Source organism: Tasmannia lanceolata, unplaced genomic scaffold (assembly GCF_043159265.1).
Source record: "Tasmannia lanceolata isolate RefF3 unplaced genomic scaffold, GAP_Taslan_0.1 ptg000035l, whole genome shotgun sequence".
NCBI lineage: Eukaryota > Viridiplantae > Streptophyta > Magnoliopsida > Canellales > Winteraceae > Tasmannia > Tasmannia lanceolata.
This window is the reverse complement of record NW_027518712.1, coordinates 3,504,299-3,576,387: the sequence shown is the minus strand read 5'-3', so window position 1 is coordinate 3,576,387 and position 72,089 is coordinate 3,504,299. Positions and strand designations below refer to the sequence as shown.

General features: G+C 38.7%; 1 protein-coding gene, 1 long non-coding RNA gene and 1 pseudogene across 2 annotated transcripts; 2 read left to right on the top strand and 1 right to left on the bottom strand.

Annotated features, from left to right (window-relative positions):
* The window catches only part of LOC143859673 (calmodulin-1 pseudogene), a 1,504-nt pseudogene extending 1,243 nt beyond the window's left edge, over window positions 1-261 (top strand).
* A 26,291-nt stretch (window positions 262-26,552) lies between these two features.
* Window positions 26,553-27,641, bottom strand: LOC143859647 (uncharacterized). Its single transcript, XM_077370300.1, has one exon. It carries the CDS (start codon window positions 27,639-27,641, stop codon window positions 26,553-26,555), a length of 1,089 nt encoding a protein of 362 aa, XP_077226415.1.
* Window positions 27,642-31,671: 4,030 nt separating this feature from the next.
* Window positions 31,672-39,152, top strand: LOC143859682 (uncharacterized). The gene is made up of 3 exons (XR_013239326.1): window positions 31,672-32,171; window positions 35,004-35,049; window positions 39,001-39,152. It is a non-coding gene; the product is annotated as an uncharacterized LOC143859682 (long non-coding RNA).
* The last annotated feature ends 32,937 nt before the right edge of the window (window positions 39,153-72,089 follow it).

Here is a 72,089-nt window from a genome sequence, read left to right as displayed (position 1 = left end):
TCCTAAGAAGAGCTTGAAGAAGAAAAAATTCAATCGCAGACCTTTTTTCCCTTTCTAGAATGTATTATAGCTTTGTGCTGTTGTTGACTTCTTTTCTTGTAGAAGGCTAAATCAAAGAACTAGAAACGCTGCTACTGCTTCCAAGATCACTCATCTTCCTCGTCTTTTCAATGTAACGTACTGAACTACAGGAAAAGCTGTTCTGTGAAAAAAAAAAAAAAAACTCAAAAGTATGAGAAAAGACAGAGGTGACCGTGTCATAGGAAAACTATATTAAATTAGTGAGAACTTCCCCATCTTATTTCAGCTGTGTGAATGTCTCGTGAGCTTGCTGATAACATGACTGTGGGTCGTGTTTCAATGGAATTTTGATTTCATGTTACTGCTGAAACTTGGTCACTTGGAAATTGAAAATTTGAATGGGGATAATATGGAAATTTTATTGGTAATTTGATTCCATTCCAAGACTATACCAAACTCTAGAATTGGAATAATTACAATGCATACTAGAATCAGAATTGGGGTACCATTTCCCAGGGGAATTGGAATAGGATTGGAATTTGATGCTATTCCAGATTCCAGTATTCCAAACGCACCCATAAAGTTTCACGACTTGCATGAAAAAACGAAATTTTCTAAATATTATTCAACCAATTTGATCGTCGATAATTATATAAGCCTATGAAGGTTGTGTGCTAAGATTTTTTTTAATCGTGGGTTATGTGCTAAGATCCAAGAAAAAGCTTTTTTATATTTTAAGGCTAAAAACTCCCTTGCGCATAGGACAGACCAAAGATCTAGCTTGAACACAGTTTAGCAAAAATATACCTGCACTTGTTCAGCAATTCTAAAAATTCAGTCAATACTAAAGATTCTCTCATAGATAGCAAGCTGGATGCACTTTGGTTTAACAACTTAGAATCCTCATGGCGTGTGCCAGAAATTTCCAAAAACCTTTTTATGAGCCTACAACATAATTAGACAAACATTCCTGTACATCAACTACACAACACAAGTAGATATAACTAAACTAATGGAAACATTGAAGCAGTCATTTACGTGGTAGGAAACTAGCAGTCATTTACGTGGGAGGACACTGGAAAACATCCATAAAAAAAAAATTAATAGTGAAAACATCCATATCATAACTCCAAGAGAAGCTAAAAGAAATCACCTAGGCTTCAGCAAGTGTAGCAACCGATGTGGTCTTTCCTCTGGAATATCTCCATTGACAGTCTTCCAAAATAATCCGCTTCTTCTATATCACAAGTGACTATTACCATGTGCTCAAAGCTATGATAAAGCCCCCATTACTTGCCACCTGCCAAAGCACATAAAAATGAACAATAAATCCCCAATTCAATGGCTAAAGAGATCCTTATTCTTAATAGTGTTACTACTTGCTGATCCAACATAAAAATGAACAGAAGAGATCCTTATTCTTAAACGTGTTGGGAATTGTAGTGTGAAGAGAAGAGTGTCAAATGAATTTTGACATCCATATTTCACAATTTTCACTGTCATCATCATGTGATTTTATCATCAACTATGATGAATTCCGTAACTTTGTGTCCAAGCATCCATTTAAATTTTTTCAAGTCATGGTTTGTGTATGAGTTTTTTTTTTTTGTTTTTTGAAGATGACTTCATTGATATCAAAAACCATTACAATGGGGACAAGATGTCCCCAAGTCCCATGATTACAAAAGCCCAAAACAACATACAGTAAACAATAAAGTTACATCCCATTGACCCCTTCTGTTGGCATCAGGTCAATGAGGACGAACTCTCTAATGACACCATCCTTAGCGAGCTTGTCAGCCAATTCATCTGCTGATCTCCTGCGATGTTCAATTGAGGGCTTAATATATTCCACAAGATCCCTGATCTCCGATATGAGGTGCCTGATTCACCACGGTCTCTTTAAGTTACTATATAGCCACAACAATGCACAATTGCTATTCCATAAGGCACAATTAAGAGTTAGTTTAATTTCTGAAACACCATAGTATTTTTACTGTGAATTGATCCGAAGTTTCATGTAAACATGAAACACCTTTGTATTTTTCTTGCAACAAAGTAAATGATTGCAAAGCATAAGCAATACAAACCAATAGAATCATAATGAAGAAAAATGAGACTTATCGGGCAATCCAAGGAAGCTAGGTTTTGAAGAAAAGTGGGCCAAACCATTCCCAATCACATCAGGAACTAAAACACTAATACCTTCAAAATGGCATCCCTAGTTTCAAGTGGTGCATGGTGCATCCCGGTAGAACACAATATCTCATAAAAAGAAGAGACAAACAAAACAGTTGATATATGTGTGTGCGCGCGCGCGCGCGGGTGTGTGTGTGTGTGTGTGTGTGTGTGTGTGTGTGTGTGTGTGTGTGTGTGTGTGTGTGTGTGTGTGTGTGTGTGTCAGTGTATGTATAGGTTAAAGCTACTACCGATCCAAGATGATAGATTAAAATAGTAAAATAATTTGTATTCGAGTATGGAAAGATACCTAATTTATCACAAGGTTTGCCAATTTGTTTCTATTACCCAACATAGTACATACACTCAGATTCTGAACCATTCTATACCTAATTTATCACAAGTTTTGCCTAACTTCTACTACACAACATACACTCAGAATTTATCCATTTCTGAAATTCCCCAACTTGTTTTTCAACCAAACTAAACTCTAACAAGCAAGTAGCATTTAGCAATTGAAAGCAAATTATATTAAAATAAAGAAAAATGCATACCATGCATGAACCTCCCAAAAGGCATTAGAGAAAAATATGAATCTCTATTACCCAGAAAGAGGCCCTCAGTACATCGTAGGGCCACATTGTTGCAAATTAAGAGGCCAAGTGAGCTTGTTTGCACCATGCGCTTTTCGAATATAATTTCTTACCATTACCACACTAAACCTAATGCTAGGCCTAAATAACAGATTGTTTTTCACAATCCCACTCCCACTATTTCCATGTTGCGGACTCAAAAACTTTACAAGCACCTAAGTTGTATTTTGTACAGCATTTTAATATAGCAGACATATTTTCATAAAACATTTTAATCCATTTCTTAAATTTTCAGATGCAAATTTTGAGCAAAAATATTAAGAAGAAAAACCATTAAACAATACTTTTTGGTCCATTATCAAGGTTCAGGTTTAGAAGAAAATAAACTAAGGCTTATGTTTTTCTCTAAACATACAAGGAAGCAATGTTATCCCAAGCCTCTTCATTATCACGATCAAGTTGCACAGCATAAGTAAAATCTCCCTAAGGCGAAGAGAGACTACGTGAAAGCCCTCAGATTGCTTCATTTTCTCATACAAAATCGACCTCTTCCTGCTGGGGGGAAATCGGACACCAACCGTGTATAGACACGTGGCTGAGGACCCTAGCAACCTCGACCATAAACTGCCACGTGGCATAGAGGAAGTGGATCCTCGGTAGGCAACCAAGTCCTTGGCCAGCACAGAAGCTTCAGCCCACATGGCATTCAAAGACCATACATCACCAGTCATACATTCACCATGTAACACATGGACTTGCCTACAGCATGCCTTCTCGATGCATTCGCATGGAAATAAATTATAGAACACAACTATAATTTATGGATATATGCACAATCATGAGCTTTATATATGCACACAAGCGTACATAAATTATAGATTGATCTATACTAAGCCCAAAAAATTCATAGAACACAACTTTTATGCCACATAATAAAAGATTGTTGGGGTAGAATGGTTCATAATTCATATAGCTCTACATACTATACTATATTTCATATGAATGTTGTAATCCTCATCACCTAATTTCTAGGTATGAGTAATGGTGTTGGTGAACTAATCGCTATTTAACCATTCTTTTGTTGGGTGGCACTGCAAAAGGAACAAGCTCCTTAATGAACTGTACTGAATTTATTTTCTAATGTAAAGAACTTTAGTGAACAAGCTCTTTCCCGAACTTTACTGAACTCTTTACAGATATTGTTCTAATGTAAAGATCTATAACTAAGCTCTTTACTGAACATTATTTTTCCAAGGTTTGATTATAGTTTGTTTGATAAGATTAGAAGAAGATTTGCATCTACTCTGGTTTATGAGGACAAAGTCAATGGCAGTTCAGTAATAATATTGAAGCTGCCATGGACTGGATACTTAGTTATGTTCGCCAAACTTTAGATATGAAGTTAATCTTTCCGGCTGTAGCCTCTCTTCAACTTAGGGCCAACTGAAACTCATACCAGAAGAAAAAACCACAACAGGCTTCTCCACTTTTCCAGGCCCTCTCTTACATATTGGAAAAGTAAAAAAGCAAGAAATAGTCGACAAATCTACTATTGAAGCTAACAAAATTGTTTGCATTACAAGGGTATAAAGCCTAAAGAAGAAATAGATGAATTTTCAGATGCATATTTTGAGCAAAAATATTAAGAAGAAAAACCATTAACCAATACTTTTTGGTCCATTATCAAGGTTCATGTTCAGAAGAAAATAAACAATGGCTTATGTTTTTCTCTAAACATACAAGCAAGCAATGTTATCCCAAGCCTCTTCATTATCACGATCAGGTTGCACAGCATAAGTAAAATCTCCCTAAGGCGAATAGAGACTAGATGAAAGCCCTCAAATTGCTTCATTATCTCATACAAAATCGACATCTTCATGCGGGGGGTGAAATCCGGCACCAACTGCGTATAGACACGTGGCGGATGACCCGAGCAACCTCGACCATAAATTGCCACGTAACATAGAGGAAGTGGATCATCAGTAGGCAACCAAGTCCTCGGCCAGCATAGAAGCTTCAGCCCACACAGCATTCAGAGACCATGCATCTCCATGTCACCCAATAAATCGCCGCTCTATAACCCCGGAGACAATGCAGGGTGCCAGTGCCAATCATACCTTCACGATGCAAAACATGGACTTCCCTACAACATGCCTTCTCCATGCATTCGCATGGAGATAAATTATAGAACACAACTATAATTTATATATGCACAAGCATGAGCTTTATATATGCACACAAGCGTACATAAATTATAGATTGATCTATACTAAGCCCAAAAAATTCATAGAACACAACTTTTATGCAACATAATAAAAGATTGTTGGGATAGAATGGTTCATATAGTTCTACCTATTATACTATATTGCATAAGCATGTTGTAACATCAGAACCTAATTTCTAGATATGAGTATTGGTGTTGGTGAACTAATCGCTATTCAACCATTCTTTTGCTGGGAGGCACTGCAAAAGGAACAGTTTCTTTCCCTTAGTTTACTGAACTCTTTACAGATCCGGTTCTAATGTAAAGATCTATAACTTTCTTTCCCGAAGTTTACTGAACTCTTTACAGATCTTGTTCTAATATAAAGATCTATAACTAAGCTCTTTACTGAACATTTTTTTTCCAAGGTTTGGTTATAGTTTGTTTGATTAGAAAGAGATTTGCATCTATTGTGGTTTATGAGGACATAGTCAATGGCAGTTCAGTAATAATATTGAAGCCGCCATGGACTGTATACTTAGTTATGTTCACCAAACGTTAGATATGAAGTTAATCTTTCCAGCTATAGCCTCTCTTCAACTTAGGGCCAACTGAAACTCATACCAGAAGACAAAAACAACAACAGGCTTCTCCACTTTTCGAGGCCCTCTTTTGTAAACTGGAAAAGTAAAAAAGCAAGAAATAGTCGACAAATCTACTATTGAAGCTAACAAAATTGTTTGCATTACAGGGGTATGAAGCCTAAAGAAGAAATAGATGAATCTTCAGATTCTTCACCTTAAGAACCCAGGTTTGCAGCACAAGATCTTGCACATTGCAAGGAATTTGACTCTATCTGGAATGTGAATTGGTCGCTTTGAGGATGTGACTTCTAACCCCATCGACAATACCCATAAAAGGGTGGGAGAAGAGAAAGGAGGCTCTAGTTGTCTATGAATTGGTCGCTTTGACGATGTGACTTCTACTATTGAAACATTGTACAAGAAATTATTGAGAGATAAAAAATGTGGAAATACCCTCCTAACAGTATAGTAGTAAGAAACTATTATGTCTAACAAGTCCAAATACAATAAACCAAACAATGAGATACAGAGCATGCACTAAAGTATAACCAAACAATGAGATACAGAGCATGCACAATCGTTCCACTTCTTTCCTGATTTTTTGCCGCTTCTCATCACCAGTTTCCTGTTTTTTGTTTCCTGATTTATAGCCACTCCACCCTCCATCAACTCGGAGCACGTTTGGCTACCATGATTTTTTTACACGACAAACTAGTGTCTGGTGAGAGAGGGATAGGGCGAGTGGAGTGGCTAAAATTCAGGAAACTAGTATCAAGTGGCTAAAAATCAGGAAACAAAAAACTCTACTCAAAATACGATAGACTCTTCCGTTATTTTTAGCCACTTATCACCCTCATCTCAATCGTGCCCTCTCAAATCTCTTTCCTTCTCCCACCCACCCTAGCCCTCTCTCACCACTTGAGGACACTAATTTATCACGGAAAAAATTCCTGGCTGCCAGACATGGCCTAGGAGTAAGCACAATTTTCAAAATCCATCTCCTTACAGTTCAATCCTAACTTCATACATGTCTAAATTTCAAAGATCTAAACAACTAACAAAATATCTACGGGCAAGGGACCTACAAAATCATATACCATAACAAGTACATACCAACCCCATTCTCCAAGTCGAAAGGACATATCCGAATGTCGAATTTCATCCAGCAAAAATCAAAAACCCAATCCAAAAGCTCACGTGGCATCTTATTACTGAAAAATAAAAAGGAAAAGAAAATAACCTCGATTTAGAACCCTCTACAGAACATGAACACCAGAATTTTTTGAGTAGTGTAGAAATCCCACGTGCGTAATTTTATTTTCCCTGGAAAGCAAGTGAACACCAGAATTCTCTCTTGTCAAGGTCTTGTAAAGGAAAAAAGAGGCTATTTTCCAGGGATTTGCTTTTCCGGGAACGCAAGTGAACAGAGTCTGAGAGAGAGAGAGAGAGAGAGAGAGAGAGAGAGAGAGGAAGGGGGGAGTAATGAGGAACAGATGGGTTTAGCCTTCGTCATTTAGAACTTCGTATTCACGAACATGTTTGGGTTCTGCTCAGTAAAACATCGGGGCTCGGGCTCCTTCGTTTACTAAATGAGCCGAACCCGATCCCAAAAATTAGGCTCGTCAAATAAATGAGCCGAACTTGAGCTTTGTATAGTTCGGCTTGGACAAGCTCGTGAACTTTTTAGGCTCGGTTCATAAAGCCGAGCCAAGCCGAGCTTTAAAGCTCGGATTATGTTCCTTATATTACTATATGGGGCGCGGTATCTGAGCTCAAGCTCAGAAAGTCTATTTGAGCTAGCCACTATAAATACACCATCTACCATGTTGTTTGACTCATCCAACTATTGATTCCATAGAACCTGACATAGATAGGTTGTTCTTAAGAAACCATCTCCATACAATCATCCTAACCGTTCGATCTGTCAAGCACAAAATGGACCCATTTTCTAGCCGTCTATTTTAAACCTTCACAAATCAACACTTATCATGATCCTATGGAGATGATTTCTTAGGGACACCCTATCTATGTTAGGTCCTATAAAATCAATATCTAACATAACCCAAACAACATAGGCACCCACCCTATTTAGAGTCTCTAGCTCAGATGAGCTATATGAGCTTGAGTTTAGAAACCTTTTACCACATATAGCTTATCTGAGCTCGAGCTATGTTGTTTGGGTTGTGTTAGATATTGACTTCTGAGCTTTACCACATAACATATATGTCGTAAATGGTTTCTGAGCTTAAGTTCATATAGCTTATCTGTTCTAGAGACTCTAAATAGGATGGGTGCCTATGTTGTTTGGGTTATGTTAGATATTGATTTTATAGGACCTAACATAGATAGGGTGTCCCTAAGAAATCATCTCCATAGGATCATGGTAAGCTTTGATATGTGGAGGTTTAAAATGGACAGCTGGAAAATGGGTCCATTTTGTGCCTGTACAGATCGAACGGTTAGGATGATTATATAGTGATGGTTTCTTAAGAACACCCTATCTATGTCATGTTCTATGGAATCAATGGATTGGATAAGTCAAACAACATGGTAGATGGTGTATTTATAGTGGCTAGCTCAGATAAGCTATCTGAGCTCGAGCTCAGATACCGCACCCCATATATATATATACATATATATACATATATATATATATACATATATATATATATATATATATATATATATATATAGCTTCACTTTCCTCATATATATATATATATATATATATATATATATATATATATATATATATATATATAGAGAGAGAGAGAGAGAGAGAGAGAGAGAGAAAACGGTTCCTACACATATGTGTAGATAAGTTATCTACACACTAGCTTAAAATACAGTGGGGGCCACATTATTTGGGTGATCCAAACCATTCATTTTTAAGGCCCTCACATAGATAGGGTGTCCACAAAAAATCAGATCCATAGGATCATCCTAACCATTCGAACTGTGGAGGGCAAAAATGGACTAATTTGTGAAGGTTTAAAGACATCCATTTTACCTCCACAAATCGTAGGGTTGGGATGATCCTATGGATTTGATTTTTTGTAGACACCCTATCTATGTGAGGGCCTTTAAAATGGATGGCTTGGATCACCCAAACAATGTGCGCCTCCACTGTATTTTAAGCTAGTGTGTAGAGAACTCTCTACACATATGTGTAGGAACCGTTTTCTCATATATATATATATATATATATATATATATATATATATATATATATATATATATATATAGAGGAAAAGGATTGTACGCTCGACCGTACCTAAAGTTAGGTACGGTAGAGTGCCAAATCACATGGGTCCCCCATTTTTGGTGGGCATCTAAACCATTCATTTGCAAGGCCCCATCATAGATAGGGTGCATACCAAAAATCAGCACCATTGAATCATCCTAACCCCTCCAAAACTAGAGGCCAAAATGGGCAGATTTGTGGACAAACACTGTTTGTCCATTTTGGCCTCCACAAATGGATGGGTTAGGATGATCCTACGGAGCTGATTTTTGGTATGCACCCTATCTATGATGGGGCCTTGCAAATGAATGGTTTAGATGCTCACCAAAAATGTGGGACCCATGTGATTTGGCACTCTACCGTACCTAACTTTAGATACGGTCGAGCGTACAATCTTATTCCTCATATATATATATATATATATATATATATATATATATATATATATATATTACTTAATGGTATTTATTTGATGTGTTTACTAAACGAACTGAACCAAAACCCAACCAAGCTCGAGCCTGGCTCAGCTCAGCTCATTAAAAGGTCGGCTCGGGCTCGTTTCGTTTACTAAACGAGCCGAGCTCGAGGTTCGTTGAATTTTGGCGAGCCGAACATGAGGCGATGCTCAAACTAAGCGTGCCGAGCCCAAAAACACCAAAGTTCGGATCAACTCGGCTCATTTCCAGCCCTACCCTATGGGCACAAGAACTTAATCTACGACTTTGAATGCCGTAAGCAGAGAAATTATATGGTGCACGGCCGTGGATGGACGTGCAGTCCAAAAATGTGAGGGAGCACTTTATTTGGGTGATCCAAACCATTCAGTTGCTGGGCCATGACATAGATAGGGCTGCCCAGAAAATCTTCTCCGATCCTAGTGCTCCGATTTGTGGCGGTTTAAAATGGAGGCATAGCATAGAAACCTCTACAGACTGGAGGGTTAAGTTCATCCTATGGAGAAGATTTTCTAAGCACCCCTATCTATGTCAGGGCCGAACAAATGAATGGTTTGGATCACCCAAATAATGTGGGCCCATTGTATTTTTGGGCTGCATGTGCATGTACGGTCGTCACCATATAAAATCTTACCGTAAGCATATCCAGCAAAATTTAACACATTCGTACGGAAAAAATACTGATTTCCATAGGTAAAAGAATACCGTAATCATATATATATATATATATATATATATATATATATATATATATATATATATATCAGGATTTCTTTACAGAATACTATGCAACCTATATATATGTATGTATCAGGATTTCTTTACAGAGTACTACGCAACCCATAGGTAAAAGCTATATCTTTGTGGATAAATTAACACCCGTATGGATGTGGTATATTTCCCTAAGAATTTTAAATCTGTAGGGGTATAGTGTATTTCCCTACGAATTTTAAATATGTAGGGATATAGTGTATTTCCCTACTAATTTAAATCCGTAAGGACGTAACTAAAGTTGATAGGCAAAGCCCAGGTTTGTTATAGTGTTATAGGTCTGCTTTGAATTTCTTATTTAATTATTTATTGAATAACATGACACATTAATTTCCAGTATAATGTTACTTTAGGGGGACATCTTGTCCCTTAGACCATGCATTATTAATAAAACTGTGACCTTTCAATAAAAAAATCTATTATATTGGTATAATTGCTTTGGTCTAAGTGGTCATGGGTGTGATGTGACAAAGTAACTTCTTTCGTAAATTTATGCACTTGATTACTTAAATTTAGAGATTTTTGGTGTTAAGATTTGTTGTTTTCTACAGTATTTCAAATTAGTCACTATCCTAACATAAAGGAGATGATATTTTCGCTCCCCCTCCATTACGCATGCGCTCTCTTTATAATGTGATTTGACGTGAAAAGTGGGCAAGTTAAACGCTTTTTGAAGTCAAAATCACGTTATAAGGGGGGCGCATGCGTAATGCGGGGGGGGGGGGGGGGGGGGGGTGAAAATATCATCACCCTAACATAAACATTAAAAGCCCAGCCCAACCCAACTCGACTTTAGAAACTATCTCGGTAAGGTCACTTTATGAATCGTGAGATTTCTCATTTTAAACTTGACCAGACCCTGTTAGGAATTAATCCTAAAGGTGGATGTGGCCTTCACATGATCAACGGCCCATATCAATTTGGTTAGTTATTTGTTTTTATGAAAAGACATTAAGTGCAAACTCATAAAGTGAAAAGGGTGTAAACATAAAGAGACATTTGAGAGAAGGGTCAGCGTGATGAGGAGTTGCATCCCTTGCCTCAAACATATATAAAGTACTCTCTTCGGTCCCTGCTTGCACACAACAACAATCTGTTACATCCTTCTCTTGGCAATCCACGGCGAAAGAGAAAGGAAGTCGGTCCACATCACCGTCTGTTGTGGAGCAAGGAGAAACCAAAAAGGAATCGCTTAGAGCGTGTAGAAAATATCACACGTGGTGCCTTTTTTCCTATTTCAATTTAAAACCGTATTGGTAATTGTGTTTTCTCAATCTTGGACCACCAAGATCCATTGCAGGTGAAGCTGTTATCTTCTGATGAACACCAATATTGTGGTGTTAGAGCCACGGTTCCGGCGAGAAAATCGCATTAAAATGGTGAAAATTGATTAAAATAGGGTTTTTGTGGTAAAAACGTCGTATTTTGATTGCCTCCGTCAATTCACAACTCGGGTCGATGATTAAGTGGCATCGGAATGTTGGTTACAATCATACGAGTCCAACGCCACAAATGGTTCGTCGATCAGATGTATGGATTGTGTTTGGTGGCAATTTAAAGATCGAAAAATCACTTTTTGAGGAGTTTTGGATATCGCCAGAAAACGACGTGCCGCCGGAGAACGGTTGCTCTGATCAAAGATTTTCTAGCATGGACGCGTAGCTCGACGAGAAACGAGTCCAATGGTGAAAACAACTCCTCAATTGGATGTGAAATTAGTTCACAGTGATAAATCGAAATTTGGGTGTTTTTTTATTTTTTCTGAAATTTTTCAGAAAATATTATTATTTTATTCGGGAAGATGAACAGTGTCGGGCCATCCTGGGCTGCCCGGGCTTGATAGGGATCCAAAATGGATCCACTTCCCTTCATCAAATAAATTAAAAAAATTAAAAATTAGGCGTGTCACCAAGACGTCGCCCATGACGTGGGGCACGTCGTGGTGATGCTGCCGGCATGGGCCCCACCTTGATTGACCCGACTAGACCCAAACTCGTCCAAACCGGTCTGGCGGCCTGATCCGGCCGACCCAAACCGGTCCAGCCACTAGTAAGGACCCTGTATGTGTTATTAGGCAATCATTTTCGATATAAAGCCTCGCCGTGGTTTTTTTTTTATGCAAAAACCCTTAGGGGTTTCCCTCTTGAGTTGGAAAACCCTAGAAGATTGAATCTTATGCCATTAAGATAGGCATGAGGCCTTGAGTTTTGCTAATGGGGCAGTAATGATCAATGATTATTTTAATCACATCTGTGAGTGCCTATGCCTTATATGTTAGAAGGGTGTAAACCCTCGGGCAAAATCGCTACGTGCAGTGAAATAAAATCGCGTAGAACAAAAATTTAACGACTTTGCCCTAACCCCAGGAATTCTAGGATCTAGATTTTTTATGGTGATCAAATAAAAGACATATAACAAATAATTACCTTACTTTTAGTAGAGAAGAATAACTGTCTGCTTGATCTACTCTTCGAATGCTCACGATCGTTCTAAACGCCACGAACCCGCAAGTTAATCCGATGGGATCCTTTGTTTCACACAAAGGGGATATGTGGGAGCCAGTTTTTTCCCTCGTGCGCCGGGGCGGCAAGGGATCACCACGTCGAGTTTTCTGGGAATGTTGGTTGATCTACGTTTCTTGCGAACTCGGGATCGTGGTCCAGATTTCACAGGAAAGAGAAACTCAGAGTCGCCACCTAGGTTAAGGCCTAAGACCCATGTCTGCTCTTCTAATGAAATAGGCATGAATACCCAAGTTTCATTGGAAGAGCAGTAACTGAAGGGGTTCTCTTTTCTCAGGGCCTAGAACCCTTAATTTTGCTCTGTTTGTTAAGGCATGGTCCTTACAAATATCAGGGTTATGGTTACATTCGGGGAAGGTGTTATGCACCCCTCATGCTCGGGTAAACCCGGTCTCTTTACTTGATTTTGCATTTTTTTAAGAATTTAATCAGAAAACTTCTCTTTTATCCTTTATTTGGATTAGGCTTAATTCCTGAATGTAAATAAAATGAATTTACAAAGAAAAGAAAATAAGCGGTTCAGGTTGTTATCCTGATTGAAGTCGTATGCTGTAGTATAAGTCCCGGAAGGATCTCGCAGCTGACCACAATCAGGATAACAAAATCAAACGGAAAAGACAGTACATAAGGGAAAGAAAACTCTAGGTTTATGATTCCCTTCGTTTGTCCAACACCGTGGAGCACCAGAGCTCTCATCACTGTCTCTTTTGTTTATGGTAGAGCCGGAGACAGAGTGGCAGGATAAGGAGAGGGAATGTAGCCCTATTTACAAAGAGAGGAGAGGGGTTTACGTTAAAGGATCTAGGGTAACAAGTACCCTAAATCCGTAACTACCTTGCACCGATTTTTTGTAATAGAAGTGCAGAAAGCAGGGAAATAAATGTAATTTTACCAGAAAATGTGTGAGGATTTCTTTCGAGAAATTGGCAGCGTAACAGCGCTAGTTGTACGAAGGGCCTTGAGTTTGCCTAGATTTTGGTAGAACAACGGCGCTGTATGGATGAAGTGGCCTCGAGTTTGCCAAGATTTTGGTAGAACAACGACGTTATCTAGATGAAGTGGCCTCGAGTTTGGGATTTCGGCAGAACAACGGCGCTATCTGGACGAAGGCGCTTCAAGTTTGCCGAGATTTTGGCAGAACAACGGCATTATCTAGACGAAGGGACCATGAGTTTGCCGAGATTTCGGCAGGACAACGACGCTATTATGGAAGAATAGCTTGAAGTTCTGCGAAAATCAGCAGAATAATGAAGCTATTTGAAGAATGTCGTTCCGAGTCTTCGGAAGTTTGGTAGAGTGCCGACGCCCAGTGTGAGCTACCTAAGAATTTCTCTACTTTCTCTCTTCTAAAGTACAGAAACTAGGGTTTTCAGAAAATCAGAAGGGGGAAAAAACCAAATAAAATCATCTGAAAATAACCTCTGAGGTTAAAATCTGATTTTACTCTTACCCCCTATTTATAGGATTTGAGGGGGAAATTTCATAAGTTGCGAAATTTGGCCTAACATTGAAAAATGTGATTTTTGTCTTTTTAGTCCTCAAAAACTGTGTTTTCCGTCTCTCTTTGGGGAATTCTGGTGGGTTGTAACTCTTCCGTTTGAATTTCGAATTGCACGCGGTAACGAATTCTTCGTTCCGGGGAGATTCCAACGAGCCTAATATCACTAGCTTTCGGGACATGAAGTGTTTTTGGGTAAAAACGGATGTTTTTTTACTCAAAGTTAACTTCTTGGTTGAAATGCCGTGTGAAAACAGCCTCTTTGGGTGTGTCGTAAAAGGTGGGGGTCGTGTAAAGATGGGCTTTTGTTGTATCTCCGGGATAAAATAATTTTCATGAAGTATTTCCTTATTTCAATAACCTAGAGAGAGATTGAGAGAAAAGGAATAGGGCTCTGGGACTCGTCACGAGACTCTTCCTCGCGACAACCTATCATTAGTTCCTCCTTGACAAAATTGGGTGTCTACAGATGCCCCTCTTTGGTAGAGGGTGCAAGGCAACTGAATGCCAAAGTAAGAAGACAAACAAAAATTTGTCATTGGGGACTATTGATAGGTTTGCAAGACTCTCGTCGGGTCCTTAGGTATACAACCTTCACCGAGGAATCTTGCGGTCAGGTCTTTGAGTGGAAACCTCTCGCTGACGGTTTTTGAGTTTTGAAAATACGATTGTTAGAACGAGTCTTGGGTGAACGTCATTTCTAATAGCTGGGGAGGGTAATCGAAACTCAAGTGTGGCGCCTGACCAAGGGAGGGACCTCAGGGGATGTCGTTCTGACATCCAATGCTATTGTTGAAAATAGGGGATGCCCATGTGGCATCACGTGCTTTGATACAATGGATCGTATATGAGATTTGATCGAATAGAGTAGAAGCATGATCTTCATCTGTTCTTGGATTTGGATGGGTAGTTTGATTAGATGTAGTACCGTGTTTTAACGGGTTTTAATTTTGGAAGACCCCTTTTTCGGCATCTAGAGTCGAGTGTCTTGAGGGTTGGCCAAAAGACTAGTGTTTGTATGGATACGAACACTTACAAGGATGGGGGCTCTTCTAGCATCCATTTCATGGCTTTTGAGGGTTACCGTGTGGTAATGGACTTGCTTTGGTTTTGCTCACGGTAGGTACTCTTAGGGAGACCTTGGTTGTCTACTCAGGGCAGGTGCTCTCGGGGAGACCTTGGTTGTTTTCTTAGGGTAGGTGCTCTCGGGGAGACCTTGGTTGTTTGCTTAGGGCAGGTGCTCTCGGGGAGACCTCAGGGCATGTGCTCTCGGGGAGACTTTTGTAGTTTGCTCAGGGCAAGTGCTCTCAAGGAGACTTTGGTTGTTTGCTTGGGGCAAGTGCTCTCAGGGAGACTTTGGTTGTTTGCTCGGGGCAATTGCTCTCAGGAAGATTTGGTTGTTTTCTCGGGGCAAGTGCTCTCAGGGAGACTTTGGTCGTTTGCTCAGGGCAAGTGTTCTCAGGGAGACTTTGGTTGTTTGCTCGGGGCAAGTGCTCTCGGGGAGACTTTGGTTGCTTGGGATCCCTCAGGGGACTCATTTAGATGCCTCATGGGACTCATACTGATTTAGAGATTTTGATTTGTATTTGAACACTAAGAAGTGTTTCCGATTGACTACACAGGGGATTGATTGATTTGTTTGTCGGGGAAAACCAAGAGCGTGTGTTCTCTGTTGAGAGCTTAGACGCCGATGACTCGCCCGAGAGATAGGTCTGAGTGATGGCTATCCATAACAACAGTACCTGTTTGATTAGAAGAATTCTTATCACATGATCTGACTGGGTTGGGGTGGTCTCTAAGTTCTTTGACGAGGTATCTTTGCTGGAGACCTAGTCTCAAAGACCAGGCTATGCACAAAGATTTCGAGGAGTAGGGACGGGTCCCAGGCTTTCCGTATAGGAGCAGGGGATACTCAGTTGTTTGATAACCTTTACAGAGACCACATGTTGTCTTGACTCTGATGGGGAGGACTGCAGAAGCTAACGTAGCTAGAAGGGTCTTTTGGTTGCCTTAATTCGGCTGGTGGATCAAACAGAATTGACCCTATTGGAAGAAGGTTGACTCTACTGGGAATTGTTAGCCTCGTTGATTGTTTGAGCATAATTGTCTCTGAAGGGGATGGCGGATGCTGGCCAACCATGCTGGATTTTGGTTAGGATAAACCAAAATTGATTGACTCGGAGGTCGGCAGGCTATACGACCTGCTAGGGGAGGGGGAATTTTTTGTCATAGACTTGGTATATGGAAAACCATAATCTACACAAAAATCTCAAAGATGAGGAGTACGGGCCTTGAAATTCATACTGTAAGAACGGATTTGATGGATCAAGTTTAAATAAACTTGATGGGAGAGTATCTTCGCCACAGGCGGTTGAACATGCATTATGTTGCCTTCGAAACTCTACTAGAGTTGCTTTCGGAAGACATTGATTGCCTCGAGAGTAACTACAAGAAATGTCGTACAGTCTTCGTTGGGAAGGATAGATAATCCTTAGCAAATCGGGGTTTTCGAAGGGTTTGACTCTGTGGGGAGGAAACCAATTTCGAGACTCAAGGGATGATATCCCTGAGAAAGTGAATTTGCCATCATTAAACGTTTGTTTATTACAGGGTTCCTGGCGAAACAGAATGTGAGGGCTGTTTTTTGGATAGATTTTGATGTACCTTTGACAGGACCTGAAAGCCATGCCAGACTAATCCAAGAAGTGACTTGTAGGGTTATTCAATTTGATATTGAAAAGATTACTGAAAATCCACTGGGGAAGATGAGCAAAATGAGCCTAAATAGGCGAGAAAATGGAAAAAATGAATTGAAATGGGAAAATCCCATTTAATTTCACAACTTGCAAAATCAAAATTTTGCAAGTTGTGAAAAGATTTCTGAAAATTCACTGGGGAAGATGAGCGAAATGAGCCTAAATAGGCGAGAAAATGGAAAAAATGAACTGAAATGGGAAAATCCCATTTAATTTCGCAACTTGCAAAATTGAAATTTCGCAAGTTGCAAAATAATTTCGCAACTCATGAAATTTTTTTCTGAGTTGCGAAATTCGGTTCGGGTTATATATACCCGAACCAGTTTCATTTGTCGTTCGTTTTGTCTTTTTTTTGCTCTGGGGTTTTCGGTTTTTCAGAGTTTTTTAGAGCTTTCTTCTTCTCTTTGCCACGATGGTGCGCAAACATCCTCGCGGGACGAGGGATGCGGGGAGAGAGTCCTCAGGGGATGATGGGTAGGATCATGCCCCCTGGTATAGAGGAACGCTTCTGTTGCGTTCCGCCGCCTATCTGTCGCATTTTTTCTTGTCAGCCAGGTATGTCTTCTAGACTTCCCTTTTCAATTCCTAGATTCTTAGGATGAATTTCTTTTAGAATTTTCTCCGACTTGGAGTAATGTTTTTGATATTATTTACTGATTTCCATGCAGAGTCTTCCCAACATGACTACTAGGGGGTCTGACTACCAGGGGGTCTCTTAGAGAGGTCCGGACATGGTGGACACATCTTCCAGCACAGTCCCGGGTCCATATTGAGAGATCTAGATTGCACAGACTTCTTCAGCTGGATTTAGAGAGGGTCGAGCCAGCCTACGTAGTGGCCCTTGCAAAGCGATGGTGGGACACAACCCACACCTTTCACTTCCCGATCGGGGAGGTTGGGATGACTCCCCTGGCCTTCTCAGCACTCTCAGGGCTTCGGATGGGAGGCATTCCAGTTATCCCTACTCCCATATCTGAGGCAGAGTTCAGAGAGATTCTGGGGATACCAGATGTCGATCCGAGGGACCGCTGTGGTGAGGTTCCTCAGGCCTCCAGACCCATGGTGCGCTTGACTAGCTTTGCGCAATGGCTGCCGACACCGGAGGTCATGGACGAGACCCACTATCGCCTGCTGGCGATGAGTTTCACGATATCTCTTCTGGGTCAGAGCCTGTTCAGGGGAACGGGCAACACCGTCAGCAGAGACTTTCTGAGCATAGTCCGCCATATTAACAGGCTGGCGGACTACGATTGGGGTGGGGCCACATATGCCTTCCTCATTCGAGAGATGGATATGATCTCTCGAGATGAGACGAAGTCCATCTGTGGACTTTGGTACTCTGGGCAGTACGTTTCTACCCTTTTCTATTCAATTTGAGTTTATCTGCTTTTGCTTTCTTGCTTATTGTTTATGATATGATTGCCATGAACCATTATCCTATGCTTTGCTGACTCTTGTGCATGCTTGGTCCTTTGAGTCTTTTAGGCTTTTTGCTCATGATTTGAGGGAGCCGACCAGGTCCTACTTCCTGGGGGCAGGGTTACGCAGGTACGCGGACCCTGCCGTCATTTGAAAAGATCCGCGGTGCTATTGACCGGATTACACTAGACACTGTGAGTATTTGTTTGATTTTCATTTCAATACAATACTGTTTTGTCTTTGATTTGAATTTTGCCCATGTTTTTGACATATGGCCTGTGTCATGACAGGTCTAGTGGAGACCTCTGGATGATCATCCGGAGGTTCAGGGGGATGAGTTCGCGCATTCCCGGTCCGTATCCTGGAGGATGACTGCATTCATCTGTCACAGTGGGCTAGCGGTCTATCTGCCAGACCGGATAGCCCAACAGTCACATGGGCATGAGACCCAGAGGATACCCCTCACCCTTACGACAATTTGAGGGTTTTGGATTTGGTTCAGGAGTCCCAGTCGCAGATCCTTCGGACCGCAGGCTTCGTGATCCCTGATACACATTTCTTGGAGGGGGATTACATGCCTGGGCAGCAGTGGAGCTGATGCCTCCTTTGACTCTAGGACATGTATTATTCTATTCCTATCCTTTCTGCTTTCGATTCAAAATTTGAATGATTATTGCATTCCTTTATAAATTTGAACTGCTTGCCCATTTACAGGAGGATCCTGATGTACCGACCGAGGCAGGGGCAGGGGCAGGAGCTGCAGCGGGGGCATCCACAGGGCAATGCCTTTGTGATGGACGAGGCCAGCAGTCGCTTGCTGGCCGACGCACCTCGTCTGAGGGGCGGCCCAGTGATTAGGGAGCATGCTCCTGCCGCAGCGGGCAGGGGAGATCGAGGGAGAGGGAGGCCTCCTGCCCGTAGCCGGGGCAAGGGAGTGTACTGAGCTAGTACGGACACTGCCTTCGAGTTCTTCTTCTCCCGAAGAGACGGGAACATACTGAGCTAGTATGGACACGGTCTTCCGCCCGAGAGTCCAGCAGACGGATGCCTCCTCTAGCTCCATCCGCAGCCGGTCCTTCAGTAGCCGGTCCCTCCACTCTTCCATAGTACCGCCCGATGCCTAGGTGGGGTGTTCCGATCAGTGATTGGAGAGGGACGAGAGAGATCCCTCTAGTCGAGCCGACAGAGGCATTGGGATCTTCGATCCCAGAGGACCGCCTTGGGGTGAGTGATTTGTTTAATTTTTATGCATTTGTTTGTTTAGAATTTTGAATATATGCATATCTGATTGAATTTTGATTGATGCTGTAGATTCCTCTCAACCAGGTGTAGACACCCCCATTTTGCTCCGTTTTAATCAATAAAGAGCTTAGTGTTTTTCTATCGGTTTTCTAGTGTCTTTCCTTTCCGCTTCCGTCTCTTACATTTTTAAATCTTTTCGGTCATTTCCGTCATGTTTCGCGTTGTCTTGCTAAGTGTTGAGAAGAGTTATGCACAAAAATGTAAATAAGAGAGAGAGCTTTGGGATAAGTTACTTCGGGCAGAGTCAATCAAATGGGCCCGCTTATGTTCTTCCTCCCAGATTCGGCTTTCACAAATGGGTCCCGTGGATACAAAAATCAAAAGTCCATTCTAATTTATGGTTCGGTTGTTATTGGGAGCAAAATGTGAAATTACGCATGTAGGGACCACACGTGTGAAATATACCCCACTTGGGAAACGTTCCTAACTTTTTTTTTTTACACTCTTTACTATAGAAGGCTGATTCCCTCTTGTTGGGATTGTTTCTAAAACTTGCCCCCCTCATTCTATAATGACACTACTCACTTACTTTAATGTTCATAGCTAATTAGGAAAGTGAGGGGTGTCATTGCCAAGAGATATCATGATAATATTCCCTTGTTGACCGAGCCTTTTTTTATAAGAGGCATGCATGCAATTAACTTTAAGAAAGGTCTCTTTTCTTGGCAAATTATATGAGCTTTGGATACACATTGGATCTGGGTATTAAGGAAATTGCTATCTCTTTAAAGAAACCCGAAAGTATATGGCAATAAAATTGGTATAGCTTGGGAGAAAAGTTTAGAATCGGATATCTCTTTAGGCAATGTATTGGATTTTCATCCCATAAATGGATGTCCATATTTTGGAAAATACTAATAATGGGTTATAAAAAATGAATAAAGGCTCCTTTCTTGCTGGACCCAAATGGGGGAGGAAACAGCCAACGCAGAAAAGAAAAGAAAAGAAAAGATAGATTTTTTTGGACGAATGGCTCTCTCAGTTTTGGGGGGAAAAACTCTCTCTCGGCTCATATTCTCATTGACAGACTTCTCTTCTCTGGGTTGGATTTCTCACTCTCACATCTCTCACCCTCTCACATCTCTCGGCCTCTCCATCTCACAAAATTGGCAACCTTCTCTGGGTTCCATCTCACGAAATTCAGCTCTTCTCTCTCGGATAACTCTCTTCTAGCCGCCTCCTCATACCCTCTCTCAGGTGAGTACTAGTTTTTTTTTTATTTAGTTTCTTTCTTGACTTAGATACATGTTATTAAAAGCAAGTTTTTCTTATTAGATAATCTTGTTTTGTTCAAGTTTTGGTTTATGTTCATTAATTAAGTCTTTGTGAGGGATCTTGAATCTCTAAGCTCAGGGAATTTTGGGTTCTTTCTAGGCAAAATCAATTTTTAAAAAATAAAAATAAAACCGAATCACCCAATTTTTGTAGCCATTAAAACCCCATTCGACCAACAAGTTGCGGATTGAACTCACTTTGATTTCGTCTTTTACAAAGAAACCCCAGATCTTTCAAACCTACTCACACCACAACGAAAGTCTATCAAGCTTACTTCATCTTCTCATATTCACTCGAACTTGTTAAAACCCATACAAGAAAACTTAAAACAGAAGACAAGAATAAAAAGGGAAGTGTTATATCCAGCCCCTTTTCTTCCCTTGGGCGACCCATTGAGTGAATTAATGACTACTCTTTTATAATAAGAAGGGGTGTCCTGGGAAATAATGGGGTGCAAGTATATCACTTCAATATAAAAAGTTAACCAGATACACATGTGGGAAGTGATATTGGCACTCTCATGATCTGCAATGCACAATCTGTCTTGTCTTTCCATTTTAATATCCACAACTCTTTCTAATTGATATTTACAACCCTTTCTATTTGCTATTCATAACCCTTTCTAAATTGATATTCACCATTCTTCGCTTTGATAAAAAAAATGCCCCCACTTCTAATTGATATTTACATCTTTCCCCCTCTTGATATTAACAACCCTTTTACCACTAAAAGATGAGATCCATTAAGATAAAACGTGGTAGTGCCAATATCATTCCCGCTATAGTGCTGGCTGCCCATCTTGTGACCCAATTTCGAACTACTAAGACACAAATTCACAGAAAATGGTAAACTACAAAGTTGAAGCCCTTTGAAATATCTTTCCAACGCATATTCGTACGTTAAATTTGGCAAGTGGTTAAAGAGTTATGACAGTTTTAGTGGGCTGGATTTGCTAAATCTTTAAATGGTTAAGGTTTTGTCGAATTTGTGCAATTGTCAAAACATTTTTGTGTTAATATCATTCTCTAAACCAAAATTAAAAGACATTAATTTAAAATATACCCAACCTAAAAGTCACAAATATAAAATTTACCCATGTAAAAAACCATCGTTCTAAATCCGTTAAAAGCCATTAACCAAAAGACCGCTAAAAATCTCAAGTGAAACTAATACCTTCTAAATAAACAACTTTAAAAGCTACCAAACACACTAAATACTTTCAGATAATAAAAAGCTTCAAGAAAACTCATAAAAGTCTCAACAAGCCCAGTAGAATTCGAAATTCCTAAGAGCTTTTGGATTCAAAATTCCTTTAGGAACCTTTAGGGCCCCTTAGGAACACTTACGTCATGTCTTGTCCTATGTTTTAGGGAGTCCTAGAGTTAGGAGTCCAGCCTCATCACGGGTGTTTGCTATGGATAGCAACCGTGCCATAGATATAGTTACACTAGTCACCTCACTTTTCCCCTAGGACAAACCTAGTTACCTAGGATGCAGGTTAACTTGCATTAGTCTAAGGAACGTCTTGCACATAGATAGGATCATATAGCATCTTAGATGAAGTCCTAGGATAATAAAATCTTCAACTTGAATTAAATAATTTCTCTTAAAACTGTTGAAACAGTCAATCCAGTCTAGATCGGTGTCCTAGATGAGTTAGGCATAAGTAGCTTAGTTCAGGTGCACCGAACTACGTTGATTCTGATCCCAGTGAGGCTTGGGTACGTAGGCAGCTTGGATGCTTGATGGCATACCAATCTTGAGTCGGTCCCACACACAAATGGTGGGGTTTTGTATATTAGTTTTCTTATAAATTATTAATTAAAATATGTAGGATTTCCCTTAAATTAGCATTTTAGGAGAACTTTCACTTAGATTGAATTCAAACAAATTAAGAGAATCAAGATACACATTTAGGAATTACATTGAAATTAGATCTTAGGATGCATGTCACATAGTTCGCACATTAATATAGAGTTAAATGCGCCATTTAAAAGAAATTCAAAAGAGTTAACTTTTGAAATTGAAGACCGATTATCGGGCATGAATGGTGCATGTGGTGGTAACTCCCCTTACCTTCCATTCTCGTAACCAGGTAACGAGTCTAGATTTCTGGTCAATTATGGGTCTTAGATCCCACATCTAGGTGGCGACTCTGTCACTCTCTTTTGCGTGGAATTCAGATTGCCTTAGTGATCCCAAGTTCACGGAAAAGATGAATTAAACCACACCTCACTAGGCTCAGCGGCTTACCCCTGCCCTTATGGGTACTGGGTTGCATGTTTGTTTGCACTTTATGGCTTGGTTGCTGTCTGCTTGGTTGGGTAATTAAAATAATTAATAAAAAGCACACGCCATTCGCGTGGGTACGAGAGACCAAGAGAGAGCGTGGCACCATCGCGCCCCACCCTCTCGCGGGATCGGGTCCCACACCAGGCGAACGATCTACTACTGTTGTTGGTGGGGAGCTTGAAAGCTGCCGTTGTTCACTAGGTTGAGGCTCTCCAGGAGCAGATTGCATCGGCAGAGCGGTACCAGCGTGAGACAGATGCACTGCTCCTTGCCTACCTGTAGGAGATCGACACTCTGAGACGCCAACTGGAGCTATATGAGTGCGTCCCTACCAGAAAGGTACGAAAATATCTTATTTTCTCGCTCTTCATTATGTGTTTTTGATATAACTTTGATATCTTCACATATTTTGGATGCAGGAGGAGGAATAAAGGCCGACGATGCCTGAGGGTACGATTCCTTCTACTTCTGGCGCTGTGCCAGATATAGAGGGTAGAGGGAGCACTGATAACAAGGACGACACATCCGATCCGGATTATGTTGAGGAGGTTGATGGAGAGGACACCACCCCGCCTGCCCGCCGAGTAGGCAAGAGACAGATGAGCCAGAGATCCTCTCCAGCGAAGAGGGCGAGGACCGGGACAGGTCTCGATGGCATGTTCGCTGCTCGCCCTTCTGTTCCTGAGAGAGAGAGAGATCAGAGAGAGAGAGAGAGAGCAGCAACTACTGCAGCAGGGACAGGTCTGGTGTTCATTCCAGAGATCTTCTCCGGACACATGACAGTGAGCTCTCTTCAGTCTCCCAGCCTCCAGCAGACCACTCGTCCACATCAGCCCCAGTTCAGGATGCTCAGGAGCTGGATCCTACAGATCCTACGGTTGAGCAGTGATCTTTTATTTATTTTCTTTTTGTATCCCGATTTGGGATGAGATGTATATCTTTTTTTTTGTTTGATCAAACATGTATTCATTTGATATATGAGATATATGGATCATTTCATTGCTTTTATCTACAATTGTTTGTTTCATTGTCTGATTGAAATAAAGTACATTTTGTGTAAATAGTAGCCACTTTAGGCGAGTATTTACACAAAATGCCCATAGTTTAGTTCTTTTGACAACTTTATTGAGCATTTTGGATTGTTAGCGAAAAGCTAGCAATGTAAAATGCCGCTTGCATGGTTTCTTTAATGATTTGATCGAATATTTTGCATTATTAGTCATATCCTTCTATGACTAATAATGCAAAATGCCCTAGTGTATGTACTCCCATAGACAAGAGAAGTTTAACACAAGATAAGAAACAAGGGCAATTTTATTTGCAAACGAAGAGGGAGCATATTCTGAATATCTATAATCATGTGATTACTTTCTTCTGAACATCTTTCTTCTGTACACGGGGTACTGATTTGTATCCTGATTCCTTGTAATAGGGAAGAGATCTGCTGTAATTTCCTTTCAACGTATGATTACCTTTGCTGGGGAAAATGAGCTTTTCTTTTCTCGATTTTCTTGTTGAGGAAGAAAGGAGGGAGACTCGAACTTCTCTTAAACAAATGCTTTTGAATTAGTTTTGGTAGGTCGAACCTTAGAGGATGAGTTTGAACATATTTGTATATGGGCAATGTTCCCTGCCCCTAGCTTTTCAATCATGGACCAAAGACCCTTTAGATTGTTCGAAGTTTTAATGCATTTTGTTTCAGACCAAAGAGTGCTTCACTCTATCTTTTTAAAGGCATGCCTTGCCAACAACTAAGTTGCCCTTTGCGGGATTTCAACTTAGCGGACCGTTTGTACCCTGAGTTTTGATAGAAACGTAATTCAGTTTTTTCGTTTCTACGGGCACGATGACCCTAATTTTTGCCTAAGTCTCCTTTTCAGGTTTTCGACCTAGAGGATCTTCAGACTTTCTTGTTCTGAATTTTGAGAAGACTTACTTGTGAAGTCTTGAAAGCTTTGGGTTGGCTTTGCAAAATGTGATCGAACCTGAATTTTGCCAGGTTGCCTACGTACCCCAAAGAGGTTAGGATCAGGTCCGCGTAGTTTGAGGATTTGCTGCCAGGGGATTGGAGAGAAGGTTTGATGGTTTTGTAAAAGGTGACCGAGCCTGAGTTGGTCAGGTTGCCTATGTACCCCAAAGAGGTTGGGATCAGGTCCGCGTAGTTCGAGGCTTTTTTGGGGAAAAGGATCGAAGGGGATAGTACGGAGGGTTTTGTTGGCTTAGCCAAAGGGTGACCGAACCTAAGTTTGCCAGGCTGCCTACGTACCCCAAAGAAGTTGGGGTCATGTCCCCGTAGTTCAGGCTTCAAGGTATCTTCAAAGAATTTTGAAATTTGTAGGTGAGTCATTTTAGGCTCTGATTGACGCATGTAGGCCTTTGATGTTTATGAGTAATATCTTTTGATTTGATCGAGGTTGGTAGGTTCGGACATTCTATTTCTATTTTGGTCAAGAAGTCTGATGGCTTTTCCGAACAGGATTTCATCAACGATGTAGGGGCCAGACCAGTTAGGTCTAAAATTTCCCCTAGGATCGAAGACAGGAGCTCGGCATTCTCTAAGCACCAAATCCTCCTCTCTGAGTTCTCTGACTTGAACCTTCTTGTTGAAATCTCTTTCTATTCTGCGCTGGTACCCTTGTACGTGGTACGCCGCTTTCAACCTTTTCTCATCCATCATGCATAACGCTTGATGACGAATATGGGCCCATTAAGATTCTGGCAAATTGCTTTCCATCATGATTCTGACTAAAGGAATTTTCAGTTCGATTGGCAAGACAGCTTCCATACCATACGTAAGTGAGTATGGAGTGGTACCTGTGGATGTAAGAACTGACGTTCTGTATGCCCAAAGAGCAAATGAAAGTTTGTTTGACCAATCACGGTATAATCGAGTCATTTTACGAAGGATCGTCTTGATATTCTTGTTAGCTGCTTCGACAGCGCCATCAGTCTGAGGTCGATACGGCGATGACTTATGGTGCTTGATTATGAATTCTTCACACAATGAGGCTACCTCTTTCTTGAAGTGAGAACCGTTGTCTGATATCAACTCGTGTGGGACACCATATCTGCAGATGATGTTGGCTCTGGTAAACTTGGCAACTGATGCCGATGATATCGAGGCATATGGCTGAGCTTTGATCCATTTGGTGAAGTAATCGATTGCATCAAGTATGTACTCGTGTCCGCTGGACGACTTGGGAGAAATCTTGTCGATAATGTTAATACCCCATACTGAGAATGGCCAAGGAAACGTGAGAGAGTGAAGCTATGAAGGTGGCACATGTATCAAATTAGTATAGATCTGGCACAAGTGACATTTCCTGACAAATGATAAACAGTCTGCTTCGAGAGTAGTCCAGGAGTAACCAAGATGAAGGATCTTCCGAGCTAACATTTTGCCATTCATATGAGGACCACAGACCCCTTAGTGAACATCTTATAGGATTTCTACTGCCCTGTCTTCATCATCGACACAGATAAGCTGAACTCCGTCGAAGGATCTATGGTAGAGATCTCCTCCACAAATGACATACCTAGACGCCAGTTTCTGTAATGGTCTTTTCTCATTTAATGAGGCCTCTGGGGAGTGTCCCCTGCCAGAGATAAGATTTTTTATATCAAAATACCAAGGTTTCCCATCTGGACATTTGGCTACTATCTGAACCATGTGTACGTGTGCTGGGATGACATGTCGCTTTATTGCCAAAGGATGGACCTTTACCCCTACCGGGATGTCAACCATGGATGCAAGTGTGGCCAATGCATCAACGAACCTGTTTCTCAATCTAGAGATGTATGTAAAGCTGATATGGCATAAACTCTTCATTAGGCTCGTAAGGTAAGTGTGACACGGAATCAACCTATCTTCTTTAGTAAGCCATTTTTCACTTGTTTGACAAATGATTAATAGGGAGTCTCCGTACACATCGAGGTCTTGTACCTCTAATGACAGGGCTGTTTCAAGACCAGCTATGTAAGTTTTGTACTCAGCTATATCGTTGGTGCATTCAAATTCTAATTTATAGGAAATTAGTATGTGTTGATCCCGAGGTGAGACAAGAACGATACCAAGTCCTTTGCCTCTGGAGTTTGATGCTCCATCAAAATACACGGTCCATGTAGTGTCACTGGGTGTATCTCTGATCGTCATAATCCTTTCATCTGAGAATTCACGGATCAACTCTGTATCTTTAGTGGGTGCATCAGCTAACTGTTCTGCAATGATTCTGCCCTTGACAGACTTCTGAGTGACATATGTGATGAATTCTGACAACAACAACAAAAACCAATGAGCAGTCATGCCGACCAAGGCTGGTTTTTGGAACAGATATTTCAGTGGATCCATATGAGATATTAGGAGAATCTTCTGCGATAACAAGTAGTGCCGGAGCCTTTGAGTGGCCCACACTAATGCTAAGCATGTTTTCTCCAATTGAGTGTAATTCAGTTCATATTCCAACATCTTCTTGCTGAGATAATAAAATGGCATTTCTCTCCTAGTTTCAGGATCTTCTTGCGCCAACATACATCCGAGAGATGTGTCTATAGTTGAAAGATAAAAGAGGAAAGATCATCCTATGACTGCAGGGGTTAACACTGGTGGTGATGACAGACAATCTTTGATCTTTTCGAAGGCTTCTTGGCATTCAGGGTTCCACTATTTGGACACATTTTTCTTCAAAAGTTAGAAAATGGGTTCGCACATACTGGTAAGTTGGGTTATAAAACGGCTCAAGTACTAAATTCTTCCTAAGAAACCTCTGATTTCTTTTTCTGTTCTCGGAGACAGCATCTCCTGAATTGCTTTGACTTTGGCAGGGTCTACTTCAATTCTTCTGTTGCTGACAAGGAAACCTAGCAACTTTTCAAAAATTACTCCGAAAACACATTTGTTAGGATTGAGCCAAAGCTTATATTTTGTGATTCTTTCGAAGAATATCCTCAAAGCTTTAATATGATTTGCTCAAGTCTTGGCTTTGACAATCATGTCATCCACGTATACCTCTACTTCCTTGTGAATTAAGTCATGTAGGAGGGTAGTTGCAGCCCTTTGATAAGTTGCACCAGCATTCTTGAGACCGAATGGCATCACCCTGTAGCAGTAGGTTCCCCACTATGTAGTAAATGTTGTCTTGGTCTTGTCTTTTGGAGCCATCTTTATTTGATTGTACCCATAAAATTCATCCATGAAAGAGAGTAAGGTATGACCTGTCGTATTATCAACCAGGATGTCGATATGAGGCAAAGGAAAATATCCTTTGGGCTGGCTTTGTTCAGATCTCTGAAATCGATGCAACACTGGATTTTTTTCATCCTTCTTAGGTACTGGAACGATGTTTGCTAAGCATTCGGGATAAGTGATAATCTCTCAAAATCCTGCTTCCAGCTGCTTGGTCACTTTATCTTTGATTTTCATAACCCATTATGGTTTCATTCTTCTGAGCTTCTGCTTCTTTGGCTTAGCTTCTGGAAAGAAAGGGATATGGTGCTGGACAACTTCCTCGATTATTCCTGGCATATCTTCGTATGACCAGGCGAAGACCTCTTTGAATTCTTTTAGCAATTTGATTAATTCTGCACGCTCTTCATAGGATAAGGTTTTGCCAATCTTTATCTCTTGAAGCAGGGATTTAGTGCCAATGTTAATAATTTCAAACTCATCTTCTAAAGGTTTCGGTCGACGCTCCTCCTCTCATTTGATTAATTGCATCCTCATCTGAGGAGAGTTGTTCGATGTTATTTAAAACATTAGTTTCAGAAGAATCGAGAGATAAAGGCGAGTACTGAGAAAGTTCTTTGATTGACTCATAAGATACATCAAAGCAAGAACTAACTGAAGCGCCCTTTTCAGGCTCACATACATTCGACACTTTTTCAAGATGAATTAGAGTCAGAAAGGCATTCTGATTTAGAGGACGAGAAGTCTGTATCCGAGGGGATAATTATAGTAAGGAGTGGGACAAAGATGTCAGACTAATTAGAGAGTTCTTCATTGCCAGCGTTGGTAATCATATCCTGTGGGGAGAGCATTGGAATAGATCCATTGATCATACTACTGGTCAAAGGAACTTCTTGGAACATTGGTCGCAATAGCACCCGATCTAGGTAATCTTCCCAATCAAATTTCAGAGTCTCCACATGTCTGTACTGCTTTCTCCACCAAATGTCATCTTCTTCACCTGGCCAACCTGTAGCAAAGAAGATTTGGAACCCAGGAACCCTTTCTCTAGTGATAGGATGCGTGGACCATTCTGGGAAGCCATAGTAGGGGATGCCTTCTCCTTTCTTGCAGAAGTGACCGTTGAGGGTCAGCTTGATTTCTGGTATTGGCATAACCTCTCCAGCTTCTTTGTACATCCTCCTTTGAGTTATACTCTGATACACATCTTATTCTTTCTAGTACGTGTGGTGATAACCCAAACCAGTTGTACCGACAGTGGAAGGAAACTGTAGATCATCGAACTGAGTTACCCCTTGCTGATATTGACCCAATCCCATTCCTGGGATGTAACCGTTGAGCTTAAGGATTGTAGATACAACATGGTTGATATCATACGGGAGGGGAACTAATTCTTTCTTGGCTTGTTCTCAGCTGATTGTGGTAACATCAAGATGGAAACCATTGAGATAAACACTATCTCCCACTGACTTCCCATTAGGATCTGACAAGATGACGCCTACTTCTATGTCTTCATCACCTCAGATGGTAACAATTTTGTTACCTTTCATAAACTTGAGCTTTTGATGTAAAGACGAGTGTAAAGACGAGGGTAGAGCTCCAACTTTGTGAATCCATGGTCGTCCCAACAACAAGTTGAAGGATAACTTGATGTCAAGCACTTGGAACTCAACATCGAAACTTTTGCTGCCCATATAATTGTCAGTAGAAAGGGTTCCAACTACATCTCGTTGGGAGTTATCATAGGCCATGATGCCTTGGTCAGATGGGAAATCATCACTGGGACCAAATCCAATGGCTGTGGCCGTGCTCGGTGAATAGATGTTCAAAGCCGAACCATTGTCCACGAGAACGGCTGGTACCTTCTTCTGATTACAGAGCACATAAACAAGGAGAGGCTTGAAGTTTATTTCTTATTTTTGGAAGGGTAAACTAGGGTTAGGCAGACCCCTACTAGATATATTAATAAGAGAAAAGATATACAATAAGATCAAGACAACCCCTCACAGAGAAGAGGGGGAGAACAGGCTCTAACAAACTAGAGCAAAAAACAAACCAAAGAGACAACCCCATACAAGTCGCAAGGGGGGCAATCCAAACACAAAAAAGCTCAGGAGAGCAAAATCCCACAAAGAAAAACAATAGAAGAAAGAACACATCCAGGGGATGCAAACAGCCCATAGAATCGCCCCAAGCCAGCAAAAACCACCACTACCTTTTCCCGAGGTTGAAGAAGTGGAGGCCGCTGGATGGGGAAGAAAGGAAAGATAGAGGGGCTTTGTTCCTCTTTTTTTGGACAAGGTGCCAAATCTCATCTTCAACAGAAGGAGAGGCTTGAAGTTGTTCTTTCCTTCAGGGGTCAGATCTTGATCTAAAAATGAGAGGGTTGTAGAGGCTCTGACTGCTGCAACCAGATTCGTAAGCTGCTCGGGTGTAGTGTCCTTCGACACTTGGGAAGTTTGCAAGATTTTTAGGAGTACTTCTCAATGTTTAAGGTATACCATCAGTAGTCCCCAAAGTGAAATGTTTGCCTGAGTCTTGCTGAGCTGCCTGATGATGTTCAGGTCTTCCTGATCGACCTCTGTGCTAACAACCTTTCGCTTGATAGTGTTGATCTGATCATTTGATCGGACATTTTGGGAATTTGTAATTTCTACCACCCATGATGAAATGTCCTACCACTGAAGTTCCAGGATCACTGATTCTGGAACCTTCTAATGAAAGGACGAAAGGAGTTTCATCTATTCCAGCCTCTTCTAGATCCAGAATGTAAGGCTCTTCGTCGAAATCTGCATAAACGACAAGAGGATAGTCTCCTTCTTCCCCAGCTTCTCGAATGTAATTGTTGTTATCAGTCCCCCATGGGTAGGGTTTGATAACGCAAACTCAGGAAGAGAAATCGATTAGCGGAGGTTCGGTGAAGATAGCTGGAGACACCCCATTTTGACTGAGCCCCAATCAGGTATGTTTGATTGAAAACCCTATTAAATAGGTGAATTAGAGTCCTAAATTTCTTCCTACAGTAAGTTAGGATCCCAGGTAGGTCCCTATAAAATTGTAGAAAAATCGGATAAGAGGTGAGGGTAGTTCATAGTGAAGTGAATGGATAGTGTAGAAAAGAGGGGAGTGGTTTATCTAGTTTGAGGGTGTTTTGGTTAGTCTAATGTGCAGCAGAGGGTGTCCATGGGTAACTAAAGGGCCTGAATCTATTTCTTAGTTTTCATTAAACACTTTTCAAGAGACCACCTCTTCCAAACCAAAATCAGATTTAAAATATATAAAAGGGAATGCCTCGTCAACTAATGGGGCTAGAAAATCTTGTGACCTTCTATAAATAAGAGCTCATGAGCTCATTTCTTTTTTTGAAGGACTTAGCAAACCCTAGCAGAGCAAAATCCGATGAGAGAGAGCGAAGAAAAATCCCCATTTGGCCGAAACCCTAACTTTCTTCCTCTTCTTCTTCGGCAAATCGCCCTACCGCCGGCGGATTCGAGCTTTGGCTTAGCTCCAGCCGTCCATCGCCTTCTTGTTCCTCTCCATTAATCTCTTCTATCTCTGTTTCTCTTCTTAGATATTATAAAACCCTAACACAAATCTGAAAATCTCAGATCTACTCATTTCTGAAACCCTGACCCTAGTTTCTTCTCAATGTTCATCTTCTCCGGTCAAATCCTACCGGATTTTGGCCATCTCCAATTGGCGGCAAGCTTTTCTTAACCTTGTTCTGTCATTCTACTATTGATTTGTTGAGATAAAGGTTTGATCTGCTTCTTTGATCTGCAATTGAGCACGGCAAATTAATGGAAGGAAGAAAAGAATCTTTGCTTGTTCGTGAGCCTGGAGATAGAAGGTAGGAAGGAAAGAGGAAACGAAGAGGTAATTGTTTCTATTAAATTGATTTTATGCTTGAGATCTTGCTGATTTGTTCTCTAATGGCAATCTTCAAGTTATTTTATCATTTTGTGTTGGTAATTTCATAGATCTGAAGCATTCTTAGCTATCTTACTATTTAAAGCTTAAGTTTTCATGGATTTGATTCATTATGCTGCTTGATAAATTTTTCTTCTTTCTAGTTATAACGTGTTTTGATCTATAGAGTGTGATTTTAGTAATAAAATTTCTTTGTGATTATAATAGTCTGTAGAGCATAATTTCAGCTGATAAGATCTTTATATTTCAATTCTATGAAATAATATTGCGTACCTTACTATGTCTTGGTATCCAGTCTACTCACTACATTGTCATCGAATAGATGGCCTTCATGGTTAGTTCTAACCTTCAGAAAGTTTGAATAGTTACCTGTTGGGAATTTAAGTTGCTCATATGATTTTGTGAGATTAGGATTGAAGTGTTGTTCCAGAGGCGTTTCTTTCGTTTATCAGTGCAATTTTATTTTATTTCTATTTTTTTGGGCTTCTGGGTCATGTGTTGAGTTTAAGTGTAATAAGCTCAGATCTTTTAAAATTGGGATTTGTTGGCAATACCAAGATTTGTGAGCATTTTTTTAAGCCCAATGTTATACTCTGTTACATGCTTATTATTTCAATTTACCTCATACCCCAAAGGGATAAGAGTGAAAAATATAGATCAGTATATTACAGAATTAATTGTTCATTTTGTTCCATAAATTTTATTGAGAAAAGTATCCTCTTCCGGCTTTCTTCCCATTTGGTCTGTAATTAGTATACTTTCTGTATTGTGCATTTCATTTTTTTAGTACAAGTACTTGATGAGTCCCTTCCTAAACCAAAACTTTCGCAATCTAGTGTAGTTCCTTTAGTTTCTTGTTTGCATGCTTGTATTAATATAACAAGTCTATCATATGAGCTGTTGTAGCTAACCTTTATGTTCTTCTTGCTGAATATGTGAAAACTCTTTTGTTAAGAATATAATATGGGGGCCAGATACATGAAAATTGTTGTCATCTTCTTGAGTTCTTACATTTTCTGATATCTACTTATGTCTGCTCAAGGAGCACTTATTAAACTTTGATCCCTGAAGAGCATGGTTTAGATAGAGATTATTGTTGCAATTTTGTTCTCTTTGGGTTCTCCTTGAATAATCAAGTTCATTCCCCTGTTTATTTTGCTCCCTATGAAAGGTTTCACAAACACCGTTGCCAATTTTGTGCTAACATGGGGTATTGTTAGATTATGTCTTTTGGAGTCTGTAGCAATTCCATATAGAAAAGCTTTCAAAGGTCATTTCATTTGTCATTTTCTGAATTGTAAATGCATGACCCTAGTCACTTTGTGATCACAGTTACTTGTAATTCTCAGATGAGTGGTCCATCTATGCTAAAAAATTATTCCTTAAAGTAGTGGCTATATTTTTTTTATAGTGAAGACTGATCAGTGTTATACCAGAGTCCAATCCCTGTTTGGTTTCTTGTGTAGCGATATCATCATACTCGTGTTTTGGTGTTACATTGATAAGTCTTTTTTTAATTGGATTGTGGATTGTGGAATCATTTTATAGATTTCTTAGTCACCAGGGAATGAAGCCCCTTGATGGAATTGTCAGAACAGGACATTGCTAATGTCATTTCTCTATTCATTACCACCATTCAAAAAGTCTTGTGTACTTTAATAGCTGCATTGAATATTATGGTTTTAATTATATTCAAAATGATACTATCTTATGCATATTTTCTTTCCTACAAATATTAATATTTATATTAATTGGGGAAGTAGACATAATTCTGAACATAGACTTTTGTTTTAGACAGGATAGTCCTATATGGTTTGTAATTTATAATAGATTTTAGATTTTTGGGTTGTTAATCTCGCTTAGTTTAATAAAAGATACTTTAGTTCAGGTAATCAAGGTTCATTCCATAGCCTGTTTATAATCATTAGTTACAACATGGTTTGCATCTCATCAATTTTTTTTTGTAAAGAAAAAAAATATGTTTCAAACTAGTTTTAGCTATGTTATTATATGGGTATGACCTTAATTAGTGTTATCTTTTCAGTTGATTTGCAAAAACCTTAAAAGAACTATAATTATATATATATATATATATATATATGTATATATTTTAAAATAACAGCTTGTAGGTTACTTGATATGCCAAAGCCATGTTTATAGAAAAATCTGGGTGAATCGATGTTGTTTTCTTGGTTCATTTAAGTCTTTTTGGTCAAAATTGCACATTATTTGTCAAACTAGAGTTCATTGTTCTTGTACATGTTTCATTTCTCTCGAACAAGTTTCACTTAGTTAAATAAATGATATCATTCTTAGGGCAGATAACATGAAATTTGTTGAGTTTTTTTTAAGGAAAAATGGACAAATTTATCTTCTAACAGTCACATAAATGTCCAAAGATGACATGGTTTTGAATTGAAAGATGATAGAGTTTGTAATGTCTATTGAGTAGAGGTTTAAATGGTTGTTGATGCGACTTTTGAAAGGTGATGTTAAAAACTATTGAGTTCAGTCATGAATACTTTGCCTCTGTCTATATTTAGTTGACATCATAAGCTTGAGTGAATTCAAGACAGCTATTCAAATAGGGTATATTCAATATCATGGTTTAGGAAATCCCTCTTATTCTGTTAGAACAATGAGAGATTTTATCACTATCATGTCTGGAAATTGTACAGCTCTGAACCTGTTCTTCCTTTCTATTCTGTTTTTGAAAGCCATTTAGGGATAAAAAAGGGTGCCTCTATGAAATTGGTGGTTGTTCTTTCTTTGATGCAGATACAGGGCTGGAATTTGTCATTTTTAAAAAAAAATGGTCTATAAGGTACTTTCCGAATAGGTGTTTATGATATTCCTTGTGTCATCATTAAGATGAAATTTGCTGAGAGTATTCTTTAAAGTATACAGGTTGATCTCATATTTCAAAATTTTTGGATAATATTCATTTATTGATCAATTGGTAAAAAGACATAATGTTCTATTGATATTTTGCATGATCTGTATCAGTCGAGGTTGTTGATGATCGTTAAATGTTATTCCTATGGTTTTGACCTGAGGACTTACGTGCTGATGTCATAAAAGAAGGAATGTTCCTAACATGCATTATCATATCTTTAGTCATTATAGCTAGCATAATTCCCAAAATATAGCTGCACATATGTAAATAGGTAATGTTTAGCCTTTTGTTATGTCTGTTTGGTATTTTGTTTTCTTTTATGATCAAAGATTTATTGTTTATTTTATGCCAGAATAAAAATTTCAACTGATGTTCATTTTAGTTTAAGATTACCTCATTGTAAGGGCGATGAAGGCTTTAGCCCAAGCCCATCTTTAGGGGACTAGTATAGTCCGAGTAGCTTTACCTCTTTTAGTTTAGTAGACTTACTTAGTCTTTTAGACGACATTAGACGGTAGTTCTTCCTTTTCATTGCAAGGACAATGAATAGGATACTTGGAGCCCTTTTAGGAGACTATCTTTGTCTCATTAGAGGAGTCTGCCTTTAGGAGACAAGCATTGTCTCATTTAAAGAGTTACCCCATTCGGAGACAATCCTTGTCTCATTTAGAGAGTTTTCCTTTTAGGAGGCTTACCTAGCCTCATGTTAGAGCCCCCCTTTCTTCTAGAGAGAGTCTTTGATTTATTTCCCCTCACTTTGGTAGCGTTATTAGAGAGTCATTGACTCTTTTGCACCCCTTCTTTAGTGTTAGTAGCTAGGAGTTTCTCTTTTAAAGTTGTTGTCATTCTTCTTTATTAGAGACTAGCACAGTCTTATTATAGCTTTGCTTACTTGGGATTTTAGATCGTTTTCTTTGTTCTTGGGACACTAGTTTACTCGTTGTAGGTCGTCTATTTGAGACAGTAATTGCTTGTTCGGGGTTTCGCCTTTAAATTTAGGGCTTTGCCCTAGTTTGTGGTTGCGCTTGCATGTTCCCTTTAATAGTGAAAGCTTTTTAAGATCTAAAAACATTGAAAGCATTTAAAGGTCCAAAAACATTGAAAAATTTTAAAATCCAAAAAAATGAAAAATTTAAAACATAAAAAATATTTGAAAACATTAAAAATCTTAAATCATCTAGAGTGTTAAGTGTTTTAGGAGTGTAGTTAGGAAGTTTGTCTAGAACTACATTGGCTTGATTCTCTTTCACGGGGTACGTAGTGCAGTTTGAGATCTTTATCCCAAGTCCAGCCAAACTTTTGTAAATAAATTTTTAAACCTTTTGAATAAACAACTTTAAAATCTTGTTTTCAAAAAGATCTTCCTCTAGAGTTAGGAGTTTGTCCTAGATAGAGAATTGTAGAGTTAGGAGTTTCTCCTTGATATGTTGCTTGATTGTTGTGTGTGTGGTTTGTGTTTGTGTTAGAGTTAGGAGTTTGTTACGCCTCCGTCCGGTCAGTCTGTGATTAACATCACCGACTGATGACTAGGTCTAGGATGCGTTAGCAATCATATTATTTTTCTTAGGACATACAGCCTAGTTACATATATGTTGTAAGAACCACTTGCATTAGCTTAGGGTTAACCTGCATTTAGTTAGGGCATATAAGGTGTCCTAAAATTCACAGTCCACTGGAATTTAAATAATCGCACAAGAAACTTTAATAACTAGTCCGGTCTTTTAGGTCGAGTCTAGGATAGAGGTCTAAATGTCTTAGGCATCACAGTTTAGAATAGGCGCGAAGAACTACGTGACTCTGATTCTCATGGAGGTGGGGATACGTAGGCGGCTTGGATGAATATCAGACTATCCAAGAGTCGAGGAGGACAACGTTAGAGTTTAAGGGCTTGTTGTTAATGTTTCTTTTAGAGTTTGTGTTTGTGGTTATCATTTATCTAGTGTGTTTTCTTTTAGATTGAGATTATTTCCTTATTTGATCACTCATATGCTTAGCTGTAGCTCTTTATTGCTTACTAGTATATTACTTCTTGCTTATATGTTTAGCTGTATTCTTTTACTGCTTTATTGCTTTTACTGCTTATCATATCTCATTTACTTGCTTATTTTACTGTCCTGCTTAGTTTGCCTATCATATTTGTTATATCATGTGCAGACCTTATTGTAGACACCCCATTTTGACCGAACCCCTAATAGCTTAATTTGAGCAAAAACCCTTCAAATAGGTGATCTAGTGTCCTAAATTTGTCCCTAGAAGTAGTTTAGGATCCCAATTAGGTCTTCTAAAAAATTTCGTCCAAATTCGTTGGGGTTTGCCTAGCAAACGAGCGCAGTTCGTAAGATAGTGTATATATAGTGTAGGAATAAGGGGAGTGATTTATCTGGTTCGGGGGTGACTTAGTTAGTATATTCCGCAATAGGTAGTTGTCCCAGGTAACTAAGTGGGGCTGAATTTTCCCAAATTTTCAGCAAAGTGTTTTTCTGTGGACCACTCATTTCATCACAAAGCTAAGGTAAAATATATGTATGAGGGTTGTCTCGATAATTTAAGGGGGTAGTTAATTAGTGAGATTTTCTATAAATAGGAGGCATGGGCCTCATTTTTGCAAATTCAGGGCTGCCCTTCAAACCCTAGCAGAGCTATAAAGAGAGAAAAACCTTCGAACCCTAATCTCTTCCCCTTTCTTACCTCTGATCTTCTTCTCAGTTCAACTCCGGCCAAATTCCGGTCTAGCTTCGGTTTCGTTCTAGTAGAGCATCGGTTGTCAATTTTCCCTTTCTAGCTTTGATTATTGTTGTTCTTCCTTGGATTTGAACTTTTGAAACCCTAATCGTTCCCTCTATCTTTTCCGATTATCACTTTCTCCGGCTGTAATTCTGGCCAGATTACCAGAATTTAGACCAAATAATCTTTCACAAGGTTACTCTTTCTTCTCCTTTGCCGATTTCTAGCTTAAAAATCACGGATTCAGCCATTCAAAACCTCAAATTCACGATTTTCAGCTTAGAGACCCTAAGCTTAGGTCCTAAACCCTAGATCCACTATCTTCTTAACCTTAGACTCTTAAACTTCAGATCAGTTTATGTGATATAGATTCATTTATTTTCATCAAAGTTGTAGCCATTTTGATCAAGATCCGAGCTTTTTCTTTCACACAAGTTGAGTGGAAAAGCGTCAGAAGAAAAATTTAGGAATTATTGCAGAAATTGAAAAGAGAGAAGATCATAGGCTTTCAAGGGGAGCTCAGACGTGATCTGCTTGCTAGAAGCTCAGATTTGAGCATTCAAGATGATGCTTTTGGCAGAAGGAGCAAAGAGAAGTATTGATTTTCTACATTTTCAAGTATTTATCTCAGTTTTTCTTTTAGTTTTTTTCTTTAAATTATACATTATGTTGAATGATTTCTTTCTTATGACGGAATAACTTTCTGTTTAATTTGATTTCGATGCTTTAGTTATGGTTAATATTGATCAATTTTGAACTTTAGTTATGGTCTTGATTTATGTTTGGGTGTTTTGTGATAATAGATGATCGTAATACTAATCTTTATTCCTAAAAAAAAATCTGGTTAACTGTTTTAAGTTCATATGGCTCATCATGTACGGAATTATTTTTTAGAAATAAATTGATGTTATTAAGGATAGATGGGGAATATTAATTATAGATAATGGCTCTATTTAGTTTCAAAAAGCTACATGAGAATAACATGTTGACCTTGCTAATTTTTATCCATAAGAATAATTCTAGCATGTTCTATATGTATCTAAAAGTGCACCTCTACATCTTTTGGTTTCAAATATCAAATGCTGTGAATATTACAATAGTATGACACAGATTTCAACTGAGTTTTATGGTGTTTCTTTCTTTTGCTATTTACAGGGGAGGTCAGTAGGAATCTAATTCGGTCTCCTTTGAGTTAGTTCAAAGTTTTATTCTTATTTACCAGCCCTAGATAAAATAATTGTGATGTAACTGACCAAACAATGTAGCTAACCTATTCATACCTTAATTCTTCATTATACTAATGTGAATTTGCACTATATGATTATTAATCTATTTATAAGAACTGTTAGAACACTCCACCATTCCTTAAACAATAGAAGGTAAAAAGAGTTAGTATAGTTACAAAAGCATTGGTTTTTTGAACATATCCTTCCTGCTTTTTAAGAATTTAGATGAATATATTGGTTGTCATAATAATTTGGTTTGCAAGTTTTAGGGCCATAGGGCGTTCATTTGATTGATAGCGTATGCATTAAAATTCACTGTGTGGTTTATTACATAAGATTATCTCTTTCCTCATTGATAGTGCAAGGATTGAATCTCACTTTAGAAAGGGTCAATATAGCTGGAATTTAAGCCATATGTATGCTCTTGATAAATTGAAGGAGTGCTTGATGTTGGCTGTTTTGATGATTGTTGTTGGTCCTTATGGCTATAATTAACCCAAGGGATGTTGACACACTGATTTTAAAGAATATTTTCTAACCGGCCTATGGGAGTAATGATCATACCTTGATCATTTTTTTTTTGCATAGTTGAAACAAAAAAGCAGGTTGTACTTTCATTTTATCGTGACCATAAATATGACTGTGAGTAACTGAACTTTCTCAGGCAATATTTTAGACCCTATTTGGCACCCGTTTGACATCTTTGAACCCCATGCTTTTTCAATGCTCACTTTTAGTTTCTAGGGTACACCAATATTATTTGATGAAACAAGTCAACTAGTTGTAGCTGATTCATGTAGAGTTCTTGTTTGGGAGTTTCATATAATCTAGTGCTATGTGAATTGTAATTCAGCCCTGTATATACATCAGGTAACCTTGATAATGTCAGGTTGATGTTAGGTATCTCCATAGTACTAGACTCTATCCATTTTATATTGAACTCATTCATTAGAATGAAGTTCAGGTGTACTTTAGTTTAACTTGGCATAAGGGTTCAGGATATGAGAGGGTAGGATATAAACCAATGACATCATTTTACCTATTCGGGTTTATTCTTTTATTTTCCAACGACCAGAATGATCTCATCTTGTGTATAAGAAGCTCAATTGATTTTCTTTGTTTCATCTCATTTTGCTATGTTTAAGAGTTTTTTCACGCCAGATATTAGTATAATTATGGTTTGACATATGTGCTGCATTAACCTGTTTTTGTTTGTTTATTAGAAATGGTATTAGTTCAGCCATATTGTAGAGTGTTAATATCACCATATGGGGATTAATGTAATAAGATAAGTTTTAATTGATGTGCAATACACCTGTTTCATCTTTAGTTTAATTAAACTAGTTCGGATTTAATAAAGGTATATAATCTGTTTATCTTGTTTGGCTTTGATCTATCATATTTGGCTTTGATCCATCATATTCTCCATAGAAGTAATTTGTCCCTTATTTTATCCAGTTTCACAAAGATTGTCGAAGGAAATTGTAATAATACTATGATATCTCATTTAAAAGGTGAAGGTTTAGATTGGTGACAAAGCCACATGGTCATACTTTATCCTTTCCCTAATAATTAGTTACAGGAAACTAGAATATAATTGTCCCCTGTTACATGAATAATTAGGTTTAGCCTCTCCATTAGATCAGGTTTTCTTCAACTCATTCAATTATTTGATTCAATCTTTAATGCATGATCTTATAGACTTGTCATTCTTTTGTATTCCTTTTAGTCTGAATGATTATCGCCCTAATAGTTAATCAGCTAATTGGTATTCATGTTGATCATTTGACTCCGTAAGGTTCAACACAGTACATTTTTTTTAGCTCAGTAGTTATCTGTATGATTTTAAAATGCTAGTGTAAAAAGCCAAGTTGAGTGTATGACCTTACTTTATCTTTCCTTTTTAATGGCTTGTAGTTAGTTTATGTGTGGACAATGTGTGTTCTTTGAAATGATTCTAAATGATGATAAAAGTGGCATTTAGTTCTCTGTTATTGAAGTGTTGGATGTTATCCTTTAATAGTGTTCTTTTTAGTCTTGCTTGTGTATTTGACTTCCTTTTTCCCCTCTTTTAGAGACTTTCCTAGTCTTTTAGGTATACCCTTAGACATTAAGCATTGTAACGGCAATGAAAGAGTTATCTAGAGCCCCCATTAAGAGACACACTATGTCTCATTAGGTAGTTCTCCTTTGGAGACAAGCCTCATTTAAAGCTTACCCTTAGAAAATTTACCTTGGTTTAATAGACAGTTTACTCATAGGAGGTATGCCTTGCCTCATTTATAGAATCTTTGATTTATTTGTACTATTTTGGTAGCGTTATTAGCGAGTCCTTGACTCATTTGCCCCTTCTTTAGAGTTGCCTGTTTAGCAGTTTATCTTTTTAGATAAGAGTTTATCTTTTAGAGTTGTTACTACTTCATCTTGATTAGAGACTAACTCAGTCTTATTAACGCTTTGCTTACTTGGGATCTTAGATTGTTTTCATTATTTTTGGGACACTAGTTTACTTGTTGTGGATCGCCTCTTTGAGACATTAATTGCTTGTTCGGGGTTTTCCCTTTAGATTTAGGGTTTTGCCCTAGTCTGTGGTGTTACTTGCCTGTTCCCTTTAAGAGTGAAAACATTTAAAGGTCCTAAAATATTGAAATCATTTTAAACTTAAAAAACAGGCTTACATTTTAAAACTAAAAAAAAATTTGAAATTTAAAAATTAAAAACATTGAAACATTTGGAAGTTTTAAGATTTTTGGGATGTAGTTAGGGAATTTGATTTTGAACTACGTTGGCTTGATCCTCTTCCACGAGGTACGTAGTACAGCTTGGGATCCACATCCCAAGTCCAGCCAAATTTTGTAAAATAAACCATTTAAACCTTTTAAAAATACAAAAACCTTTTATACAACATGTTTTCGAAAAGCTCTTCCTCTAGAGTTAGGAGTGTTCTAGATAGAGAGTTTTAGAGTTAGGAGTTTGTCATTGATTTGTTGTGTGTTTGCTTTAGGGTTAGGGGTTTGTCCTAGAGTTATAGGAGTGCCTCTTTCCGGTCAGTTGGCAATTCACTTCGCCGACTGATGACTAGGTCTAAGATGCGTTAGTGATCCCATGGTTTTTCTTAGGACACACAACCTATTTACACATAGGTTGTAGGAACCACCTGCATTAGTTTAGGGCTAACCTACATCTAGTTAAGATACATATAGGGTGTCCTAAAATCCACAATCTACTGGAATTTAAATAATTGCACAAGAAGCTCTAATAATCACTCCGGTCTTTTAGATCGAGTCTAGGATAGAGGTCTAGATGTCTTAGGCATCATAGCTTAGAATAGGTGCGAAGAACTACCTGACTCTGATTCTTGTGGAGGCGGAGATACGTAGGCTTCTTTAGATGAATATCAGATCATCTAAAGACTCGGTTCAAATCGTTTAGAGTCCTAGGATTTGTTATGTTGTCATGTTGTGTATTTTGTAGTGTTTTCTTACTCTCCTGCGCATACCTTATACCTTTAGCTGTAGCATGCGTGTGTTTGTCCACCAGAACTTAGACGTCAGTCAGGTATGTCACTCATAACCTAGATGTGCTTAAGTGACACATCTTTTATTCTATTTTGTATGTGTTTATTATTTCATCCCCGAGTCATGCATGATTAGGTAGACATCCACTCGGGGATATTTGTTCTCATTTGACATGATTTTCACTCAAAACTCTTTAAAGTTAATAATAAATGGCATAAGAGACCAAGTGCTTGCACTCGGACGAATTGGGGGTGCTCTTCGGACCTTCTCCATTCGTAATCAGGCACGGACCCTTATATATTTCTGGTTATCCATTGCACAGAGGATTTGATTTTTGGGTTCCATGGCCTATCCATGGATGGCGACTCTGAGTTCGTTTAGATATGTCTGGAATCTGGACTTGTTCCCGAATCGATAGGTACTTCATTTATATCGCCACTCGTGCTATGCTATGAGGGTGGCACCGTTTCGAGAGTTCCTCTGTAGAGCTCTCTCTTTCATGTGGAGATTGAGAGGATGTAGGGACTCGTTCCCTCATCATCCTCAGATCGGGGTCCACGGGCTAGCGAATCTGCTGGGGAGTTCTTGAAACATTGCCTAACTCTGTAAACATGCCATTTTTACTACTTTTGAAGAAATTTGGGCCGAAATCATTTTAAATGAGAAACTTTTCCGTTGGAATGCCAGGGGCACCAGGTGCGTAAATAAAACAAGGGGTCACACACCACTCTCATTCCTGCATATATTATCTGTTTTGTGGTTACTTTTTGCTGTGGTTTGTTGTGGATATACTATCAGATGACCTATTCGAGATACTATGAGTAGGAGCCGTGAGGGCTATGCCCGAATTCTAGTGCCACTGCACCAGTAGTATACTCGGCACCTGGACACTTCGTGTGTAAAATGGACATAGTTCGTACACTGGACTCTATGTCACAGTATACAAGTAACTATGCACCCGGCCAGGTGGACCTTGCAACGGTACCCCATCTATATATTGCATTGTCCTCTTGTTTGCATATAGGGACGAACATGTGTTACTTACACTTGTGGAGCCTAGAGTTAGGGGCCTTATCATATTTATAGATTAGGGTAGCTCACTTTATGTGGCTACAGACGCAGTCTTAGTACTGGTCTAGACCTTCCTCTGTCTCTAGACTTGTCCGTCATTTTGACTCACCTATAGAATCCAGAGAATCTTTATCCCCTACATTTGAGTTACCTAACTCATCCGAGTCTGACTTAATGGTTCATTTAACTGATCCCATGGTGGTCATACAAGAAATGTTGAGAAACATGTCTCGAGATATAACGGGATTGAAAGAAGAAATGGCCATACTAAAATCCCATAATACTGACAAGACCTCTACTTCTAGATCGCCTGTCATCCAACCTCCTGCTGCTACATTTCCTACCCCCAATAGACCTCATATTCCTCCCGTGGAGATTGACTTAGATGAAGACCAGTATGCCGAAGAATATTGTGCTCCACAGACGAATAAAGAGAAGGAGTTATTCAGTATGTGTCAGAAGATGGCTAGGGACATTGAAAGTATGAAGTTCCAAGGGCCGAAGAGGTTCGATATTTTTGAATATTTTGAGACTCATAGTGTTACTTTACCGCCAAAGTTCAAGGCACCAGATTATGATAGATATGATGGAACTAAGTGCCCAAGAAATCATGTCAGATGGTTCATTACCCTCTCTCAGCAGCACGGGTTGAGTCGTGAACAAATGGCTCAGCTATTTCCCATGTCTCTCATAGGAATAGCTAAAAAGTGGTTTCTGAGGTTGAAGCCTGAAGAAACTAGAACTTTGGACGATATATCGAACCTGTTTGTTGAACCGTTTTCAATGGAGGAGGGGATTGAAATAACAAAGAGAGATCTGAAGCAGCTAAAGCAAGGTCCCCAAGAACTTTCACGTTGTTTATCAGGCGCTGGAGGTGCAAATCTGCACAGTTGAGCCAGAGGATGCCAGAAGAAGATCAAATCAAATTAGTGATCAAAAGTCTGTCCCCACAGTACTTCCATTTCATAGCGCCACAGCATTATCCGAGTTTTGATCACTTGATAAAAACTGGCACCCAAACCGAGGACGCGCTAAAGGTCTAAGAGAAAAGACATTGTCTGACGTACGAGAAGGCAAGAGGCCTATGGCCCCCCCTAAAGAGGTCCATGCAGTAAATTATTTCAAGCTAGCTTTTAGACCAGAGGTCAAGGCTGTTGCTGAAGTGACCAGACCAGCAAGGAAAAATGTTTTTAGACAATTCGATCCACTCCCTTATCCTTTACCCATGATATTGAAAAAGCTGATAAGGGATAAAAAGATAAAACTTCCGGATCTCAAACTGTAGACACCTCATTTTGACCGAACCCTAAAAATCCCAAAATCGAATAAATTTCCTAAAACTCGAGTCTCGGAATCAAATTCAAAGTACCCGAGATCACGTCTCAGGTTCTCGAACTAATTTTGAAACCGAGCTCCAATTGCAAAAAGAACCTGAAAAATCCACATTTGTAAATGATTTTCAAAATCTTGGAACCCGAGTGGTCCCTAAATTCCCGTTAGGTCCTTTAGTTTAGTTACCCCAATTTTCTCCATTTTTTTGAAAAATTATAAAAATGCCTTCTGCCTTTAACATTTTCCATTTCTCATTGATTTTTTTTTCTTTTTCTTTTTTCCTTTTGTTATTTTGATATTGGTATCTCATTGGTGAGATCGCTAAATGTAAAAAGGTTGTTTTATGAAAAAAATGAATAATTGAGTTGATGAAAATAATTTGAGCTCCTTTGTATTTGGTAATGTAGACACCCCCATTTTGCTCTGCCTTAATCGATAAAGAAATTAATGTTTTTCTATCGGTTTTCCAATGTCTTTCCTTTCCGCGTCTGTCTGTTACATTTCTAAATATTTTGGTCGTTTTCGTCGTGTTTTGCATGTTCCCGCTCAGTGATTGAGAGGGGTTGTTCGCAAGAATTAAAGCAAGAGAGAATTAGGACCCATTTGGTGGGCCCGCATTGAATATTTTGGTTAGATTTGGATCAAGCAAGTTGGCCCATATAAGAAACATTCGAGTCATTTGTAGAGTTCACTATGGTTTTCAAAGATCAATTTTTTCGAGAAAATAAATTCGTCCAACATGGAATGGGGTTCACTAAGTTGAAACAAGCGGGCCCGCCAAAATTTTGATGAATGGATCTCATGAAAAATTAGGCCAAAGAATGGGCTTAGCATTTGGTTATGGGATTTAAAATCAAGTGGCCCACTAAATATGTGTGGGGCCCACCCAAAGTGATTCAATCTTATTCTTCTGGGTCCATGTTTAAATCTAACGGGAAAGATTTGTGGGCCACCAATTAAGCAATGTGGAGGCAATTTGAAGGGTGTAACCAATCTACAATGTGGGGCCTGTCGCTTGGACAATTTAGATCATTCCATGGAGGTGATATTCGGAGGATACAACTTGTCTATGACAAAGCTTTCTAAGCGGACAATTTGGATCATCTCATGGAAAAGGGATTGGGAGGGACGATAAATTTCTGTAATGGGCAACCAGTCTGATGGTTCGGATTATCCTGTGGAGATGGGTCGGCAGGTTCTTTCCATTTTCTTCGTGGTCCATCCAATTGGACGGTTTAGATCTTCTTTGGTTGCAGCTTGCGTTTGGTATTCTTTCTTTTCATGAAGGAAATGATACCTGCCCTCCCTCAATTTTTGTAACAACACTCTTCACTCTAAATAGAAAGATGTTGAGACTCAGTTAATTAAGTAAATGAGGAGTGTCGTTATTGAAAGAGGCAAGTGGCGTTTTAAGGATTCTCGTAGCTTGCTCCAAAAGGTGCCAATCGGCTTTCCTTTTTCTAAAAAAAAAGACACTTTCTTTTTATCTATTAGATTTCCTTAATCGGTGCAAGAGTGCAGCTCTAGGAAATGTTCTAAATGGCCAAATTGAATTTTGGCATGTTCGGAAACCTTCGGGCAACTTTCTCTTTGGGATTTGCGACAAACATTCATACTTTCTAAGAACAACAGCAGCTCTGGAAAAAGAAAAAAGAAAGAGAGAAACAAAAAAAGAAAGCCTTGGTCTCTGTGGGCTGGAAAATAAGCTCTGATTGGGAGAGGTGATGACTGACTCGGTTCTGGCTCAAGAGGAGAGACAACAGTTCTGAAGGAGAGAGATCCTTCTCGGATCTCACGGTTTAAAAAAAAGAAAAAATTTAAAAGAAGAAAAACGAAGGAGAGATCTGGGTCATCTCCGAACAATCCTCTCTCAGCAGCCACTCTCCTGCAACTCTCGGTCTCTCCCTCTCTTGATCCCTCTCACATAGGAAAAGCCGACAGACAGAGAAGAAAGAAAGGAGGAATGGCCATCTCTCTGCCTCTCTCACTCTAGATCTCTCTCCCATGCTCTTCTTATCTCTCTCACTCTCTCTCTGTCTCACTCCCTCACTCTCCCACTCTCTCTACATCCCTCTCTATCTCTCTTTCCATTCAGAATATTTTTTTTAAAAAAAAAAGAAAAGGAAGAAAAACGTGAAAAAAACAGAGCATCTCATGCTCTGTTTTTCCCACGTTTTCTCTCTCTCTCTCTCTCTTTCACTCTCTCACTCTCTCACTCTCTCTATATCCCTCTCACTCTCTCTCTGTCTCACTCCCTCACTCTCTCACTCTCTCACTCTCTCGGTCACCCTCCCACTCCCTCTCTGTCGGCCTCTCCTTCTCTCTCTCTCTCTCTCTCTATATATATATATATATATATATATATACCTCTCTCTCGGCTTCTCTCCCTCTCTCTCTCTCATTCTCTATCTCTCACCTCCTCTCGGCAGTGAAGAAAACTCCACAAAATAAAACTAAAAGAAAAGAAAGAGCGAAAAAAAGCGAGCATTGGATTACGCGTCGGCGATATTTTTCGGGTTCTCCGGCTCTCGGATTCTGCGAGGATCCCCACCATAGGTAAGTATACTGTTCTTGAATTTTTCCTAAATTATTTGGTATTTTTTTAGATTTTTGCATGATTTTTAAGCATTTAAATGATTTTAATTCAATATTAAATGTGTGTGCTTAAAATCATGATCTGCATGAGTGTTTCAATCCCGTTTCGTCTCGAAATTTAATACAATGTTCTACTTAAATGGAGTAAAATAACTATCGGATCGGATCGGACATTGGATCAACGGTTTTTTAGAATTTGAGTGAAGAATGGTATTTTATTTAAAATAATGGCTGAGTAATTACGAAATTCGAAAAAATAGCCATCTCAGAATGATCTATTTTTTGGAATTTTAAATTTTTCTTGTGTTCATCATATCCGAACAAGGTTAGGGGACGTTTTCCGGAGTCGTAATTTTCTCGAAAATCGTGTTTTAAAAATAGAAAATTCTTCAAAAATATCTTTTTGACGAAGAAAAATAAAATATATACTAAACGAATTCCAAAGTTAATGAAATTTGGTGGAAAAATAATATGATACTGATACATTCTACCATGAAGTTTTGAGAATTTCTAGAATTTGTTTGGTATATTATTTCATCCTTTCTTTGAACATTATCAGATTTTGGGGGAATTTTTACTGACATCAGATCACGGATAAAATTCTCAAAAGTTTTACAGTAGTCTTAAATTCCATATTTCTTGTCTCTGTAAAATTGTCAATTGGTTTGGAGCTTGTTCAATGTGGGATGTAGTGTTAATTCATAATCTGGTTTGAAAATTGAAAAATCCGAAATTGATAGTAAATAGTTTCTAAAATTCATGAAAATCTCACAGAATGCTATTTTTACTTATATCTTACTACTGTAGAAATTTCATTGAATTTAGATTTCTATTTGTAGTAGTTTCTGTGTTATTTTTGCAATCTGGTCACTTAATTGTTAAACCAAAATTAAATATGAGCTTAATGTAAAAATCTGCAAAACTCTTCCAATAAGCTACATGCATTTCTATCTTTCTGCTGTAGAAGTTTCAATTCATTTCGAATTCGTTTGCAACAATTTCACTTGTAAAATCACTCTTATGGTATAAAACTGATAAAATTCATTGAAAATTCGAAATTAATTAAAAATCTTCACAAAGCTCCTAAGGAACCTTAAAATTCTATCACATATTAATTCCTTAATCCATCGAAACAGAAATTTTAGGATTTTTAGATTTCCCTAGAAAAATGGCCAGCACATCCATAATCGTATCCCTATTGCACTCGATCTTTGACAATTTGAATATTTAAGCTATAGCACGTTGTTGGCTCCGAGGTTACTGTCCACGGAAATCCTGAGATATGCCAGGCAATAAGATGCTATAACCTAAGTATTAAATTGCGCAAGGAAAGAGCGCACGATTCCCTTCCTTGGATGCTATCCTGGGCCGAAATTGGTGAACCCTAGAACCATTGGTATTCCTTAATTGTCCAGAAACTGAAAATCCTTAAAATCTGAAATTCATTAACTTCAAGAACTGAAATCGATTCATCTCGTGTCCCTCGGAAGCATTGGATTATGGTTTCCGATCTAAGAACCATTAGAGCCCAATTTAGGAACACTGGTGTCGTGTCTTGTCCTAAGTTTTAGCGAGTCTTAGGTTTTAGAGAGTCCTAGAGTTAGGAGTCCAGCCTCATCACGCACGTTTGCTATGGATAGCAACCGTGCCATAGGTCTAGTTACACTAGTCACCTCACTTTTCCCTAGGACAAGCCTAGTAAACTAGGATGTAGGCTAACTTGCATTAGTCTAAGGAACCGCTTGCATTTAGATAAGAATCATATAACATCTTAGATGAAATCCTAGGATAATAAAATCCTCAACTTGAATTAAATAACTTCTCTTAAAACTGTTGAAACAGTCAATCCCGTCTAGGTCGGTGTCTTAGTTGAGTTAGGCATAAGTAGCTTAGCTTAGGTGCACCGAACTACGTCGACTCTGATCCCAGTGAGGCTTAGGTACGTAGGCAGCTTGGATGTCTGATGGCATACCAACCGTGAGTCGGCTCCACAACAAATGTGGGGTTTTGTATATTTATTTTATTATGAATTCTTAATTAAAATATGTAGGATTTCCTTGAAATTAGAATTTTAGGAGAACTTTCACTTACATTGAATCCTGACAAATTAAGAAATCAAAATACACATTTAGGATTCACATTGAAATTAGATATTAGGATGCATGTCACCTAGTTCGTACCTTAGCATAGAGTTGAATGAGCCATTTAAAATGAATTCAAAAGAGTTAACTTTTGGAATTGAAGACCGATTACCGGGCAGGAATGGTGCATGTAGTGGATAGCTCCCCATACCTTCCATTCTTGTAACCAGGTAGCGAGTCTAGATTTCTGGTTAATTACGGGTCCTAGATCCCACATCTAGGTGGCGACTCTGTCAGTCTCTTTTGTGTGGAATTCGGATTGCCTTAGTGATCCCAAGTTCACATAAAAGATGAATTAAAATCAACAATAATAATAAGCACAGGCCAATCGCGTGGGTACGAGAGACCAAGAGAGAGCGTGGCGGCTCGCGCCCCACCCCTCTCGCGGGATCGGGTCCCACAGGTAATAGCACTCCGTCCTTTAATTTTAACTAAGAGGGAAGTTTGGACAAAATAGGACAAATGCCCATATCTTGAATGAGACAAAGCAGTGGGGTGTGGCTTCGGAAATTAAGAGGTACCCACCTCATTCAAATGAGAAAAATGAAATCTGCAAAAGGTAGAGAGGGGGTTGAATATATCACTTCCCATTAGACCATTCTGAGTTTGCTATAGGGCCAGACTGTCCATGCAAGTAGATGTAGTCAATTCACATCATTGGATGATCAAAAACCTTTCGTTTGTAATTGGGCTCAATTCAAGTAGGCCATGATCCAAATTTATCTACATATAATATGTTGTTGGAGTTAGTCATTTCTTTATGCCATCTTATCATTTGTCTTCATAAATCAAGGGCCAAGATTATTTTGGAGGTGGAAAATTTGAATTATCCATGGAAAGGTTTGTCTTGGAGAATAAAATGGGAAAATGTATAATTAGTACGTAGGTGCAAAAGAGGGTTGTCCATGTAATACATAGGGTTGTCCAGGGAGTGAAAAGGGGGGGAGCAAAAATACATTGTCATTTTCTTAGTTGGACCACCCAATGGGCAACAAAAATTTGAAGCAAGATAATTGTCATGGGCTGTTCAAGGAGGAAAAGGGGAGGTGTAATTGCCAAAGTAGGGGCTGTTAAGGAAAGAGAAGGGGGTCAAATTTTGTGTTTTTCCTTGCTAACAAATCCTATTCAAGCCACCCTTTATGAATAGAAAATTCATAATGAGCATGCTATAAGGGCTGTCCATGGGAGGAATGTGGGGTATTTTCTCTATAGGTCAACCTTTTTCCCGAGCCTTTTTTTCTAATAGATGAAAAAAAGAAAAGAAAGTCGAATGTCTTCAAAGGCTGTTCAAATCAATAAGGGGTATAGATATATTATAGGGCAATGAATGAAGAGAAAAGGGGAGTGTGTTATCAAGTTGGGATTGTACTCATACCAATAGCAACTTATAAAATTGTTAAAGAGAAAAGACAATTGAGGAGTGTAATTGTGTAAAGATCAAAAGATCAAAGTCTGGGGTTGCTGATTTTAGCACACCCCATGTTTATTTAAGGTCGACTGGAGTCTCAGAAAATGGATCTGATTTATTTATTTTCATTGAAAAACAAATATCAGAGAGAGAGAGAGAGAGAGAGAGAGATCCGGCCGGTCATCTTCTCCAGCGGATTTCTTGCCGGAATCCGATCGCGCATCTCTCATTACCAGTCACCTACTTCATCTCCATTTACACCACAAGCATCTCCTACTTTCGATCCATAAACCCCATTTCTACCCTCAAAACCCTAGATCTAAGATGTGAAACCTTAGATCCGGCCATCGTGATTCTAAATCCAACCTCAATTTTATGGTCTTATATTGATCCGACGGTCCGGTAACTTCAGATAGGTGATCATGAGAATTACACAGGGAAGAGAGAAGTAGAAACAAAGGTAAAAGGAGTTTGTATCTTCTCAATGGGGTTGGGTCAGGGAAGGAGCTCGGTTAGGGTTTGATCTTAACTAAAAGAAGAAGAAGCTGAAATTATGAGGACGTGTTGTCGAAATCGTGTTCGATTTCACGCCGGAAACTCGTTGTGCTCCGATCATTCGAATTGACTTCACCATTATATCTATTGCTGGTCTCGCTACAAATCTACCGCGTCACCATTATCTCTGCAAATTCCGGTTTCAACCGCCATTACTCTGTGAGTTGTTTGAGCCCCTCCGACAATTTAGGTAATTTTCTCCCTATTTTCATTTTTAGGTACAAGTGAAGATGGTTGTGCATGCTTGTTAATTTCCTTGGTTAGATGTTTAATGTTTTCCTTGTTTCACCTTGCCCATTTTAAGGCATAGAACCTAAATAGTTATGCCATGTTCATTTGAGATTGTGAGAATCAGTTGAGAGCCCTAAACTGATAACTGGACTCAGAATTGCATTCAATTTTGAGTCTAATAATCGGTATAGTGTTCACAATTGGATGTGATAGTCTCAAATCAAATCATATGTCCTATATTATTCTAGCCTAATATTAAAATTGTAGAAAAAGAAAGAAAGAAAGGAAGCAATTCTACATTCATAAGCTCTGTTTGGAGAGAAGACAACTGGCCATTGATATTGGTACCAAATAATTTAGTAATTGCAGAGTTGGTTTTTAGATTCATCGACCAATAAAGAATTGGAAGACACCTTTGATGGTTATATTAATGGGGATGTGAAGAAGTGATGATGTCTATAGTAGTATTGTAGTATACCTTTGAGCCTAAAATGGTTGGCATTGTTCAGTTAATGACAATTCAAACCCAAGGTATATATCTCAACTGTTATCTTTCTTAACCTTATAGGGGTTGGAATGACTATAGACATGATGCTTTTGTATATTTGGATTACTAATCTTTAGCAATTATAAGGATTCCATTTGTTCTTTTCTTCGTGTTAACCTTTTCAGTTAAATTTTTATAGATTATAGTAGCCTTTGATGGCCATCTTGATTAGTGGTTCCCTCTTGAAAACTTTTTTGGGAATTACAGTGATTCTTAATAGCTCTTTAATGGCAAAAAGTGAGTTAACTTTGGTGCCATAATCAAATGAGATGGTGCTTATGTCAATACCATTCCCCTTCCATAGGTTAACCATTTAAAGATCATATCATTGCAAGGGCGATGAAGGCGTTAGCCTAAGCCCATCATTAGGGGACTTGCTCAATCCAAGTAACACTCCCCTCTTTTATTTTGCCCAGTCTTCTAGATGTCTATCCCTTAAGACATTAGTTTCCATTATTCATTGCAAGGGCAATGAAAGAGTCCTCTAGAGCCCCCTTTAAGAGACAAGCTGTCTCATGTAGAAAAGAGTTATACCCTTTTGGAGACAGGCTTTGTCTCATTAACAAGTCACATCCTTTGGAGACAAGCTTTGTCTCATTAGTGAGTCATTTATAGGAGATTATCCAAGTCTCATGCAGAACACCTTCTTTCGGTTAAAGACCGACTTGGTCTATTAGGTACCGTACCCTTATTCATCATTGTAGGGGCAATGATAAGGTCATTTGGAGCCCACTTCGGTGTTTAGGAGACTTGCCTAGCCTCATTAGCACCCTTCTTTATCTCCTATTCTTTTAGGAGACTAGCCCAGTCTCACTAGCACTCCCCTCTTAGGGTTGTGCACTAAGAGTCTGTCTTTAGCATAGGAGTCAGTCCTTCAGTTTCAGGCGTCAGTCCTATCATCATAGGGGTTAGGATTCTGTCCAACTTCTCATCAAGTCATGTGATTTTATCCAATCCTGCAAGGTATAGGATGTTGTCCAACCCTTGCAGAGGTGTGATTCTATCCAATTCCACTGCAAAGCATAGGATTATGTCCAACCTTTGCGGGATATTAGAAGTCTGTCCCACCCTTATGATGATAGGATTCTGTCCTCTTGAGTCAAAAAGAGCAAAAACATCTGAAAAATCAAATATCTCAAAAATCTCAAGTCTTAGGAGAGTAGTTAGGAAATTTTGTTCCGAACTACGTTGGCTTGATCCTCTTCCACGAAATACGTAGTGCAGCTTGGGATCCACGTCCCAAGTCCAGCCAAACCTTTAAAAATAAATATTTCAAACCTTCCAAAAATACAAAACTTCTTCAAAACCTTTTCAAAAAGATCTTTCCCTAGAGTTAGGAGTCTGTCCTAGATATTTGGGGTGTTTCAGAGTTAGGAGGCTGTCCTGTTTGTGTTGATATGGTGTGTCTTGTCGTGTGAGTGTCCCTAGAGTTAGGAGGCCTCGAGTCATGGTCGGTTAGACATTTAGTCGAATCGATGGCTAGACTAGGAAGCATTTAGTCAGCCCATGATTTTCCTTAGGATGCACAGCTTAGTTTTACATAGGATGTAGGGCCCACCTGCATTAGATTAGGGCTAACCAACTTGCATTAGTTAGGGCACATAGAGAGTCCTAAAAATTACAATTCACTTGAACTTAACCAATCGTACAAAAAGCTTTAAAAACTAGTCGGGTTTAGTTGATCGAGTCTAGGATAGCGGTTCTAGATTGTTAGGCATCGTAGTTTAGAATAGGTCATCGAACTACGTTGATTCTGATTCTTCCCGAGGCCGGGATACGTAGAGCAGCCGGGATGGATAGCCATCCTGGTCCGAGTCAAGTATTGCATTAGAGTCTTAGGATTTGTCGTGTCGAGTCGTGTGTGGAGTCAGGTTGTGACGCGTGTTTTGTTGTGTTTTCTTACTGTTATGTACAGACCTTATACCTTTAGTTGTAGCATGCATGTGTTTGCACACCAGAACTTAGACACCAAGTAGGTATGACACTCATAACCTAGCTATTCCTCGGTGACATTTCTCTCATTTATTTAGTGTGTGCTTATTATTCATCTCCGAGACATGCATGATTAGGTAGACGTCTTCTCGGAGATATACGTTCTCATTCCATGACTTTTGCCCAAAACTCTTCAAAATCAATAAGTAAATGGCATAAGAGACCAGGTGTTTGCACTTGGGCGGATGAGGTGCTCTTCGGACCTTCCAAATTCGTAACCAGGCACGAACCTTCTTTTATATCTCTAGTTATCCATTGCAATAGAGCATAGTATGGGATCCAGGGCCCACTTCCTTGGATGGTGACTCTTCTTTGTTTAAGGTACGTCTCGAATCCGGGCTAGTCCCCGAATCGAGAGGTATCTCACCTTTCATCGCCACTCATACTGTGAGAGGCATTCCTTTTTTAGAGTTCCTTGGTAGAGCTCTCCTTCACGTGGATGATTTAGAGAGACCTTCCGGGGGCTTTCCCCCGCCTCTCTCGGATCGGGGTCCACAGGAAATGATCGGATTGGTACATGTTGAAGTGGGCTGAATGCCACTGCAGAGGCTTAGAGTTTCCAATGGGACCATACAGTATGGTCATGAATGGCAGATTTCAAAAAGAGGGAGCTGATTGCCCTTATTACGGTTTTCCTGAGCCATGGTATGGCGAGAACGGGGTAAAATTGCCAGGTCTTGAGATTTTCTTTGCAGATGAGCTGCCAGCGAATTTTTACAGTGAACAGATTGCAGTAACAACAGTGACAGAGGAACAAGACTCAGATTGGGTTGAGAATATTGAACCGCAACTCCTAGACTCCCTGTTTCAGGTTGAAGCACCAGTCATTGCGATAATTGGAGGAGATACACCTTTCATAAACCCACAGAACTGTATCACCCCAGCCGAGGGACCTTTGGATAACTGGACCGCACAGGTTATACCCCAAGCAGTCTTTCAACATAATCCAGTCCCTTCAAAAGAGTCAGTCGTTTCAAAATTTGTCATTTTTTGAGTCCGTCCCAAAGTCTGTCATTTCTAACTTTTCTTTTGATGCAGGTACCGTAGAGGTCGGGTCTACTTCTGGAGTGGATGACGAGTCTGTTCTTGGTGGCGTTGAGTCCGAGTTTGAGGACATCTTCATTGATTCTTTGCTATACATATTTCTGATTGTGTCGATACTGATGTCGACTTGTCTTTTCATTCAGTTTCAGAGTCTGTAAAGCCTGATCTGGGTGAGTCATCTGATGTAATCATTGATTCCGATGAAATAAAAGACTCTTTTGTGTATATTCCTATACTTGTCTCTTCTACTGATTCTGCTATTAAACCTGATCAAGTAACTAATAATGATAATGAAGACTCCCCCTCTAATGAGGAAGCCGATGAAACTCCCCTTAAAATCAAACATATGATTCAACAAGAGGAGAGTCGCCAAGCAAAACCACTTGAAGAGGAAATTGAAACCGTAAATATAGGTGATGAATCCTTAATTCGGGAGATACGGATTGGCAAAATTTTATCTCATGAGGAGCGCGAAGAATTAATCACCTTGCTAAAAGAGTTTAAGGAGGTTTTTGCTTGGTCTTACAATGACATGCCATGATTGAGTGAGGACACTGTCCAACACAAATTACCTCTAATCCCTGGCATCAAGTCGAAGAAGCAAAAACTCAGGAAACTTAAAACAGAATGGGAGTTGAAAGTTCATGATGAGGTTAAGAAACTACAGGAAGTGAAATTCATCGAAGTAGTTGAATACCTTGAATGGCTTGCAAATATCGTACCGGTGCCCAAGAAGGACGGGAAAGTCAGGATGTGTGTCGATTTCAGAAATTTGAACAAGGCAAGTCCGAAAGACAATTTTCCGGTTCTGAACATTGATCTCCTGGTTGACAATACAGCTGGTCATGCACTCTTATCTTTCATGGATGGATTCTCAGGGTACAACCAAATTAAAATGGCACCTGAGGACATGATGAAGACAACGATCATTACTCAGTGGGGGACATATTGCTATAGGGTGATGCCGTTTGGTCTTAAGAATGCTGGTGCTACCTATCAGAGGGCTGCGACTACTCTTCTTCATGACATGATTCATAAAGAGGTCAAAGTCTATGTAGATGACATGATTGTCAAGGGAAAGACTCGATCAGAGCATACTGTTGCCTTAAGAAAGTTTTTCGAGCGAATCAGAAAGTATGAGCTCCGTTTAAACCCAAATAAATGTGTATTTGGGGTTATATCAGGAAAGTTGCTCGGATTCATGGTCAGTGAGAGAGGAATCGAAGTGAACCCTCAGAAGATCAAGGCTATCCAAGAAATGCAGCCACCAAAGACGGAAAAACAGATTCTTGGATTCCTTGGCAAAGTGCAATACTTGAGGAGATTCATATCTCATTTAACTATGACGTGTGAACCCATCTTGAAATAAACAAGAGGTGGGGTGAATTGGTTTAAACACTAATTTATACCTTTTTTAAAATTAATTATTAAACCTAATTTGATTTTTGTTCTCTTGATTAGATTTTGGTTAGTTCAAATAAGATTAAAACAAAATGAATTGCCAAACCAAAACCAAGAATGAAAGTTCAAGACAAAGAAAGAACACACCGATTTATAGTGGTTCGGGCAAAGCCCTACTCCACTCTTCTTAAGATCGTCCTTAAGGATTTTCACTATTGTGAGACCTCCACGATGCCCGGCTCCGAGGTGATTACACTCCCAAGGGATATTAAATAAGGATGCCCTTAACACCTTTACACCAACTCTCCTTCTTCGCCGAGTTCTAAGCGATACTCCATAGGGTATTAAGATAGGATGCCCTATCCACCTTTACAAGAAAAGAAGATGAAGATTTGCTTGGCTTCTCTTGAAAGCTTGATACACAATGCTGTCCCTTTGATTGCTCTCCAATATAGGTTGCAAGTGAAAGCCTAAATCCAAACTCAAAAGATTTGCAAGTTGAAAGGCAAGTTTGGGGAGAAGAAAATGGCCAGAAGTTGTTAAAAACTACTGGACCATTTCTCGGAGTTCCGAGGAGCCTAAAATCAGCATACTTTTTATATTTTTGATGCTATTTGATTTTGGGCTTTTGGAACTCAATTCCTAAGATAATTTGGAATGTTTATGAGGGTCCCAACATGTTGGTCCACCACATAACCATTCACTAAACCATTTAAGTTCTTAAGTGTTTTTAAAAAACTCTTTTGAAAAACCTTGCCTTAACTTAGAAATCTAAAGAGAAAAGATGTACAAGGAAATCTATGTAACCTTCAACTTCTCTTTAGCCTTGGTCTTCCATTTTGTGTATGCTTGCTTGAGAGATGATGTGAGCTCCACTTAGCTCCTTTGACTCTTGTGTGGTACATCTTTAAGCATGACCATGTGGAGTGTTGGTTTCTTCAATGATCAACCTGTCTTAACACAACACTTCAAGGCAAATTGATTAGTATTCAAGAACATAATCAATTATGTTTAGAATCATCAAAACAAGATAGGAGAGTAGACCCTTGGGCTTACAATCTCCCCATTTTTTATGGTGAGAAACAAAATTGATTATGAGGTGTGTGTGGAGTGACATAATAGGCAAGTGAATGCAGGAACTCCCCCTCAATATATGCACACTGATAAATGATAAAAAAAGTAAAAGCATATAGTGCATATAGGCAATTGAATAGATAATCAATTTCAAACTTCTCCCCCTTTTGTCATCAACAGAAAGGGCGAACTAAAATGTATAGCAGTTTAGGAGTGAATGAAGATTGAGTTAGGTACTCCCCCTAAATCAATGCTTATGGTATAAAATATGTAGCCAAGTAATGCACACATACCTGTTCATGATCGCGATGTTGATATATTGTCAAATTATTACGTATTTTAATTAAGGTGAAGGTACCTCTCCATCTTAGAGAACTAAGAAGGCTAAGAGTACCAATTGAGTGATTTTTAAGAGTAATGTTTGACATCTCATTCATGCAGATACTACTAAACAAGGATGATATATATATACTTTATAGATAAGCTGTTGAAAGGCACAAAGTATTTATTTGGCAATTTCTTTGACTTGATCCGCACTCCAAATGTTTAAGGCTCTTCGGATATAACATATTCGATCATCACTAACGGGTTTTGTAAAGATATCAACCAATTGTTCCTCAGTGTTGATATATTTTAAGCAAAAATCCCCTTTTTGTGAGTGATCTCTAACGAAGTGGGGCCTAATCTCAATATGTTTTGTTCTAAAGTGTTGTATGGGGTTCTTTGTCAAGCTTATAGCACTGGTATTGTCACATTGGATGAGAATAATTTTTATTTTAATTTCATAGTCCATCAATGTGCTTTTCATCCATAGGACTTGTGCACAGCAAGCTCCAGCTGCCACATATTCTGCTTCTGTTGTGGATAGAGCTACTGAATTTTGTTTCTTGCTAAACCAAGAAACAAGTGATTTGCCCAAGAATTGACAAGTCCCATTAATACTTTTCCTATCCACTCTACATCCAGCGAAGTCTGCATCTGAATATCCAATGAGAGTGAAGGCAGTAGATCTTTCATACCATAGTCCTAGACTTTGGGTTCCTCTCAAGTACTTGAAGATCTTCTTGATTGCCGATAGGTGAGACTCCTTTGGATCCGATTGAAATCGAGCACAGAGACAGACAGTAAACATAATGTCTGATCTGCTGGCTGTCAAATAGAGTAAGCTACCTATCATACCCCTATACATCTTTTGGTCCATAGATTTGCCAAATTCATCCTTTTCTAGCTTAGCAGTTGTACTCATGAGAATTCTTGATGTCTTACTGCTATCCATGCCGTACTTCTTTAATAACTCCTTTGTATATTTTTCTTGATTTATAAATATCCCATTTTGGTATTGTTTAATTTGGAGTCCTAAGAAGTAGGTTAACTCACTCATCATGCTCATTTCAAATTCATTTTTCATTAGAGTTGCAAATTCATCACACATTTTTTGATTTGTTGAGCCACAGATGGTGTCGTCCACATAAATCTGGACAAGGAGGATATCTTGATTTTCTCTTTTGATAAATAATGTTTTATCCACCTTTCCCATCTCAAAATCTTTTTCCACTAGGAATGTGCAAAGCCTCTCATACTAAGCTCTAGGAGCTTGCTTTAATCCATATAAAGCTTTATCAAGCCTGAATACATGATTTGGATGTTTGTAGTCTTCAAAACCTGGAGGTTGCTCAACATACACTTCCTCTTGGATATAGCCATTTAGGAAGGGACTTTTGACATCCATTTCATATAGTTTAAATCCTTTATGAGATGCATATGCCAAGAGTATCCTAATAGCTTCCATATAGGCAACAAGAGCAAATGTCTCATCATAGTCTATTCCTTCCTCCTGATTGTACCCTTGGGCTACAAGCCTAGCTTTATTTATAGTGATAATTCCATTTTCATCCATTTTGTTTCTATACACCCATCTTGTGCCAATGACTAGAGATCACTAGGCCTAGGCACTAACCTCCACACCTTGTTCCTTTCGAATTGACTCAACTCTTCTTGCATAGCCATCAACCAATATTCATCATTTTCGGCTTCCTTGATGGATTTAGGTTCTAATTCGGATAGGGACGCCAAGTTGTTACTCACACTTCGATAGTATGATCTAGTTCTTACCGGCGATGTGGCATCAGCTAAGATTTGGGATTCAGGATGATCTACCAATATTCTCCTATCCCTAGGTAATGAGTCTTCATCTACACTTTCAACTTCCTCACTAGGTAATGTATTACTTGTAGATGAATGGGGAGGAGCATTTGTCTTAGGTAAGAGGTGTTCAATAGGTTCATCCTCATCATGTGGCATTTCTTGAGGTGTTGGCTCTCTCTCATCAAATGTAACATGCATGGATTCTTCAACAACTAGGGTTCTTCTATTAAATACTCTATATGCCTTGGTATGTGTAGAATACCCTAAGAATATGCCATCATCCGACTTCTTATCAAATTTGTGTAAGTTATCTTTAATGCCATATATACCCTATTTATGATATAGCAAGCGGTGCTAACCGCTTCCGCCCAAAAGTATTTAGGGAGATCATTCTCATGTAACATAGTCCTAGCCATTTCTTGGAGGGTTCGGTTCTTTCTTTCTACAACCCCATTTTGTTGAGGTGTCCTTGGTGCCGAAAAATTGTGTTTGATTCATTACAGTAAGTGTCAAAGTGTATATTTTCAAATTCCGTTCCATGGTCACTTCTAATGTAAGATATGGCAATACCTTTTTCATTTTGGATTTGATTACACAACTTAAGAAAATTATCATAGGTTTCATCTTTATGTGCTAAAAATATGACCCAAGTAAATCGTGAGAAGTCATCCACAATGACAAACACGTACCTCTTTCCACCTAGGCTACTTGTCTTCATTGGTCCAAAAAGATCCATGTGAAGTAGTTTCAAGGGGTAAGTGGTTGAGATCATATATTTAGGGGCAAATGAGATTTTCAATTGTTTTCCTAATTGACAAGTTCTACAAATGTGATCTTTGGTGTACTTGAACTTAGGCAATCCTCTAACAATGTCTTTTGAGGAGAGGGTTGAAATGAGATCCATTCCGGCATGACCCAATCTCCTATGCCATAACCAAGAATCTTCACTAATGGCATTAAGACAACTTACGTTTTGAAGTCTAAGATCATCTAGCTCAATAGTGTAAATGTTATTGTCTCTAGAACCTATGAATTTCACTTTTCCATCTATCTTATTTTTAACAATGCATTTGTCGGGATTGAAGACTACTTCAAAACCATTGTCACACAATTGACTAATGCTAATAAGATTATTAGATAAGCCATCAATATAAAGTACATCATGTATGGGAGAGGTAGAGTTACCTATGGTACCTTCTCCTTTTACTTTTCCTTTCTTATCATCTCCACCATCCTTGAGTGATAGGGATGCAAATTGAGTGAGATCTCCAGTCGTGTGTCTAGAGCATCCACTATCAAGGTACCATGTGTTCTTCTTGTTATGGCTTTTAAGGCATACCTACATATGAATAGGCAAGTGAGATCCCTTAGGTACCCAAATTTTCCTAATCTTGCTAAGTTCATTTATTTTCACTTTAGAGTTCAATTTGATTTTATCTTGTTTAGCATACATGCAAGCAACTTTATAATGTCCTTCTAGACCACAATAAAAGCAAGTTTTAGTACTACTAGAAGAACCCTTTACAAATTTACTTTAATACTTTGACATTGTAGTATTCCACTTATGTCCAAGTCCACTTTTATCATGTGACAATCTTTGAATATCAACAAGCCTATCCAATTTTAGTGAACCATGTTCAAATTTTTCAAAGAGTTTCTTTAACTCATCATGTTCATGAGATAGTTTACTATTTTCATGCTTTAGCTTGTTGTTTTCAATAGATAGTTCTTGTCGATTTTCATTTAAAATCTTGATGGTAGCATTTAAATCATGAATTTCAACTTTATATTTTTCATTTTCATCATCTAAAAATTCATGATCTTTCTTTAACCAACCAAATTCTTTTGTCATGTTAGAAAGAGAATTTTCAAGTGATGTATTTTTATCAATTTCAATTTCAAGTTCATCATGTGCATTTTGCAAGTAATCAAGAATTTCTTTTAAAATAATGACATCATTTAAAGTACTTACCTCTTGACTGTCATTTGTTGAGGCCATGAAGCAAATATTTGTTGCTATCAAGTAATCTTCTCCATCATTTGGTTCGCATTTTTCTCATCCCATGTGGCGGTCATTCCTTTCTTGCCTTCTCTTCTCTTGAAACGATTGTTTGAGGTAGGCTCATTGTTGCGTGGACAATCCGGGCTAATGTGTCCAAGTTTCTTGCATCCATAGCATCGGGGTTGAGATGATCCGTCACCGAGCTCTTCTTTCTTCTTGAATGGAGGATTGGTCCTTCTATTTCTCATGCCTCCCATATTCCTTTGCAAGAACTTGATCCTTCTTGTTAGGAGGGCTACTTCATCTTCCATGTCTTCCTTTGCATCTTCGTTATCACCTACATTGCAAGCAAAAGCAACACCTTTTCCTTTTTCAATTTTATTTTCAATTTCGGGTGCTTTTGTTTTGAAAATCATTTCATGAGTTATCAAGGACACTATTAGTTCATCTAGGTTTAATGTGTTCATGTCCTTGGCTTCGGTGATTGCGGAGGTTTTGGATTCTCAAGATAAAGGTAGAGATCTAAGGATTTTGGTCACTAAATCTCTATTTGAAAATTATTTTCCAAGTCCCCTTAATCCATTTACAAGGTTAGTGAACCTAGTGTACATGTCGACAATAGTTTCATCGGGTGTCATTTGAAAAAGTTCATATTGCCTAAATAGATGATTCATTTTAGATTCTTTAACTTGGTTGGTTCCCTCATGGGTAACTTTTAAGGTGTCTCAAATTTCCTTTGCTGAATTCAAATTTGACACTCTATTGAATTCTCTGGGTGACAAAGCACAAATTAGGGAATTCATGGCTTTGGCATTGTAGTTTGGGGCTTGTTGTTCGGCTTCGGTCCAATCATTTAGATTTCTAGGGGATAATGTATATCCATTATGAATGGCTCTCCACATTTGGTAATCTTGGGTTAAAAAGATTTTCATTTTGGTTTTTTGAAAACCATAGTTTGTTCCATCAAAACAAGGTGGCCTAGTATTTGGGTATCCTTCATGGTGTTGAGGGTAGTTTGCCATTTGTTTAGAATCTTTTCTCTAGACCGGTTAGGGTTTTAAATAAAGTAGAGACGAGGCTTTGATACCAATTAAAATAAACAAGAGGGGGGTGAATTGGTTTAAACACTAATTTATACCTTTTTTTAAAATTAATTATTAAACCTAATTTGATTTTTGTTCTCTTAATTAGATTTTGGTTAGTTCAAATAAGATTAAAACAAAATAAATTGCCAAACCAAAATCAAGAATGAAAGTGCAAGACAAAGAAATAACACACCGATGTATAGTGGTTCGGGCAAAGCCCTACCCCACTCTTCTTAAGATCGTCCTTAAGAATTTTCACTATTGTGAGACCTCCACGATGCCCCGTTCCGAGGCGATTACACTCCCAAGGGATATTAAATGAGGATGCCCTTGACACCTTTACACCAACTCTCCTTCTTCGCCGAGTTCTAAGCAATACTCCCTAGGGTATTAAGATAGGATGCCCTAGCCACCTTTATAAGAAAAGAAGATGAAGATTTGCTTGGCTTCTCTTGAAAGCTTGATGCACAATGTTGTCCCTTTGATTGCTCTCCAATATAGGTTGCAAGTGAAAGCCTAAATCCATACTCAAAAGATTTGCAAGTTGCAAGGCAAGTTTGGGAAGAAGAAAACAAATTCTTAAGCTAAAAGGGTTTGCAAGTGTTTGAATGCTTAAGGATGTTTTTCCAAAAATTCAAGAGAGGAAAATAATCCTCTTGAATGTGTATATATAGCTTCTCAACAAAATATGACCGTTTGAGGTTAAAGAAATCAAAAAATAATTTTTAATTCCAAAGCTAACGGCTATATTTTGAGCTGTGGCGACGTTCTCGGAGTTCCGAGACAAATTCTCGGGAGAGAACGGCCAGAAGAAGAAAAATTCTACTGAACCATTTCTCGGAGTTCCGAGAGAATGGCCAGAAGTTGTTAAAAACTACTGGACCATTTCTCGGAGTCTCGAGGGAACTCTCGGAGTTCCGAGCTCGGAGCTCCGAGAAAAATCTCGGAGTTCCGAGAAGCCTAAAATCAGCAGACTTTTTATATTTTTGATGCTATTTGATTTTGGGCTTTTGGAACTCAATTCCTAAGATAATTTGGAATGTTTATGAGGGTCCCAACATGTTGGTCCACCACATAACCATTCACTAAACCATTTAAGTTCTTAAGTGTTTTTGAAAAACTCTTTTGAAAAACCTTGCCTTAACTTAGAAATCTAAAGAGAAAAGATGTACAAGGAAATCTATGTAACCTTCAACTTCTCTTTAGCCTTGGTCTTCAATTGGTCTTCCATTTTGTGTATGCTTGCTTGAGAGATGATGTGAGCTCCACTTAGCTCCTTTGACTCTTGTGTGGTACATCTTCAAGCATGACCATGTGGAGTGTTGGTTTCTTCAATGATCAACCTATCTTAACACAACACTTCAAGGCAAATTGATTAGTATTCAAGAACATAATCAATTATGTTTAGAATCATCAAAACAAGATAGGAGAGTAGACTCTTGGGCTTACACATTTTCAAGTTATTAAAGAAGAATTCTCCTAAGAAGTGGAATGAAGAATGTCAGGAAGCATTTGAAAAGGTCAAGCAGTGCTTGTCTTTACCTCTTGTCCTATCCCCAGTCATTCCAGGTCAACCGCTGCTATTGTACTTATCCATCACGGATACAGCAATGGGTTGTATGCTTGCTCATCAGGATGCAGGGTCTAAAATTGAAAAGCCTATCTATTATATCAGTAAGAAAATGCTAGAGTATGAAATCAAGTACACTATCTTTGAGAAGACTTGTCTAGCATTAGTTTGGGCGACTCAAAGGCTTAGACATTACCTGCTGTCAAATAAGATACTTCTGCTCTCACGGATGGATCCGTTGAAGAATTTGTTCAAGAAACCCGCTCTTACAGGAAGAACAGCTAGATGGTTGTTATTGTTGTCTGAGTTTGACATCACTTATGTCACTCAGAAATCAATTAAGGGACGGGTCATCGCTGAGCAGTTGGCTGATGCTCCTGTTGAGGAGAATGCTTTTCTAAAGGCAGATTTTCCTGATGAAGAGATCATAGACATTGAAGAAGAGAATCTGAGTACTAAGTGGCTTATGTACTTTGATGGAGCTGTCAATAACCATGGTCAAGGAATATGGGCAGTTTTGGTATCTCCAAAGAAGGAGTATATCCCTATATCCATCAAGTTGCAATTTGAATGTACTAATAATATGGCAGAATATGAAGCATGCATCGCAGGACATGAGGCAGCTTTGGCTTTGTGAATTCAAGACATCGATGTGTTCGGAGATTCAATCCTGATCATTTGTCAAATAAATGGGGATTGGAAAACAAAAGAGGTGAGGTTGATCTCATATCACACTTATCTCGAATCTCTGGTTAAGAAGTTCAAGAGTGTCACCTTTACTCATTTGTCGAGGACAAGGAATCACTTTGCCGATACTTTAGCTACTCTGGCGTCAATGTTAGACATTTCTGCGACGATGGAGGTTCAACCTTTAGCTGTGAGGTTACAATGGACTCCCGCACATGTGAATACCATCGAGATATCAGCCAGGTGTCCAGATGGAAAACCATGGTACCTAGACGTTAGAAATCTCATTTAAGGCAAGGGGCATCCGCTTGAGGCTTCCAGTAAAGAGAGGAAAACTCTTCAGAGGTTCGCCGCCAACTTTGTCATTTGTGGTGAAGAATTGTACAGAAGGTCATTTGACAGGATACAGTTTCTATGTGTTGACGAGGATCAAGCTGCAGAGCTCATAGAACAAACACATGAAGGTGTTAGTGGCCCTCACATGAATGGTAAGATTCTGTCAAGGAAAATCCTAAGACTTGGATTCTATTGGCCCACAATGGAAGCAGACTGCTTCGAATTCGTAAAGAAATGTCATAAATGCCAAATCTATGCGAATCTTATTCATGTGCCTCCGTCAGAGTTACACTCTATGACCTCACCATGGCCATTATCAGTATGGGGGATTGATATCATTGGTAAAGTTTATCCAAAGTCGTCAAGTGGACATGAGTATATTCTAGTAGCTATCGACTATTTCACGAAGTGGATAGAGGCGGCTTCATATGCTTTCATAACTTCGAATACAGTTGTGAAGTTCATCCGTGCTAACATTATCTGCAAATATGGAGTACCTCATGAATTGATTTCTGATAATCGATCTCACTCCAAGAAAGAGGTAGTACACCTGTGTGAGGAATTTAAGATAAAGCATCACAAGTCATCTCCTTACAGACCTCAGACAAACGGTGTTGTAGAGGCAGCAAATAAGAACATCAAGGTCATAATCAGTAAGATGACCGAGACTAATAAGGACTGGTCGAATAAACTTCATTTTGCTTTGTGGGCTTACAGGACATCGATTAGGTCTTCTACAGGTGTAACTCGTACTCTCTAATGTATGGGATGGAAACAGTCCTGCCTGTTGAGCTGAGAATTCCATCCTTAAGGGTAATGATGGAAGCAAATCTGCCAGAGTCTGAGTGGGCAAGAGCCATACATCAGGAATTGCAGATGATCAATGAAAAGAGGCTGAGAGCCTTATTTCACATCCAAGGGTATCAGAGAAGAATCGAGAGGGCCTTCAACAAGAAAGTCAAGGTCCGAGACCTGAAATCAGGAGATCTCGTTCTGAAATCATACAGGGCACCGGTGTTTGATCCCAGAGGGAAGTTCAGGCCAAATTGGTCTGGTCCTTACATTGTTGATGAAGTCCTGCCTGGAAAAGCCGTAAGACTCCTCAATGAAAATGGAGAAAAATTAACAGAACCTACAAACCTGGCCCAACTAAAGAAGTACTATGCTTAGATACACCAGGAGGCCATCCTTGGACGATCAGAGCTTAAAAGCCAACAACCTCAAAGCCAAAAACCGTTTACAAACCTTTTGGGCCTAAAAAAAAACAAATCTTCTTTCTTTGATAAACTCAAACCAGGGGCATCTTTTATGACTTTGTCATAAAAGATATTGAACCTAAACTACGTCATGACTTGATCCCTTTCTACAGAGTACGTAGGCAACCTGATCAATTCGGGTTTGGTCAAATCCTTCAAATCTTTCAAATCTTCAAAAAAGAAAGAAACAAATCAAACAATCTTTGAAATCCATAATGAGCGAACTACGCGGACTTGATTCCCATTTCTTTCGGGATAAGTAGGCAGTCTGGAGGGCCAGACTCGGTCAAAATACAAGAAACTTACCAAAATCAAAACCTGTTTGAACCCAAGCCGACCTAAAAGTCCTTCTGGTGTATTTAGGCCCAGGTTTGTAGAGAAACAGAAAGAAAGAGAAAAAATGATGGTCTTAGACCCGCTAGAGGCAGATTCAGTCTCTCTTAGAGTTCAAGTCATGTCATCATCGAAGTTCTTGATATCATTGCCAAAGTCCTTTCTTTGTCGAGTCAAGGTCAAGTTTCAAAGTCCAGTGTGGGTAGTCCTGTATGATTAGTATCCCTCCCAAAGCTGGACTGATAAGAGAAAAATTATGCAGTTGTATCTCTTCAAAAGTGATATAAAGCCGAACAAGAGTACGGAAAAATTGCAGGTTCTTAGACCCATTCGAAGCACTAGCAGCTGGCAGAAATGAAAGAAAGATGTCAATCAGATTTATGTCTGCTGTATATGAGAAAAGTTTTGTAACCTCAAGTATTCAATGAAATGAAAACTTTTTGACCATTTTCCTGTGTTTTGCTCTCTTATGAATCTGTCATGGAAGTAAAAACATACTAGGGGCATCTTTTTTGACCTGAGCATTCAGGTCATAAAAGATATCAAGCAAGCAATGGCAATTGAGATGGCTATTCTCAGCAAATAAGGATAAGAGAAGTTAGAGCATATTCTTTGAATCCGGCTTCTCAAATTCTTTTCAGCTAAGTCAATGCTTTCGAAAATTAGTTTTCTTCAAAATAATTTTTTAAAATAATCTTCACAATGCAGTTTTATTTTGAAAATGGAAGGAGGATAATATCCAAAATCTTTTCAAGTCATTCTAAGTCCGTTTTTACACGGCATTCAAGTCCGTTTTCACACGGCATTCAAGGCATTCAAGTCCGTTTTCACACGGCATTTCTAAGGCCGTTTTCACACGGCATTCTAAGTCCGTTTTCACATGGCATTTCAAATCCATTTTCACACGGCATTCAAGTCCGTTTTCACACGGCATTCTAAGTCCATTTTCACACGGCATTCAAGTCCGTTTTCACATGGCATTCAAAGTCCGTTTTCACACGGCATTCTAAGTCTGTTTTCACACGGCATTCTAAGTCCGTTTTCACACGGCATTCAAAGTCCGTTTTCACACGGCATTCAAGTCCGTTTTCACACGGCATTCAGTCCGTTTTCACACGGCATTCTAAGTCCGTTTTCACACGGCATTCAAGTCTGTTTTCACACGGTATTTCAAATCCGTTTTCACACGGCATTCAGTTCGTTTTCACACGGCATTTTAAGTCCATTTTCACACGGCGTTCTAAGTCCGTTTTCCCCATTTAAGTCTGTTTCCACACAGCATCCAAATCCATTTTCTTTCATGATCATTCACAATCAAATCTATCATTTAATGTTTTGCAAGAGAGGCTATCTCGCCCATACATCAATTATTGAGTTACGAGTCAAGGAGAGGCAATCTCACCGATGTTTGCAGAGTCAGAGTCCGGTGAAAGGCTATTTCACCAATTTTCTTGTGGATATTGTTTTCAAAAATCAAAAATCAAAAATTTTAAACTCTCTAATCTTGTGCCAGTCAAAATGTACTATCTTTTCAGCTTTGGCATTCGCACGACAAGCATGCTCTGCCAAAGAGGGGCATCTGTAGACACCCCATTTTGACCGTGCCCTAAACCTTCCAATTTTGTGGAAAATCCTATCAAATGAATGAAATAGGGCCTCAAACTTTACTCTAAGCTAGGTTAAGGTCCCACTAAGGTCCCTGTAAAATTTCATTGGAATCCGAGCGCATTTGCCTAGCAAACGAGCTAAGATAGTGTCGTGGTGCAAGTTCACAAGGGGGTGAATTCATCCTAAGAGGGGGGCGAATTTATCCTGGAAAGGACGTGCATGGCCGAATCAGACATGATTCGGGCGTGCGACCATCATTTTTTTGCACAAATCCGCGCGCTAATCCACTTATAGTGCCGATATCAACACCCTAAAAAACCTATAAATATAACCTTAAGCCTCATTTTTGAGGAGAGCTAGGTTTTTTTCCCTAATTTCTAGAGAGAGAAAGAGTGGGAAGACAAGAAAGAGAAAGTAGATCTAAGAAATCCAAACCCTATCTCCTTCTTCTCCGGTAAGATCTGCTGGATTCCGGCAAGCCTCCAGCCACGATCCCTCCTTCTTCTATTATTAGCTTGTGTTTTCTTTATTTTTCCCTTTCATGATCTAAAACCCTAGATCCAAGATTACAAACCCTAGGTTTTAGATATGAGCTAGAAGCCTTTAGATTACGGTTCAGATTTCTTTGTTTCCATTCTAAATTCACTAGATCTAGTTCTTTTTGCATTGATCCACCATGATTGGATGAATTTGCAAATGATTTGAAGAATAAGAAGAGATTACGTGATTTCCAAGTAATAGGAGGAGAAGAATTCAAATTTTGTGCAAGAAGAAGAGAAGAGGAGCAAGATTTTTGGTAATTTTGTGAGCTCTAGTGAGAGCGTAACAATTTCAACACGATCATAGATCAGAGTCCAGGTATGTTACAAGTTCCTCATTTTATTTTATTTTTTACAATATCTGCGATTTATTCAACTCAATTATTTGAGTTTTGTTCTGCTTATTTCTTTATTTTGACCTTGTATGAAAAGATAATTCTACTTCAATCAAGTTATTTGCATAATTTCTCAATTGTGGATAATCATATTGATTATAAAATTATTTATCTAAGATCTATGTCTCTCATTTAGGCGTTCCTGGGATTTTTTTTTCTGAGTGAAAACATGATTTAACAAGAATTAATGCTTTAAATCTGTCGTATGCATTTAAATTTTCCAGTTTTAGCTGATAAAATGAGATCAATAGCTTTATTTTTATGTCCAAAGATGGCAAAGAAAACACAGATTTGTTAACGTTTAGTAGTTCTCTTTGCACTGAATTTCATAGGTATATGTTGGTAATGAAATTGTTTGAAGGATTGTGTACAAGTTCGATTTGTTACAATCAATTCTTTTGTATTGAGTATGACTCTTTGATCACCCTGCTTTAGGTGAAAATCTGAATATAGAGTAACTAAATGGATCATATTTTCTGTTATTATTACTGATTTTTTTTTACATGTAGAAATTTTTCCTCAAATGATAAAACTGACTTCGATGTTTTATTTATTAGAGGAATGTGACAGGTGATAGAGATTTTAAGTGCATTGATATATGTATGTGAGTGGTGAATATATGTAAGGTGCGGATGTAAGTTGTCTCATTTGATCCTTCTTTTTTTTACCGTCCATGTCTGTTGGATGAATGATGAAAGGTTTGACCCTTGTGTCGATCTCACCGTATTTGATATATCTTAAGTGCATACTCCTATATGATTCCTCTTTGTTCAGTTTGGCTTGCATCATTCTATGCCCTGTGTCTTCTCATGTTTTATTAGATTAGGGTCTCTGGTAGCTCTATTACTTGATTAAAATCTGGGCAGATTCTTTGCTGTCAGTTTGTTTTTATGAATTTTTTTTTACAATAAATGTTGGAGTAGTTTTGCTAATTAATTTGCCCTGGATGGCATTTTCTTTGAACACTTGGTTTATCTCTATTTGAAAGCGAACAATTCTTTTTGATTTTATGGTCATAATTTTCTGAAATGGGTGTACGGTACTATTATTCTTATGCAAGCTTATTAATTCTTGTGTACTAATCCTTGGCATGAGTTGAGGGAGTCATTCTATTTAAGTCCTTAAATACTTGATTGCTTCTATTCCATATATTTCAAGTTCAGAGTGGTTTAAATTCCCCATTGGTCTATGTATATCAAACAGTTATCTGGAAAAGAGAATTAAACTCTTCATGCATGTTTGGATTATCATTTGCTATCCTACTTCCTTTGTCCCTTATGTATGATGATTCATGTTGATCCAGTAGTGACATTTGGTTGTGTTTCAATGCATATATATACAAGTATAGTAATGTATTGATAGAAGTGTACATGAGAAATGTTATTATAATATTTTTGTTGTAGGTAGAATGTATGGTTGCCTCACAAATAGATCACTATTATTAGGAAGACCTTTTCACATATCAGGTTCATATCAGTTCTTAGTAGTATAAAGTCATTTGTAATTAATAGAAAGTTTTATTTTTGGAATTGTAATAGCAATCTTGGGTCCATCTTTAAGTGAACTGAGTATAATATGATAATTGTATAGTATAGTTCTCATGAGGGGTATTCTTTGTTCATGTTCAACAATGGTAATATGGTTTAAGGTTGATCGGTTTTGAATAGTAATTATGTTTATAAAAGAAATTAACTAGCCAAGTAATTTGAAATCAGTTAGCCTAGAACCCAAGCTCAGGTTACATTTCAACCAAGGTGTTACTTTAATTTTGTGCTCCAATATCTCTTTGAATTAATGACCTGTTCTTCACTTTTGACAATCTTGAACTCCAAAAACACAATTATGGTTCACAGAAATTCACTTATGTTTAAGGGAGGAAGGAAATGTCTATAAAGTTTCATCTCTATTTGTTGTTACCTGCTTATATTTGCTACCTAATCTGTTTGTGTATTTTGGTGATAGTGATAAACTTATGTTTTATCCCTCAGTTATTGAATTTCAATCATTGTTTAGATTTAACCCTGTTTTGATATGGATGTAAACTCAAGTTAATGGACGTTGGAAGCATCTTGCATCAGTTATTTTTTATTATTATTAGGTCTTATATATCTAACTTTTTCTGTTTGCTTATTCCTTATAGCTCCATCTTATGT

Excerpts from the sequence above, each read along its gene's own strand:
- LOC143859647 (XM_077370300.1), bottom strand. The coding sequence starts at position 27,641 with ATGTTGGCGCAAGAAGATCCTGAAACTAGGAGAGAAATGCCATTTTAT.